Below are 71,889 nucleotides of genomic sequence, written 5' to 3'. Positions count from 1 at the left end.
TAAATTTAATTTTTTGATTAAAAATAATAATTTGAAAATCATTCAAAAATTCATCATAGTAGATAGAAAAATTCAACTATCCAGAAACTAAACTCTAAATTAAGAGAAGGTCAGACTCGATAAATACTCTAGCATTGATTGTAAATAGGTTTTTTTCTTGAAAAGCTTTCAGTTTTCTCCAACACTCACTTGTTTTCCAAATAGGGTAACCACATTGGGATTGGAATGTGTAGCTAAAGAAGAAGAAATGCACAGTGATGAAATTGAGAAAGCTGGGACATTGTGGTAAAGCAGCAGCCAATTACCTTTGTAATTTTCATGTGGCCAACATTTATTTGTTGTACCATGTTTTGGTAAGTCTGGTTTCTCTGTGTCTAACAATCTCAAAATCCATTTTATTGAGTAACCATTTCTGGTGCTGTAGTGCAGACCCATGATCCTAGCATGCTTCATACAATCGATTTGATAAGTATATTTTTTTTTATAAAAAATTTCATGTTAATTATACAATTTGACATAAAAAATTTCATGTTAATTTCACATCTCAATCAACAACAATCATATGTCAATTTCAATTTGACAAATATGTTCACAGTCCGAAACATCTAAGACTTATGTATTGGTGAGTGATGGTTTTGCACACATTTCATATCTTCAGAACAATGATAAATCTGAACTCATTGTGGTATGCTCAATTTCCAAATATAAATTAAATTACCATTTTTTGTGATCATTCGAATTTTGTCTTGCTGGTATTTTCAAGTTTGTTTTCCTGGGATTACTGCTAACTTTCATACTTGCTTCTTCACATTAAGAAGGGCTTCAAATTTCATGGCTTTAGGTGTGTAGAGAATTTTGACATTAATTCAATTTTTTCCATTACTGAATGTGTTTCAGAGATTATTTGGTTGTTTAAGTTTACCTTCCATCTATAGGTTCCAAAGGGTTGGGTAGAAGGAGATAACAAGTATGACAGTCTTGATTCAAGAGATTTTGGTCCGGTTCCTTATGGCCTTAGGTTGTTTCTCCCTGCATTTCAACAAATGACTTCTTGCACACTATCATTTTTGGAAAAGACCATTTTATCCCTTTTAAAAATGACTTTCAAATTACTCTTTCTGAAATATACTTTCTGGAACACGTTTTATGAATTATTATTCTTGAAATTAAAAAATTGTATTCTGGAAAGGATATTCCAGAATAATTTTTTTCCTTCCAGAATTCTTTATTCTGAAAACACATTTTGCTTCCAAAACCCTTATTCTGAAAATACTTTTTTCTTACAGAACTCTTATTCTAGAATCATATATTACATAGAATGTAGGGGTACAGAAGAAAAATGTAGGGCGCAGGAAGACCCATGCCTTATTAGAATGTAGGGGACAGGCCATTCTGGAAGGTAAGTTTTTTACCACACAAGCCTCCACTTCCTTTTCCCTCTTTTTTTTCTTCTGTCACCTAATCTTTTGATGTTCTGGATGTAGATATTACCTTCTAAACAGTTTGGACCTTTCTGGGATAAATGATCTGAAGCCAAGCATTTAATCATGGAAGCCACAATCTTCAGCATGACTCTGTTTAATTTTGTTGGACTCAGCAGTTTATTCCCTAGACTGGTGCATTTTGCTCACCAAATGATTCAAATTGCTACATTTTGCATTTTAGTAACTTATAAGGGTTGGTCCATCTGTTTTGATGCCAAGCTAAATTACTCCACAAGAATTGAATACAATCAATTGTTAATGAAACTTTAAAAAAAAGAACCTAAATGCAATTAATAATATTTCATCAAATTTGCCACCGATTTTTTGAACTCACGGTAACAAACATTATAACTGATCATCAAAGTAAAAGATTACAGAAAACATTCAAGCAATGGCAATGACAATATCAAGTCTACCAAACAGGTGAAAGTGAAACACTGAACTTGATGCCAACAAATGCTATCATTGACTAGTAATTGAGTGTCAGCTTCAATTACCTTATATCCCCCACTTAAATCTATACATAGTCTCCATGGTTAGAACAGAAAATTCACAAATTTGGACTAACAAAGGGAGTTACCATATAAGCACAAGATTTTGATCAACCATAATACATAAACTGCACCAAAGTGGCAACTCCTGGGGACTCATCTTTGATGCGTTAAAAAAATTGCCAGAACACTAGAAGAATAGTCCTCAATTCTAATGGATATAATATGACTGATGAATGACACTCAGCTAAGACCAGACAAATCTCATGCCCTAGCAAATTATAAGGAGAAATGAAGTAGTGAATTCTCTCCCAAAAAATAGCAACAATCTCAACCTTGAGTAACTTCCTTCTCTTTTGCCTTGCATACATCTTCCGCAGTCTTGATAAACTTTTTGGTCAAATCATCAACCTATAAGAAGGCAATATCAGAAACTAAACTACCAAAGCTATGGAACTTGGTAACCTTATAAGTTGCAATAAGCATATATAAGTTACCTCTTTCTCCAGTCTTTTTATGTCATCTTTGGGGAGACCTGAATACAACTTCTTTATCGCATCCATTGCCTGTAAAATTAAAAAAATATAATCAGTTTAAAGAAAGCTATGGCAAACTTTTAGAAAAATTTATGCAAAGGACCACCCTTTTTAATTAGAAAATATAGATAACCCAGAAAATTAGGACCAGGCCCTCCTGTCTTAGCATTTTTCTATGCGTTGGAATAAGTTATCTGCTCAAATAATAATAAAAAATCATGTAATTTAGATCAGGACATAAGCAATTTCTACTTTTGAAGAGGTGAACAGACAGTTAAGGAAAAGCACCAATTCCATATTTGAAAATTCATCAGAATGTTTGAGCACAAAAGGATGTTAAAGCACAAAAGGTAGTGTTAATCAATGCCTGACCAAAACAAATAAAGTTAAAAGAAAGCCAAAAATATATTTATCTTTTAGAACAAGAGAGAATTCAGTTTTTTCCACAACTACTCTGTTCTTAATCCCTATGGTAAACCTTCCATAAAATGTCAAGAACACGGAACCTTTTGCCGAGCTCTTCTAATACTTTGACGAGCATCTTCACATGATTTAGCAACCACCTTAGTCATAGCCTGAAACAAATGTAAACAGAAGGATATAGCAGCATAATATATGATGAGGTTTAAAGTGTAAACAATAACTAAATGGGGTTTAATGAGTTTACCTGCATATGCTCTTTGGTCAATCTGGTCATTTCATGGTGAAGTAAATTAGTTAATTGATATTGAGCTTGAAAGTCAAATTCTTTAATAGGTACTATTATCCAACCAAATTCACTCTGGCAGGCATGAGTAACTGAATGTCAATAGAATATGTGCTTACGGTGGAATAACAGCAATCAATCTTTCACCGTCTGATTTAGGATTTAAGCCCAATGGAGACGAAACAATGGCATTCTCTAATTGTTTAAGTGTCTGCAGAAGTTTGGCATATCATGTCAAAAGTAATACAAGTTAAGTTACTAAGCAATCTACAAAAAGTAACAACAAACTCCCACTCCTAAGGTAAAGTACCTCTGGATCATAAGGGTTAACAGACAAGGTTTTTGGATCTAGGACTGAAACAACAGCAAGCCGATTCAAAGGCATCTTCAAGCCACTAGTTTCAACAATAATATGATCAAGCATTCCTGTAGAGACATGCACGAAATTATCATGTTTGAGTATTATCTATCGAGGGAAACAGATGATCTGTAAGCAATTGTGACTCGCGTTAATATACCTGGAGATGCTCTTCCTGTTCGTAGCTTGCTTAGCTCTGCTGATAATGCAGCCATTGCAGCCTCCATCTGTGAGACAGCATTTGCCTTGATAGTAGGACCAACGTTTGGTGGAACGTCAATTGTACTAACACCCCCTTCATCCCCCCCTAAAGTGCATAAACCAATACCGATTAAAATCAAGTAACATCTCTAATGAATAATAATAGACATAAAAAAGTTATGCAAAGCATAATAATTCGACAAAGAAAACTGTTCAGGCAAGCTATTGAGTATCCACATGTTCCAAGAAAAAAATTCCACATGAACTTTAAAATCTAAAAGCTTGAGCCTTGGATTTAGCTTATTGCAATTTGATACCAGTAAATAGAATTGCATGCCTCATAGTGTTGTACTTACAAATTACAATCATGAAACTTTGCAAACCCTTATTACTTATGCATTTCATTTTCACAGGCCAAAACTCAACTCGAAAAGCAAAATACCACCAAACAACCACATTTGTTGGAGACCCCACATTAGCTAGAAAAATGACTGAATTAAATTTTGTAAGGTTAAGTTTAAAATCACTTTCTAAGATGGTCTTTAAGTCTATCTTAACACTAGATGATTCTTATGTTTTTAATGTTGAGACCAAACCTTGAGAGAAAAGAATGAGATTGAAAATGAGCAATGGACAAAAAAATCTTCAAGGCAGGTGGTGTCATCATCATTGAAATAGACACTTTAGTCAAGATTCATCTAAAGACTAATTATTAGAAGGTTTTAATTTATTCTTCTATAATCATAATAGAAACATACATAATAAATTTCTGAATTTTTAGAAAAACACTATGTCTGCCCTTATTAAGGTTGTGTCCGAGCAGTGTCAGTACTATGTCAAAGAACAAAAAACTGTATTTTTCAATTAGATACTTCACTAATACTTGTACCAACACACCATTAAAGAGAAAGTATCCGAGCTTCATATTTGGAGCTTCATTTTCGATTTTTGTACATGATTTTGAAACCTCTTTTAATTGATTCAAGATATAAGAATCATTGGATTCACTCACATAAAAGCTACAGAACACAACCGGTGTTCAAACCAAAAAATAGCTATAAACGAGGTGAAAAATTTAGTCTACTGAGCATCGGGAAAATTTAAAAATTTAATAAGATTATTTTCTAATTATTTGTAAAACTCATTTTCACAAATTTTGCATGTTTGTTATCCTTTTTGGTTCAGAAATCAATCGGATTTCACAGTTTTCATACAAGTGAACTTAAATGAGACAAGTCAGTCACTACTTCGGAAGGGTCAAATTAATCCCAAATTAAAATATAAAGGACCACGATGACAAATCTTAAAAATAAGATAAATAACCAAAAATATAATTTAATCGTTATTATAATACTTTTTTAAAGCAAATCATCATCATAAGACTTAGCTAAAACTGCAATTTCAAGTTAAAATCATCACCAAAATCACCTACCAAACTGCCTCTACATGTCCAAACTCCATTTCCCTCCTTCAAAAAAATCATCAAACTCGAAACCAAAAACAAAAGGGTATAAGAAAAAACATTACTTTCCCTTAGAGAAGCAAAGACGTACTTGACTTTCGCCCTTTGGCGTAGGCTCTGCGACTTTCCGCAACAAAATTAGGCGTGGTCGGAATGGAGAACACTCTGCTGCTATCACACATTTGAATGGTAGACACGTCACAAGCCCGAAGAACAACACGTGAGGCTCGAACGCACAACATATTTCGGTACGAGAATGCGCGCCTAACGTAACCAGACATCACCGTATTCACGAACGCCGCTTTGATTCTTGGTTAAATTCAGTGTCTGCCAGCAAATACTGTGAAATTAACGAAGGTAACAACACCATAAAGGAATCAATTTCTTACAAATATTGTGAAATTAAATTATGGAAAGTTGATATCTGTGTGAAGAGAGAGAAAAAAGCACTAACGTTGATGATCTGATTCCGATGATCGAAACGATGACTCTTCTCTGTAGCTTCTTCCTTTCGGGATTGGTTTTAGGGTTTATGGGGTTTTGGAGGGAGATGTTGAAATGGGCTGGCCGGCCGGCCGGCCACTGCCTCGGCCCAATATGTGGGCCCCGGCCCAAAATCTGCCACGAGTGATCAGGCCCTAATTTAAATTATAACAATAATAATAAAATAAAATAGTAATTGATTACATGAAGAAAACTAAATAATTGTGGAGACAATTAAAAAATTCAACAAGTAAAAAACGATGGAATTTATCATATAATGCATTGTCAGTATTTTAAAAATTGAAAAAATAATTTTAACCTTCATTTTTAGAGTCTATATATTTTTTAAATGAATTTTTTCCCTTTTTGTATATGACTTGTGGAATTAACTCAAATGACATTAAAAAAAATGCTAACAACTTCATTTTAATAAAACATATAGTAGTGAAAAGAAAGATAAAATAGTTTTCAAATTTATTTTAAAATATACATTTTTAATATCAACTTTCAAATGAGTAATTAACTTGATTTTTTTAATAGTTTTAATTAAAAACAGTTAAATTTAGTGAAAAAGAAGGGTAGTTAATTACCTTGTTTTGGTTGTTTGATGCTAATTTGCCTAAATTTTCTCCTCGTTTGGGCTCAAATTCAAAATATATCATTGTCAAAAAAAAACATACCAAATAAAAATAAAGGATTTTTCTTTCACCACCTCTATAATTTCTATATGTATATTTATTATTTTGCTTGCATTTAGGATTTGAACTGAGTACCAGTTAGAAAATATAATTTACTACTCATTTTAACATTTAAATTAATCAATATAATATATTTAATGCATATCATTACTTAATATAAATACATTCAATAGATATCATTAATTATATATATATATATATATATATATATTCATAAACAACTAAATATAAAACAAGTACCTATATAAAATGACATTTAATTATAGTGATAAAATAATAATCATATTTCTATTCACCCATACATATTGTATATTCATAATATATGTCATAACATATAACATATAAAGTGAAAGTAATTAATTCCAAAATATAAAGAAATTAATCACGGGATCTACATTTACATTCCATAATATATAACATCAAACTCATTATTAAATTAGCACTTCTTTCACTTTTTTTTTTCACTTAAAATCCAAGAGAATTGAAAGAAATCAATATTCCATATAACTTTTCAAAATAAGATAAGTATTGTACTGATAGGATGATAGGGTTCGCACAATCGAGACTCTGCCTTGGCACCCGGTTCAAACTGATCGATATGACCAACAACGAGATTGATTAATGAGATCCAGCGAGACGAATTAATGACCCAACGTATGTTAATCTCCTTTTATTAGGTTCATTAACGATAATGGGCCCACAATAATTATATAAATAAGCACGGATCCTGAAGGATCAGGTACGCAATCATCTAATGCTATATACTGAGTGTCGAGTGTTGAAGTTGACTTGAGAGTCGAAGTGTTTTTTGCAGATACCATTTGAGACCAAAGCTAGCAAGGAGGAGTGGGAGAGCAAGAGCGTAGGAGTCCAGCCAAGTGGAATGAGTGAGGTGTCGACCAACTGATCGAGGAGTGTTTGAATCGTTCTCTTGGTTATAACTCTGTTCGAGAACAAGTATTGAACACTTTCATTGAATAACACCTAAATAAGTCTCATAACTAATTAAGAGAAATCAAGATTGCCTAGTTAATCAAAATTACCTCTAAATTAAAATGAATTGAACTTGATGATGTTAATTCTGGAATGAAAATGTTAAGTTCTACATGTTAATTTTTGCATAATAATCCACTCAACGAATTAAAGATAGCAAACATTAGTATCTAATTGTGTAAATTTTACATAGTAAAATAGAGGTAGTATTATCAAATGACTTTAATTTCGTCCAACAAAATTATTTCCACCTAACGAAATTGAAATAGAAATTTTTCTTTGTCAGCAAAATTCTAGATATCCAAACTTTCCAATAGAAAGTTATATTTATTTATCTTAATAGGATTACACTTTTAAAAATATTTTTAAATTTTAATACAATTTAATAAAAGTGTCATAGTTGTTTAAGTTATTATATGCTTGCATGAAACAATAAAAAAGATAAGATTATATCAAATATCTAAGACAAATAATACGAAATAGTTATTATCAAATAAATTTCTTTTAACCAGCAATAAAATATAATAGAAATGAAAGTACTAGGGGTATTTTAACCTATGTACAAAAAATCTCATTATAAAAGAGGTGAAGTTGTCAGAACAAAAATTGGCCAAAACATGGTCATATTCTGCACATATAGAACTAATAAGTCTAAACTTCAATAAAAAAATATGCACATATACAACATACTACATCTACCAGAAAATAAGCCAACAACTAAGTCCAAAATATAAAACATGGCAGCTCCATAGAAAGTATGTGTTAGAATATATGATCTTAAATAAGAGGGGGTGAATTGTTTATAAAAGATTTTCGAAAACTTTTAAAGTAAAATGAAAGCCAATGAAGAATCACAGAGAAAGAAACTAAGGAAATCAACCGGTTGTTTTTATCAACAGTTAATAAAAACAACTTAAAACAAATATATGTGAGATCAGGGAAAAAGAGAATCTCACACAAACAAATTTATATTGGTTCACTCTTACACCAAGAGTTACATCCAGTCCTCAGAAACCACTGGGTATTCCACTATGCAATCAAAACCAGATTACAAACACCACACACCAAAGTAGTGACCTTGAACCCCTCAAGAAACACACTACCTTTGGCAAACCACACCAAGAGTATTGATCTTGAACACCTCAAGAACACACAACACTCCTTGGCAACACAACTACAGAAATACAGTAATCAAGGAAGAAGAGAATAGAATACACCTAGGTATTACAAAGCTTAAAGTTCAAAATTACAACTCAATCTTATTCCACACACTTAAGAATGATCCAAAGCTCTTTCAAATTTTGGAAAAACTGTTTTTGATAAACTCTTTTTCTTACTCCAAGATTAGGAGCTTAAAACCACCTTTATATAGACCAACCAAGTGGTCAAAAACATTTAATAAAGGAGCCAAGGTAGTTAGGATCATTTAAAACATATTAAAACCACTTAACATAATTTTGTTAAAGTTTTTAGAAAAACAATTGATTGTTTTGTCAAAATAATCAGTTGAATTGACTTGACAGCAAAGTCAAGCTTTTTCAAAACCTTTTTCAAAAACTAGTAAGGTAAAACAACCTATTATTTCGAAATTTCAACAACTTTTTATAAAACCCATCTTTTCAAGAGGTTAAAGATTCAAATGAATTTGGTTCATCTTAAGAAGTGAATTAACAAGTTTCAAACAACTAGACAATACACACACACCCAACAACAAGGTCTTCAATTTTTCCTCTTGGATTTGGAGACATCAAAGCATCTTGTTCAACAATATGTTGTTTCCTTGCTACCTACAACAACTTCACACGCAACAATAATGACTATAGTTATACCCAACAAAATGTCCTCTCATCCAAGTTAGAAACAAACCAAAGAGAAGAGGAAAATCATTAGCCATAAATGTAGTGATTTTAAGCATTTATATACATTAATATACCAATCATAATAAGAGAAGTTTGACTTTGAAAATTTATAGGTTATCCATGTCCACACCTTTAACTTGGGTCGTAGCAAAATGTTCAACCAGATCCACCACTGCATTATTAAAATTATCGTATTTCCATGATTCCAAATAATGGTTATCCACATACATCTCCAAACACTATTTTCCAAGTTGTTTATATCCATAAAGCCTATTTGTTTAAAATGTTGTGTAGCATTATCACAATGTATAAAAACTCTACCAGCCCAAACTCCAGACATATACCACACTTTAGAAGTCGCTTTAAATGTAGAAAAAAGATCATTTACGGTTTCTAGCTCAGACCCACACATGACACACATCTCCCTCTAGACTGGATTCATTTATGTATTAAATTTTCATAGTGTGAATAATGAGTTATGAAACCTATAAGGGAGATATCCAAACTTTTGTTGATAACCTTAATAATATTATATGATAATCAATAAAGACTTTTTGTCACCTATAATATTGTTTCTGACTGAAAAATTAAAATTTATTCCTTATTTTAATTCATTTAATTAAGATAAAAATATAAATAAATTCAAGTATGAGGATTGTTAGAAGGTTTGATTAAAAATAACTAAATTTTTATTTTGCATCTATTTTCCTTCTATATGTATGTAAATGTATCAAAGTACCTCATCAAAGTTTTGCTACAAAATATTTGAGTAAAGATGATTAATTTTTGAACGAGTATCTTATTGAAATATCTTTTTTATATTATTTTTTATTAACAAATTTTAAATATAAGATTTTACTTAAAACTAAATCCACTATCACTCTTAATATTAACTTTTTTAGATGATTAAAATAAAACATTCTGTTTTTAGTACAGTAAATTTAATTTAATTTAAAATAAAATAAAATAAATGTCACATTACAATAATGGTAAGTGAGGTATAATTTTTTTTTATATTGTCTAACTCATTTTGTCCCTCTATTGACCCATGCGGACTGCGAGTTATATGAGACAAGTTAAACGGGTCGGTGAACTAGATTAATGAGTTCGTCCTACACTTTTTGATATCTGACTACGAACTGATTCGTATGATTCGCTCTACATTCTCGTCCCTAATTACTATAATGGTTAATTATTTTTTATCACCAATTAATGTGATTAGTTGAATGTGAATATCTTTTGATAGTAGAACTTAGATGTCTCTATTTTGCTTTAGGTTCAACCGTGCTTAAAAAAATCACTTTTAGTCGTGGCCGCCAAGTTCTTTTGTTACATTGAATGGAAACCTCAAAAGCCAAAAAGCCAATTTAAGGTTGCAGTTGTGGGGTCACAGGATGTACATGTGTCTCAAAACCTTAACGTGAGTCTTCACCTAAACCTAATTTTCTTATTTTAAATCTTTTTTTTTCTTTCTTTTCATCTTATTATTGTTTTTTCCGTCAAACTTCCCTTTATGTTTTCAAATCCGATGACTTTCCATGTCATGCCTTTGACTTACACTAGCCCTCTTCAAGACATAGAGAAAAGAGAAATGTCATATTTTTCTTTTACGAATCTTCCTATAAAATATTTTTTGTGAAAATTAAATATAATATATTTACCATGTTGAAAAAATAAAAAGTTTATTCTTCTTATTCCACAAAGTTAAAAAAGTATAGAAGTGTTAAAAACATCTTTAGTATATAATAATATAAGTTGTTTATCTAACTTTCTAATGGAACTTTCATAAATTTGAGTTATTTAAAATCGAAAAAAATAAAAATATCTTTAAAATGTATTTGTTGACGTAAGAATATTGCTAGTAATGACAACTAATAGTTAATTTTTCTAGATATAAAATTAAAAGTTAACTCTTTTTCATGCTCATCTTAAGTTTAAAAAAATTGCTTTTGAAAAATAGTGATTGTTAATAAATTATTATTATTATTATTATTATGAAAGTATAAATTATTTATGTTTCTTCAAGGTGTAAGAGAGTACTAGAATTTTAAATTATGTGTACTTTAATGTACTTTCAGTTCAGAAAGTTGATTGTATTTGTTTAATTAATTAATTGCTTACTTAATTAAAAAGTAGGAAAGTATTTTTAATTACTTGTTTAAAACCATGCTAAATTGGCACTTGAATACGTTCTTGACTGAAACAATTCAAATTTATGTTTTTTCCCCTTCATATTATCACATCCTTTCTCATTAAATTATAAGGTTTTTACATGAGTTTCTTCAAAACTTCTTTAAAAAAAAGTACTTTAATTTTTTTCATAAACTAAAATTAGTTTATCAAAAACTATATAATTATTTTTAACTTCAAAAATTAGTTTCAATTTTTTATTCCTTTTTCTTAAAAGAAACTTTGTATAAAGAAGATAGTCTAAAGATTTATCATAAACTATATTATAAAATCTTGATGGTGCATCAACAAAACCACACTAACAACATTAATTTGCCATTACTTTTTTAGTAATTACTATCACTATTTTTAATTTATATGGAGTTAATCTTTCTATATATATAGAGTTATTTATTTGGTACGCAAGAAACGAAACACCAAATAAAATAAAGGTATATATTGCAAAAAAAAAATCATTATTTTATTAAATCAAATACTATATATGCAGTGTTCAGCATGTGACTAAACAACATTGAAGAAATGGTAGAAGTAATGTATTCAAATAAACTTTGTGTAACTTTTCATTTTCATGAGTCGATCTAGAACCTTTTAGGCTTTCTAGTCAACTTTGTTCTTCTCAAAATTTCAATGACCACATACATAATCAATCATATGATCGATGAGATGGTTATGACTTCAATAAATAAATAAATAAATTTAAATATTTTTCTTATACATTTAAATATAATTAATCATTTTTATTTAAAAAATAAAATTCAATAATATAATCTATTATATATATATATATAATATGATGATCATAGTTCTAACTAAGAACTAAGGTTACAAGTTTATATAATAGCATACAAGGAGAAAAAAAAGAAAGTTTTGAATTTATTTTTAGTATTTATATGTATATTTTTGTTTATTTTATTTTTTATTCATTTATGGACTTGAGTGTTAGAATGTGATTTATATATAGATGTTTGTTATGCTATGATTAATAACTTTGAGAGATTAAAGAATATCTTTCATATAGAACTCCACCAAAAAAATGTTTAATTTCTAAAAAGATTATTTGACATTTTGGTGAATCTTAATAAAAAATTTCTCCACCATACAAATAAAGAAAAATATTTATTCTTTTTTAAATCAATTAGGAAGATTTTACCTTTTCTTTATAATATGTAATTTTTAAAATATTATAATGAATTCAACACACAAAGACTAAATTTAATTTTTTACTTGGGAAATTTCATTAAATATTTAATGAAACTTGAATTACTTTCATTCAACTTTAAATTTTCTTTAATTTTTTTTTTTTACATCCTCAATTCCCTTACTTTATAATATACATCATTTACATACTTCACAATATTATATTACAAAATACTATTCATTTTATAAGGATTTTTAAACATATATACATCAAAAAAACAATAAAAGATTCTTCTAGTTTTCTCTACTAACTTCTCACTTGCTCAATGTTGAAATTTATTACTTATAATTTATGCTCCCATGTAGAGTACGATCATGGCAGATTTTTTTTTTAAAAAAAAAAGGAACAACCACAAACAAAAAAATAGAGTAAGCTAGTTTTTTAAAACTTTCCATAGAATTCTATAACTGATAATCATTCAAGAGTATTCTCATTCATTTACATCACAACACATGAATCATCACACTTTATCCAATTTAGTGAATACAATCATGAACTTATAAATCATAACATCTCATTCATATCCATGTACTAAACAACTAAGTGTCTATAAATATCTCATGTTCATTATCACTCATGTAAGAAATACACTGACACAAACACATAAACATTTGATTCTACTTTTGAAAGACCAATGAATTGAAATTAGACTTAGAGACCCAACTATCATATCACTATGTTGTCATCACAACAAAGTTTATCCTTTAGGAAATTCATCCTCATACGAAAAGGTTAATCCATATGATTTATTCTGATAAGTTATTTCTCAAATCTCAGACTATGTCATATGAATTTCCTTATACTCTCACCACCTGATAGTTTTCATCTATATGATTACAATATACCACTAAAGTTAGGATCTTCCCTTTTACAAAGTCCCACAAATCAGTACACTCTCCTAAACATCTCAACACAATATTTCCTTTCCTGAAAATACTATGTCTCGATCTCAAATTTCCACATATAATTCATCACTCATTTCACACCTCATACATTGATTATATATATATAAACATTCATCGTAAATCAACAAAGCTCATTACACAACAACTAAACAAACAAAATCAAAAGAAGTTTTTTTTAGCTTGAGAAAAAATGATCTTGTTTGAGCGAATATTTCTTCATTTGAGCGAAAATGGGGCTGAAAACAAGTTCAATTCCTTTCGCTTTAATGGAGACCAGAGAGTTTAAGCCAAATTTTGACTCCATTTTTGCTTGAGGGAAAATAAGTCAAGTTTTTTACAAGTGAAAATGGACTCAGGAGCAAGGTAATTTTTTTCCTGTTAACATAACTAAATTTTAAATTTTCACCCAAACTCAATACTTAAATTTGTTTTTTTATAAAATAAATAAGATCAATAAGATATCATCTTGCTCCTAATTTGATGTATACTCTCATTGAACTCATATATCAACGTATATATCTACATATTTAGAATTCAAACAACGAACACTCATTATTGTCTTCACTTTAAACAATTCATAACATAATTCAGTCACATTCAAGAACTCCTTCAACATTATAAACAACATGTAAATTGCCAAGTTATCAAAATGTATCTCTATGCTTTCACAATTAATCTTAATCAAATCATTCTAATTCACTCAACAACAAACCCTGCAAAAGCAAATTTGGACTTGTGACCATGTCACCTTCACATCAAGGTCCTATAGCCTACGGTTCTATTGAAAGGTAAAACTAGTTTCTTTACTTGATTAGAAGTAGACATACTCACAAAGAGTTTCAGCTCCTAAAGAGGTCATGGATAGTCTAACCTGGACCATAGGATCTTGATCAATGATCCAAATATATCACTAGGATTATGAACTAATATAGAATAATCCTGAATCCTTAGGTACCACATGCAAAGAACCTATATTCAAGTAAACAGAAAAAATCCAAAACTGCTTCAAAGAAAAAATAGTAGAATTGAACTTAGTATAATCAAAATTTTGATCGAACATTTTTGCTTTACTCACTATCAATAGTCCAAAGGTAGCCTCCGATTGTTAGTCCAATAAAGAGTAGAATCAGAAATTTAGAGAAAAAATAGATAAGTAAAAAAAATATTTTTTAAATAATCATATAAAACATGTGATAAATATATATTGAATTATGACTAATTTTATTTATTTATCTCTCTTGCAATGTTACAATATTTAAACCATTAGCATTCAAACCATTAGCACCTATGGAGGTATTCATCATCCTTCAAGATTGTTCATGGACCAGAGAGTTATTCTACTTTTCCTATTTATTATTTAAATAATCAATTATATATAATATAGTATAATATAATATTTTTTTATTGTGGTACTTTAAAATTAATTGTATCACCATTTACTCAATTCATTTATAAGTTTCATGATTTTTAAAGAATCTTGATAGATGTGTGAAATTATTAAAAATTGGAGAATTAAATCTCGTCATAAATATCTTGACATCGAAATATTTTCAGGATTACTTATCTTTTCAAACATGATATAAGTATTTTTTACACTAAACTTTTTTTCAATATTACTTTAATATTTTCAAACCTATTGAGTTTATAAATATCATAAACTTTATTATATTAAAGGTGACTTGTATAGAATAATTATGTTAGGTTTAAAGATTTAACATTGAAATAATGATGGGATCAATTCAAGTTTGAGGAAAAAACTTTGTTACTGATATATACTAGGATCATTATATAGTTGAAGTATCATTCAATTTTGAGTTGTTATTTCATGAAATCTGATCCATATGCATAATAATGACGAAAATGGAAGTAGCACTACTTAAAACATCTTTATCTTAACTCTTTTCATTAAACATCACTAACTCGACTTCACACTCATGTAGGAGAAACAACACCCTTAAAGGTAAACCTCTTATGCAATTTTTATACTATCGCATATGGACAAAATCACATTCATGTAACAAATCTTTAATGCATTTTTCTCTTAAAATGTACTTCTCACACCCTCAGGATAAATTTGTGATGTAATTTATATTTTGATTTCTTCCAAACCTGTGTGAGTATACACTACAAGAAAATCATGAATAGAAACCAATTTGTAGAAACCAAAATAATTAGTTGCAATAGTAACTAAATTAGAGACCATTTTAGAAACTAAAAAGAAATTTGGTTTCTAAATTAGTTTCTATTATTTTCTATTATTGTTAAATAGTTTCTAAATTGGTATCTAATTAACAACCAAAGTTTTTGCTACCAAATTTAGAAACTAAATAATTGGTAGTTAAAACCTTAGTTGCTAATTAGATACCAATTTAGAAACTATTTAACAATAATAGAAACTAATTTAGAAACCAATTTTTTTTTAGTTTCTAAAATGGTCTCTATTTTAGTTTCTATTGTAACTGTTGATTTTGGCTTAATCCCAAGTCCCACATCAGTGGGTTCATTGTTTGGGAAGGAGGTTTGAGGGTTATAAATTAAACTCTCTTCCTTCATTGTTATATATCCCAATTTGTAATATCTTCTCCCATAATAATAATAAAAGTGATCTATTTTTGCTGTGCTCGGAGATTAGGCTAAATTGGCTGAACTCCGTTAACAATTTTCTGGTGTGTTTTTCCTCTTTATCTCTTTTATTATTCCGCTCTGTTTATTCAATATTATTTGTCGGGTAGCTCTGTTAGGGTTCTGTTTTAGTGGGGAAATTACCCGTTTTTCCCAACAAGTGGTATCAGAGCCGAAGGTTCGCCTTGGGTTGTTTGAAATTATTTGTAATATTGAATATTATATTTTGAGTTTGTAATGGCAAATCAAGAAGAAGAAGCGAAGGATGTATCCAGAGTGTCGGGCTCCTCGTCATCATGGTCGAGGTTCCCAGTGTCCACTTTGAAATTGGCAGTGGAAATATTTGATGGCACTGGACATTTTGGCATGTGGCAATGAGAGGTCTTGGACTCTCTTTTTCAGCAGGGTCTTGATATTGCTATTGAAGGAGAGAAACCAAAAGAGGTAGAGGAGAAAGACTGTCCAAAACTGCAGAAGAAAGGGAAGGCTCCGCAAGATGCAAATGTTGCAGAATGCAAAAGTGATGTGGAATCAGATATCTCTTTAATTGTCTCGCTTTCAGCATCATCGTATCCAGATGAGTGGATATTGGATTCAGGTTGTACCTATCATATGTGTCCCATTCGGGAATGGTTCTTTGAATTTCAAGAACTCGATGGCGGGGTTGTTTACATGGGTAATGATAATCCATGTAAGACAGTTGGGATAGGTTCAATCAAGCTGTGGAATCATGATAGATCCACCAGAATTTTGCGGGATGTACGGTACGTGCCAAAGTTGAAGAAGAATCTCATCTCATTGGGGGCTTTAGAATCTAAAGGCCTAGTTGTGACGATGCGAATTCTTAAAGCAACTTCAGGAGCATTGGTGATGTTGAAAGGCGTGAGGAAGAACAATCTATATTACTATCAAGGTAGTGCAGTGGTGGGGACAGTAGCGGTAGCAACTTCTAGCACTAAGAAGGATGTCGAGGCAACGAAGTTGTGGCATATGAGGTTGGGACATGCTGGAGAGAAATCCTTGCAAATTCTTACCAAGCAGGGATTGTTGAAAGGTACGAAGGCTTGCAAACTTGAATTTTGTGAGCATTGTGTTCTGGGAAAACAACGAAGAGTGAAGTTTGGCACTGCAATACACAATACCAAGGGTATTCTGGATTATGTGCATTCAGATGTGTGGGGACCTGCCAAGACTCCGACAAACAGAGGTAGGAATTATTTTGTCACTTTTGTGGATGATTTTTCCAGGAGAGTTTGGGTGTTTACTATGAAGAACAAAAATGATGTGCTTGAAATTTTCCTTAAGTGGAAAGCTCAAGTTGAAAACCAGACATGAAGGAAGATTAAGGTTCTCCGAACAGACAATGGAGGAGAATACAAGAGTGATCCGTTCCTGAAGGTATGTCAAGATTGTGACATAGTTCGACACTTCACTGTTAGAAAAACACCACAACAGAATGGGGTGTCGGAGCGTATGAACAAGACACTTGTGGAGAAAGTTCGTTGTATGTTGTCTAATGCTGAGTTAGGCAGAGAGTTTTGCGCTGAGGCTGTGACATACGCTCAACATCTCGTCAATCGTTTGCCATCATCTACTATAGATGGCAAAACCCCGTTAGAGGTACGGTCTGGAAAACCTGCAAATGATTATGATTCTTTGCATGTTTTTGGTTCTATTTCATATTATCATGTGATTGAATCAAAGTTGGATCCACGGGCAAAGAAGGCTCTTTTCATGGGCTTTAGTTCTGGAGTGAAGGGATACCGTTTGTGGTGTCTAGAGGCAAAGAAGACGATTATCAGCAGGGATGTTACCTTTGATGAATCTTCGATGTTAAAGAAGGTAAATCCATAAGGAGTTGATAGTACTCCACAACAGGTGGAGTGTGCCTGGAAGCAGGTGGAGTTTGAGCCAACAGTGGTGATCCCAACACGAAATACCACAAGTGACTCTCCTATGGCAGAAGAAGAGTCAGATGAGGAAGAGGTTCCTACCCAAGAATCTCAACATCAATCAGTGCCAATTGCAGTTAGAAGACAGAGACGAGATATTCAGAAGCCTGCTCGTTTCATGGATATGGTTGCCTATGCACTTCCAGTTGTTGATGACATTCCATCCACTTACCCAGAAGCCATTCTAAGTTCAGAGAGTGGTAATTGGGCAGGTGCGATGGAAGAGGAGATGCAGTCTTTGAAGAAGAACAAGACGTGGAAGCTGGCACAATTACCAAAAGGTAAGAAGGCAATTGGGTGCAAATGGGTATTTGCAAAGAAAGAAGGATTTCCTAATAAAGAAGATGTTCGCTACAAGGCAAGGTTGGTTGCTAAAGGCTTTGCTCAGAGGGAGGGAATTGATTATAATGAGGTATTTTCTCCAGTTATTAAACATTCCTCCATTCGAATTTTGTTGGCCTTGGTAGCACAGTTGAATTTGGAGCTAGCTCAACTTAATGTAAAGACCGCGTTCCTACACGGTGATTTGAAGGAGGAAATCTATATGATTCAACCAGAAGGATACAAGGTTGATGGTAAAGAAGATTGGGTTTGTAAACTTAGCAAATCGTTGTACGGACTGAAACAATCTTCGAAACAGTGGTACAAACGATTTGATAAGTTCATGAAGGATCAGAAGTACAAGAGAAGCAAATATGATCACTGTGTGTATTTGCGCAGACTTGAAGATGGTTCCTACATTTACTTACTCTTATATGTTGATGATATGCTGATTGCAACAAAGAGCCAAGTTGAGATTGACAGGTTAAAGGCTCAGTTGAGTAAAGAGTTCGAGATGAAGGATTTGGGGGAAGCCAAGAAGATTCTCGGCATGGAGATAAACAGGGACAGGGAGAGGGGAAAACTTTGGCTGTCACAGAAACAGTATTTGCAGAAGGTACTACAACATTTTGGTATACACGAAGATACAAAACCTGTAAGTACCCCACTTGCTCCTCATTTGAAATTGAGTAGCCGTTTATCTCCGACGACTGATGAAGAACAAGAATACATGGCGAAAGTCCCATATGCAAATGCAGTTGGAAGCTTGATGTATGCAATGGTGTGTACGAGACCAGATATTTCACAGGCTGTGAGTGTTGTTAGCAGGTACATGCATGATCCGGGCAAGGGACATTGGCAAGCTGTGAGATGGATTCTACGGTACCTCCAAAATACCTTAGATGTTGGATTGACATTTGAGCAAGATGAATCACTTGGTCAATGCATAGTTGGATATTGTGATTCTGATTATGCAGGTGATTTGGATAAACGACGGTCTACAACTGGCTATTTGTTCACTTTAGCAAAAGCGCCAGTTAGTTGGAAGTCTACCTTGCAGTCTACGGTGGCTTTGTCTACGACAGAGATAGAGTATATGGCGATTATAGAGGCTGTGAAGGAAGCAATTTGGCTTCATGGGTTGCTTAAAGACTTGGGAGTTGGTCAGAAACAACTTGAGTTATATTCTGACAGTCAGAGTGCTATTCATTTAGCAAAGAATCAAGTCTTTCATGCACGGACGAAGCAGATTGATGTTCGTTATCACTTTGTGCGTGAGATTCTCGAAGAAGAGGAGATTGTTCTCCAGAAGATTCACACTACGGAGAATCCTGCAGATATGCTCACCAAGGTGGTTACAAGGACCAAGTTTGAACACTGTTTAAACTTGGTTAATATCTTGCACATTTGAAGTTGGCGCCCGGAGGCGCAAATTTGAAGCACTGTAAAGTTTGTTTTTGTTATGTTTTTTAGAAGATTTGTTTTAGGTGGGACTTGAAATTAAGCCAAGGTGGAGATTTGTTGATTTTGGCTTAATCCCAAGTCCCACATCGGTGGGTTCATTGTTTGGGAAGGAGGTTTGAGGGTTATAAATTAAACTCTTCTCCTTCAGTGTTATATATCCTAATTTGTAATATCTTCTCCCATAATAATAATAAAAGTGAGCTGTTTTTGCTGTGCTCGGAGATTAGGCTAAATTGGCTGAACTCCGTTAACAATTTTCTGGTGTGTTTTTCCTCTTTATCTCTTTTATTATTCTGCTCTGTTTATTCAATATTATTTGTCGGGTAGCTCTGTTAGGGTTCTGTTTTAGTGGAGAAATTACCCGTTTTTCCCAACAGTAACTAATTATTTTGGTCTCTAAAAATTGGTTTCTATTTCATGATTTTCTTGTAGTGATAGTCATACTTTTGTGAGTGAATTTCTTATACATTTTTCTTTTCTAAAAGATCTTCCACATAAATGTGGATGAATTTTTGATATAATTTATTCTCTTATGTATCTATCACGGATCACATCCGTGAGTATAACTCTAATTATGTGAACAAACTATGCAATTACTACACCAACACATCTTATATGCCCATGTGGAACAATCTTTGATGTAATTTTCTATACTTGTGCACATTGGTAAAATATGGCTAAGAAAATATAGTGAAATTATATTTTAAATTTCAAATGTTGATTAAACTTACTCAAATTAGAGGATGTTTTAAGATAACTCTTTAAAAAATGAAAGACAATGAACTTACCATTTTAAGATTCATGAAAGTCCCTCGTTCTAAAATATTAATGTTATTTTAAATAACGATTTATATAAATGTGAATATTATTAACAATAACTCAATCCAAAGCTTAACAATAATTATAACAAACGCTTTATCATCTTAACAAAGACAAAAGAACTAACATCACACTAATTGAGCTAAAACATCACATCCACCTAAAGACATTAAAGTCATTCAAAACTATCCTATCAATTAAAACAAAATATTCACCTACTTAATTCTTATTACATCATTCCTAAACATCATCACAACCCAGAAACAATTGCATAGGAATTTCCAAATCTAGGTACTTCTGCTCATTAAGAAAAAACAGATATTTTGGTCAAAGTTTATTGGTAAGACCAAAACTTTGTCACTATATAAAAATCCCTTTGACAAAAAATCGATCAACAAATACAAATCCGTCGATGATTACTTACCAACATAAATTTATAGATAAAATTCATTAATAGTAAAAGAGTTACCTACAATATAAATTGGTCAATAATATATAATTTTCTTATAATGTGCTTATTACCTAGCCTCCTATTTTTCTATATAATCAAAACTCACAGTGAGAGAGATAAAAGAAAATATATATTATTCTTCATAAAAAACTTAATAATTTTTTTTTTCAACTTCTGATAAAAACAAAAGATTTGATCATCAAATCATCTTTTTTTATAAAAATAGAGTACGAAAATCCTTTATACCCTTAATGAACAAACCTTTGAATTTCTTCAGGAGACTGGTGTACGTGTATAAAATATATGATGTTCTTTTCTTTTTACGAAAATAACTTATTATATATTTTTTTAATGACGATATGTAGTATTCATGTCTGGAGAAAATAAAAACTATAATAACCTGCTGCATCTAGCAAAATCAATTTACCAGAATTTTCTCGTTCTTCGAATGCAAGTAAGCATTAATTGATTAATATTTATACATTCTTCCAAAGTCTTCCTTTATCCAAACATGCTTCTAGATAGGAAAAGGAATCATTACTAATTTAGTTTAAGAATTAACTTAATATCAATTATATAAGAATTTTAAAAAGTGATATTTTGTTAAAATATTATATTCTAAAACAATAATCGATAACGTATTATAGATAAAAAAAACATTTAAGACTTAAAAAAAGTTAATTTTTAATTAAAAAAAACAAACAAAAAAACGATTGATTATAACAGATATGGGATTAAGTAATTTTTCTAAACTTCTCTTAATTTTCATACATAGTATGTATTAAAATTTATTAAAAACTACAAAAGTATAAATAAGGTTCCTTAAATTAAAAATTGAACTAAAAAAGTAATAATTTTAATGAATTGAAGTTTATAATATAAAGTGCATTACAAAAGTAGCTTAAAAGTAGGGTTTTTGACTATCATATGGGTTTTTTTTTTTTTTTTACTAAAATGGGGTCTGTTTAAAAAAAATTTACAAATTTAGGCAAGTCGTGTCAATTCGGCACGACTTCATATGCACAAATCGTCCCAATTAAACACGACTTTGTCATGTCATACTGAAGTCGTGCCAAGTTGCCACGACTTCTACCCTGTCATACTGAAGTCGTGCCAAGTTGGCACGACTTCTGCCACGTCATATTTTTTTTAATCTTTTTTTAATTTTATTGTTTATATATTGGGTAGTAAGTTATGTAATGTTAAAATTTAATTTGATACATAATTGTCTAAGAGTGTTAGTTTTAAAAAACAAAAAATTGGATAATCGTGTATGAATCATGTTTGAATTGAATGAATAAATACATAGATAAAGAAAATGAATGTTCTAAGAGTGTTATGAATGCATAAATACATAAATAAAGAAAATGAGGAAATTAATAATCAAACTTGAATTGAATTTTATTATTAAGCTTGTCGGTGCGGACAATTGCTTCTATTGTGACCTTCCGTTCTACAATATGAACATTTTTTTGGCTTATTTGGAATTGAATCATCCATTTCGTTACGAATGCGTTGAGTGCTAGGTCTTCCTGATTGATGTCGACGCATGATGGGGTCAGGTAAGAAATTTAGTCCCGTGTAAGTAGACCAATAATCCTGATTTCGAATTGGATTAAATTGGATCTCATAAGCCTTTATTAAAATATTGTGCAGACTGTATACTGAGGCCTTTTAAATAACGACATTTGTGACCCAATATATAAACAATAAAATTAAAAAAAAATAAAAATTTACGACGTGGCAGAAGTCGTGCCAAGTTGGCACGACTTCAATATGACAGAGTAGAAGTCGTGCCAACTTGGCACAACTTCAGTATGACAAGGCAGAAATCGTGCTAAGTTGACACGACTTCAGTATGACATGGCAGGATCGTATCTAATTAGGACGATTTGTGCATATGAAGTTGTGCTGAATTGGCACGACTTGCCCAAATTTATAATTTTTTTTAAATGGATCCATTTTTTAACAAGCAAAATAAATAACTTCATCATGATTAAAATTGTTACTGATATTTATGATATTTATAAACAAACATAGAATATGCCATAAATGAATCTCTAAAACTGAACTCTTTCATTCAAAGAAGGTTAGTGGAGAAAGTGACAAGGTTGATGATATTGATGTTTTGTTTTTGTTCTATTTTGGTAAATTCCATGGCAATTTAAAACCAGAGTTCTGTGTCATCGAATCTTATCTCAGCAAAAAGAAAATAAAAGAAGAAACGTCACTAATTTGCAGGGTTTCCATGCACCCAAGTTTATCTGAATCCCAGTCATACAAGGCTGCGCACGTGCGAGAATCATTCATTGAACAAGAACAATAATCATTAAACAAACGTTAACAACAAAGTGGTGTCACAAGTCTCAGCATACACACACCACTTACGGGTCACGTAAGCATCCCAAGATCTAGATCAATCAATGTCTACAAAAAAATTAATACCCAAATCATAATCATACCTTATAAAAATCCAATTTCAATCTTAATGTTATTAAGTTAAGAAAATATTAATAGACAAGCTATATATAATTAGTGTATTTGTAATGTTCTTTAACCCTAACTCACCGATTTTCTTTTACTAAATTAGGGTTTGTGTAATTAATTACATCCTAAATGTATTTAATTAATAACCCATTAGAAAATAAATAAAATTTACTATAAAAAAATAATTTATTAGTGTTTCTAAATTTTATTAATAATAAAAATTATTTTATATATTAATAATTTTTTAATTTATAAATAGTATATGTTAATTAATATTTAATAAAAAATGAATAATTAAATAGAAGTTATACGTTTATAAAATAAAAGGATAAAATATCTCTCTTTGTTAAAGGAAAGATAAGAGAGTGGGGATTGAGACAAAAGAAAGGATGAAATTTGCTTTAAACCATAAACTAAAAAAATGGTTGTCTTGCTATTTCCTCCATGATTTCAATAGTCAAAATCATCATCCAACTTTTTCAAACCTTACCCTCTTTCCTCGAAGCTCCCTCCTTGACCAAAACTTTCCATGACCCACCTCTATAAAAGGCTTCATCAACTTGTGCATTTTAAATTCAATGTTTTGAAGCATAGAGACACTATAAACACATCCCCACTTTTTGGTTCTGTTCTTGTTTGTGTTGTGTCTATTAGTAGCACATTGACAAAGCATGAAGAACAAAAGGGCAAGTAGAAGGGACAAAAAGGAGATCAAAGTCACATATATTTCGAGCCCCGTGAAGGTGAAGACCAGTGCCTCAAATTTTAGGGCACTTGTTCAAGAACTCACTGGCCAATACTCCAATGTTGCTGAAACCTCCATGCCCATGGAAGAGGAGAATGAGCACTTGGAGAGACTGGTTCACAAAACTCATGAAAGTGAAGCTCAACAATGGAGGGTGGATGTTGAGAGCACCAACTTGATGATGAGACCTGAGTATAGTGAGTTCATGTCGAGATCCTTGATGGAGCCATTCAACCAACAACCTCTTCAATATGATTTGATGAGTTTCAACATGTCATAGGTTTTGGTTATTGTTCCGTACGCATGAATATATATATAATATGAATCTCCATGTTTGATTTTGATCTTGGTTTATCAATCTATTGTTGAATTAATGATGATGTGAATAGAAGTTAAAGGGGGTTCGTGTATTTTTACGGATTCTTAGATTCTTAGATGTAGTTATTTAGATTGTGGAATGGAGGAGAAGAATGAATAAATAAATACACCCAATTTTTGAAAAATATATGTTTTTTTTCTTTCAATATACTGAGGACATAAACTTCTTCCGAACATGATTTGACTAAGTTTATAGGCAAATAATAAAAAAACCTAATATTTTAGTGACTTATTTTCTTAATTATATGTTTATCTACAACTCTATTGGAAATTATGTTTAAGGAATTCGAAATCGACGTCACTTAAATAATATAACTTAGTTCCTATGTTTCCTTACCGAAGAGGAAATCTGAATATCTTGCTAATATTTTTATATTTAAAAAATAAGAAAAATATAACAGGACAACACGTGTCTATTCAGGGTGCTGCTTTCACAATTTATCTTAGCCACGTGTGTAACTTTAATACATGTGTGAATATGGAAATAAAGGAGTAATCAAACAAATACACGAGTGTTATAGAAGAGAAAATATCTCAAAAAAATATCTCAAAAATATATTTTTTGAAATCATTGATTTCTTTTAGCTGAAAAAATAAATAATGAATTGTTACGAATTCGTAAGATAAAATTGAATGCCGACACTCATTTGATGTAGAAATAAGAGAAGTTATGCCCAACGACATGTGACTCATTTCCGTTCCATTGGTAATGTTTTTTATTTTTCTCTATGTTATTAAATATTGATAAGGACATTTTTTTTGTTAAATTAATATTTATTTCAGTGGCTTATGTGCAGACTGCTATAAGTGATCATAGTTTGATTGGTATGGATATGTGTGTTGAAACATAATTAAAATAATATTTTTATGCTAATATAAGTGTACCTGAGTGGAGAGATGGGGTCCAGGCACGGTCGGTTGACGTGGTGTAATTGCTGACGTGTTGATCTTCTTTTCCTCTGGTAGATTGTCCTTTCTTGCTGTCTCCTTTGATCGGTCGTCCCTTCGTGCTATCCACTTCGGTCGGGCGGGGGAGGGTACCTGCGAAGGCACTCCGACGCTCAAGTAAGTATGAGATTCTAAGCGCAGTTTCGTAAGTGAATGAAAACGTACCTTTCTCTGGCTTGAGCACAGTATTTATAGGATTGCCTAATGGGCTTTCTATTCCTTGGGCTCAGGGTGGTTATGGATATGTCTTGTCAGTCGTGCTCCGGAATACCCGGGGAACATATCTTCTCTAAACGCATATTCCTTATTCTTCGGAGGTGTATCTTAACCACCTTAGCTTGTCACATAAATGCCCTTACATTTATTGTGTATACGGCCGGTCGGAAAGTGCGTTCGTTTCCATTTATTGTGTATACGGCCGGTCGGCCACGTGCGTTCGTCCGGTGCCTACCAGTACACTTGCCCCCCAGGCTCGAGGTGAATAAAAGCCGAAGAGTCGTAATAATTGTTGTGCCTTTCGAGTTGTCAGACATTAAATTTAACGGAATGACGGGACGTTCGCATTAGCGAAGAATATTTTCGGTTAGGCATCGGACAAGCGGCCTGCCTGCATGGAGCACCCCTGGAGGACGACCAGTACGACAGAAAAAATAATAGTTGATGGAAAGCTGGTGCCGGTCAACCCCGATGATAATTTAAATGAGGAGGCCGAGGGGGAGACCCCTGGCCCACAGCCTGACGCCTCTTTTGAAGAGTTAATGAACAATGTGGCATAGAAAATTGCTGGACCCGACATGTGGGCAATGCACACTTGCATAAATAATTCTGATTACATTAAAGTAATAAGATAATTCTGATGCCGGACGAGGTATAAATAATTCGGATTACATTAAAGTAATAAGATAATTTTGATGCCGAACGAGGCATAAATAAGTGAATAATTCTGATGCCGAACGTGGCATAAAAAGGTCTGATTACGTTAAGGTAATAATTCAGATGCCGAACGAGGCATAAGATTGAGTAAATAATTCTGATGCCGAACGTGGCATAAATAATTCTGATTACGTTGAGGTAATAATTCAGATGCCGAACGAGGCATCAGATTGAGTAAATAATTCTGATGCCGAACATGGCATAAATAATTCTGATTACGTTAAGGTAATAATTCAGATGCCGAACGAGGCATATATAATTCTGACTACGTTAAAAGTAATAATTCTGATGCCGAGCGAGGCATATATAAATCCGATAAATTCTGATGCCGAACGAGGCATAAATAATTATTATTACGTTAAAGTAATAATTCTGATGCCGAACGAGGCATATATAATTCTGACTACGTTAAAAGTAATAATTCTGATGCCGAGCGAGGCATATATAAATCCGATAAATTCTGATTTCGTTAAATACCTATGAAACCGAACGAGATATGAATTGAGTAAAGGACTAGGAGATTTGGATTTTAATTTAGTGCCTCGTTAAAACCTTCCCGGTCGTAAACCCTCCTTAGGGAAAAACCGACCGAGCGAGGAAAGAGTGCACTTTTATTATTAAAGTTCAACTGTAATAAAATTTGAGATGTGTGGCATTCCACGTTCTCGGTATTTCCTTCCCAGATAAATATTCTAAATAATAGGCTCCACCGGCTGCCGTATCTGCTATGCGGAAAGGTCCTTCCCAATTGCTGGAGAACTTGCCTCCTTCCTTCCGTGCGCTGCTCCGCATTCGCCATACTAAGTCGCCTTTGTGGAACAATCTTGGTTTAACTTTGGAGTTGTATCGTCTGGCCGCCCGAATTTTGCATGCTTCTTCTCTAATTCTACACTTGTCCCGGAGTTCGTTGATGAGATCGAGACCGACCGAGAGGCTTTCCTTGTTTAGATCAAGATCAAGGGTTTGCCGGCGGAGAGAGGGTTCGCCAATCTCGACAGGGATCATAGCTTCGGTGCCATACGTTAGGCTGTACGACGTTTCTTGTGTAGTCGTCTGAGGAGTACAACGATATGCCCATAATACTTCTAAGAGTTCTTCAGTCCAGTTGCCCTTTGCTGGGCCGAGACGTTTCTTCAGTTCGTTCAAAATAACTTTGTTTCCAGCTTCTGCCTGTCCGTTTGTTTGCGGATGTTCGACTGAACTAGCGATGTGTTTGATGTGGAGCTTCTCGTAAAATTCAGCTAACGTTAGGTCGGTGAATTGCCGACCGTTATCGGTGATGATGATTTGTGGAAGCCCGAAGCGGCAAACGATATTTTTCCATACGAAATTTTGAACATTGCGGGCGGTGATTGCAGTCAGGGGCTCGGCTTCGATCCACTTGGTGAAGTAATCAATGCCGACTAGTAAGAATTTACACTGGCCTTTACCAGGGGCGAAATGACCAATGATGTCCATACCCCATTGGACGAACGGCCAAGGTGATAACATAAAATGGAGTTCCTCAGGCTTTTGATGGGACAAAGTGCCAAACTCTTGGCATTTAAGACATTTTTGTACGAAATTGGTGCAGTCACCCTGGACGGTCGGCCAGTAGTATCCGGCCCGGAATACTTTGGCAGCCATTGTCCGTGCGCCGGAGTGAGTTCCGCAAATTCCTTCGTGCAACTGTTGGATGACATAGGAAGCTTGGTCTGGTGTCAAACATTTAAGGAGTGGTTGGGTATAACCTCGGCGATAAAGGTCGTCGCCGATTAAGACAAAACGGGCGGCCTGCAGCTTCATGGTTTTTTCGCCGAGAGGACTACATGTGCCGTCGAGTAAATATTGCTTGATTGGGGTAATCCAAGTAGATTCCGTGTCGGTCGTCAGGCATTCCTGTAGGTCGATGCTTGGGCGTGCAAGCGTAACATGGATGACCGACCGATGCATTCCTTTACACTTCGTGGTTGCTAACCGGGACAAGGCGTCCGCGCGGGTATTGTGATCGCGTCGAACGTGCTGCATAGAAATTTCAGAAAAGGTGCTCATCGACTGTTTGACTAAGTGATAGTATCGCTGTAAAAAGCTTTCTCGGACTTCATATTCGTCGTTAAGCTGACCGATGACAAGCCGGGAATCACTTTTGCAAATTAACTTAGTGATTTCTAATTCTTGAGCGAGACGTAGACCGGCTAATATGGCTTCATATTCGGCCTGATTGTTTGAAGCTTTGAAGTCGAATTTGAGGGCTTGCTCGATGACAATCTCGCCGGGGCCTTCCAAAACAACTCCAGCGCCGCACGACCTCTCGTTGGAGGAGCCATCAACATATAAGATCCATGATGAATGTTCGGTCTCGGCTGAAGAAGTAGTGAGTTCAGTTGCGAAGTCGGCGAGAGCTTGCGACTTGATCGCTCCGCGTGGTTGGTACTGAATATGGAATTCGGATAGTTCGATCGTCCAACCGATCATTCGTCCGGCTAAATCTGGCTTAGTGAGGATCTTTACAATAGGGTAATTTGTCCGAACAATAATCCGATGATTCTGAAAATACATACGCATTCGTCGGGCGGTAATGATGAGGACCATGGCTACCTTTTCGATCGTCTTGGTATCGGATTTCGGCGCCATGAAGGGCGCGACTGACGAAGTAAACCGGCAGTTCTTCAAAATTAATTTCTTGCACTAAGACTGAGCTGACGGCTTCGTGTGAAACGGCGAGGTAGACTATGATGGGTTCTCGTGCGTCCGGTTTCTGGATGACCGGCGGGGTTGATAAAAAAGTTTTCAAATCGAGGAAAATTTCCTCACATTCGGTCGACCACTCGAAGCGGGATGCTTTTTTTAGTAGTCGGACGATGGGCCTCGTTCGTTCGGCGAGTTTAGGAACAAATCTGGATAGTGCGGTGAGTCGGCCGATAAGTCTCTGAATTTCCTGAATGGAGTTGGGACTTCGCATTTCGGAGATAGCTCTGCACTTCTCGGGGTTAGCTTCTATGCCTCTATGAGTTAGCATAAAACCTAAGAACTTCCCCCCCTCGACGTCGAACGCACACTTGTCCGGATTGAGTCGCATCTGGTGTTGGCGGAGGGCCTGAGAAACTTCTTTTAGGTCGGCAATATGTTGTTTGCATGAGTCGGACTTGACGACGATGTCATCGACATAGACTTCAACATTCCTACCAATCATGTCGTGGAATACGTGGTCCATTAGTCTTTGATAAGTGGCTCCGGCATTTTTGAGTCCGAAGGGCATCACTTCATAGTAGAAATTGCCGGAATCAGTCATGAAGGTCGTCTTCTTCCGGTCGGCCGGGTGCATTTGGATCTGATTATAGCCAGAGTAGGCATCAAGGAAGCTGAGGATGTGATGCCCGGCTGCACCGTCGACGAGACGATCAATGGTAGGCAGAGGATACGAGTCTTTTGGGCAAGCTTTATTGAGGTCTGTGTAGTCAACACACATACGCCATTTTCCGTTCGCTTTCTTCACCATAACCACGTTGGCTAGCCATGTGGTGTAATGGGCCTTCCGAATGAATCCAGCCTGTAACAATTTGTCGGCTTCCTCACGTGCGGCTTGACGTCGTTCCTCGCCTATATGTCTTTTCTTTTGAGCTATTGGCTTAGCTTCTCTATACAGTGATAATCGGTGAGTGATAACCTGTGGGTCTACGCCAGGCATATCAGCGGCCGTCCAGGCGAAAAGATCGGAATTTTTAACAAGTGTCGTCCCGATGGCTATTCGGTCGTCCGGTTTCAGCGAAGTACCGATGTGCGTAGTGTGGCGATCATCGCGAAGCGGGAATGGATGCAAGTCTTCTCCTGCTTCCATACGGGGATCGTCCATGCGAGGGTCGAGGTCAACAAGGGCTATCATTTGACGACGGGACATGTGTCGTCCGGAACGCCGTGTGGGGGAACGTCCTCGTTTTTGCGGGACTCGGTCGTCCGTATTGGTTGTATAGAGTCGTCGAGTTGGCTCACTTTTCAAACTTGCTACATAGCATTCCCTAGCGGTTTTTTGATCGACATGGATGGTTGCAATGTCGTTGTTAGCCGAGGGGAATTTCATGGCTAAGTGTGGAGTGGACACAATGGCTTTTAATCTGTTAATGGACGGACGACCGAGCAGGATGTTGTAGGAAGTGTGTGCGTTAACCAGGAGGTATCGTACGTTTATTGTTTTATGGAGGCCGTCTTCCTCACCAAAGGTTGTGTACAAGTCTATGTACCCCTTAGTATCGACCCGTTCACCTGAGAACCCTACAATTTGTTCGTTATAGGGCTAAATATGTGCTTCTGGGATGCGCATTTTCTTGAAAATGTCCCAATACAGTATGTCGACCGAGCTACCCTGATCTACCAAAGTCTTGGCAATTGCGAACTTGTCAATTTCTACAGTAATGACCATGGGGTCGTCCTGGGCTGGATCTATGGCTGTAAAGTCTTCGTCAGTGAAAGTAATCGGAGGTATATGTGGACGCCTCCTCGTGGTAGCATGAGCGGACTGGATGTCACGGAGATGTTTCTTTCGGGCGGAATTTGAGCACCCGCCACCGGCAAATCCTCCAGCTATATAATTTGTTTCGTGGTTCGGTTCGCCCAAGTTAACGGGTCCAGCAATCATGTTGATGACTTCGCGGACTCGTTGGCGAGGTCGGGCGTTTCGGTCTGGACTTGTGCTACGGGCGCGTGTACGCCGAACGGGGCTTTCGCTGCGTTTTCGCGAAGTCTGGCTACGGTCAGTGTGGCGTTTGTAATCGTTACGGTATGACCGGTCGACACCACGGGAAGGACGGTCAGTATTCCGTGGTGGGGATCTTGAACTCCTTGTCCTCTTGACGAACTGCCGTAAATGGCCAGCTTGGATGAGTTCTTCAATTTTATCCTTCAAAGCTTGACATCCTTCGGTCGTGTGACCGAAATTCTGATGGTATTGACAACGCTTAGCAGTATCTGCATTCGGTGGTGTTTGATACTGCTTCAATGTCGGGATTAGGTCCGTTTGTAGTGCTTCATCTAGGGCTCGTCCCCTCGGCACAGTTAAAGGGGTGTAACTGTTAAACCTGGGGATTCGGCCTCCCCTATTCCGGTCGGACCTCAGAGTGGTTCGGACGGTTCGTTCGGTTTCGACTTCTCTTTCTTTACTTTGAGTTTGGTCTTTAAGGGCTCCGAATCCGACAGCTTTGAACCGTTGATGGTAATCAATGTGTTCTTCGATTTGCATGAATTTGGTTGCTCGAGTTCGAAGGTCCTCCATGTCTTGAGGTGGTTTCTTGATGAGACTTTCAGTGAAACGGCTCGGTCGGATGGCCGAAACCAAATGGTGCAATGCAACCTCTTGTTTGAGCCCTTGGATGTTCATGCATGCTTTGTTGAACCTATCTAGAAAGGTTCTAAGAGATTCACCTTTTTCTTGTTGTACCGCTAGGAGAGACATGGAGGACATGTGATGCGGTCGGCTAGTGGCATATTGAGTGGAGAGTTTTGCGGCTAGGATGTCAAAATCGTTAATGGAGTTTGGAGGCAGCTCTGTGAACCAGGTAAGAGGTTCTCCCTGGAGCGACGTGGGAAATACTTTACACCACACATTGTTATCTGTGGTATACAAAGTCATTTGCGTCTTGTAGACATTTAAGTGTTCGTCCGGGTCGGTTGAGCCGTCATAGAGTTTAATGACGAGGCCTCTCCATTTGTCAGGAAGTGGAGTGGTGATAATTTTGTCTGTAAAAGGATGACCCCTTTTACTTGACTTTCTTTCGACTGTTTCAGCTTTGGAAGCAGGATTGGTATTGGCAGGTGTAGGTATGCGAGAGGCGGTTCGGTCGGCCATATGGGATTGGCCTTCTCGTTCGGGATTATCGACCTGTTGTTGGAGTCGTGCATTCTGCTCTCTTAATAAGGCGATTTCTTCTTCTTGGCGGCGTCTATCTTCTTCTTGGAGGCGTCTATCTTCTTCATATTGACGATGGTCTTCCATCCCCTTTTGTCGCAGTTCCTCCATCTGAGCTTGGAGGATTTGAATCATAGTCATCTGTTCTGCCATAGCGTCGTTGTTGTTTCTTGTCGCAACCATTATAGCTTCAAAAATTGAAGATTTGCCTCGGCCCCACGGTGGGCGCCAATTGTACCTGAGTGGAGAGATGGGGCCCAGGCACGGTCGGTTGACGTGGTGTAATTGCTGACGTGTTGATCTTCTTCTCCTCTGGTAGATTGTCCTTTCTTGCTGTCTCCTTTGATCGGTCGTCCCTTCGTGCTATCCACTTCGGTCGGGCGGGGGAGGGTACCTGCGAAGGCATTCCGACGCTCAAGTAAGTATGAGATTCTAAGCGCAGTTTCGTAAGTGAATGAAAACGTACCTTTCTCTGGCTTGAGCACAGTATTTATAGGATTGCCTAATGGGCTTTCTATTCCTTGGGCTCAGGGTGGTTATGGATATGTCTTGTCAGTCGTGCTCCGGAATACCCGGGGAACATATCTTCTCTAAACGCATATTCCTTATTCTTCGGAGGTGTATCTTAACCACCTTAGCTTGTCACATAAATGCCCTTACATTTATTGTGTATACGGCCGGTCGGAAAGTGCGTTCGTTTCCATTTATTGTGTATACGGCCGGTCGGCCACGTGCGTTCGTCCGGTGCCTACCAGTACAATAAGGTTATTAGTAAGGAGTGTCTCTTAATCTAGGGGTACATGTAGTACATGTGGTGGTTAAGTCACGTAAATATATTGTAACTTAAGTGTGTGTTTAGAACACGTAGTGGTTAAGTTGCATGCATAGTGAAAGATAACGTTGCACCATGAGTAAGAGTGCCCACGTAAGCATAATATTTTTCTGTAGTTAGCACCTGAAGATAAGTGGTGCCCCGTTTGCAGGTGGTTTTTTTGTTGTTATTTTAAGCGCTCATTAGAGATAAAATTATTTTCTGTTGTAACACCTTGAGTGAACGTGCCCATAAACAAAATGTTTTTCTATTACGTATGCTTTTGATTAAGATTAGATTCTCATGAGAGAAAGTTGTTATAAGAAATAAGCTATAAAAGGGGTTTGAGACCTTAGCTAAATGTATGTTGTTTCTGAGATTGAAACTGAATACTTCTTGAATTTTAGTAGGCTCTTACTGACTTGATCGTCGGAGTGTGATCAACAGGTAGGACCCCCTATGTTTCAGTGAAGTCACGTTCCAGTGCAACAAGACGTAGAACAGATTCCAAAATAGACGGACTGGAGTAGAGCTTGTCACCAGAGTCAACCGGCAAGAACATTAACACTGTAATAATTTCATCTAATTATTAGAATATAAGTTTTACATATTTCTATACAAACTTAGAGTTTTCCAAAACATTTTTAATACATTATTAGAGTTTGTAGAAATACAAATATTTACAATATAAGGTTTAAAATAGCATCCCAAAGCCCTCCAACACATGTATGATCGTGTGCTCGTGTACGTAGTACAGTCATCGCAATTCACAACACAACAAAGATAAGCTAATGAAAAGAAATTCCATAACATACTTAATCCATGCAGAAAGAACCAATCAAATTTATCATTTATAAACATTTATTTAAATGTTGTCATATAAACTTTCAATGTCAATTCCATCATTCTTATAGATCACACATGGATTTATTTTCAATCACAGTCATTGAATTTCATTTCAATCCATAACACTTTGATTTCATTTCAATCATACTAACTACACATGAATCCATTGTCTTCCGAAAGGCTCATTAAGTATGCTCCTACCAAAGACTAACCTCTAATCCATACATCAAAGATGAGGATAAATTCAAACCTTCAATACTGAGTGTATACAGCGGGACCCAGTGTGTATGAACTCCTAGTTAGTGAAGCCCGATGATCTCTGTTAAACAAAACTTTTACCCCTAAATATAACAATATTTCATAAAATGATTGATGTTATCAACCAACTTAATTCCACACGTTAAATTTAAGATGAAAAGGTAGGGTTATTTTGTCTTTGTTCATCAACGTGAGGAGAAATTCCATTATGAGCATCAAATAATGAAGAACTCTAGAAAATGTGCATTTAACAACCTATGAATCGGGTTTGCGTGCAAACAACGTACATATTTACATCAATGCTTCAATAGTTTTCCATTTATATGGTTAAGAAAAGGACACACCATAGAAAACTTGGCAATGAAGAAGATATACGATGCATCGTATATGTTCACATCTATGCTATAGGGTGATGTCTACCATTTTCTTTTAGTCGTGGTATTTACTTTTATACCTCCTAAATACCCTTTATTCCACTTCAACTTGTTAAAAAATTTAATCAACTCTCACATTGTTAGATATATATAATTAAATTATTACATGCAAAATATTATAAAATTCATTTTATAATTCAGTTTGGTAAAATTAAACAAAGTTTAAAATTATATTTTTAAGTTTAAAGCCATTCACTACATGTGGATTAGGAGGGCTATGCATCACCAAGTTCATTAATTCTAACTCAAAATCCAATCTTCCTTGTTTTTATTAATGCATTATTTAATACATTGAGTAAATTGTTGTTGTGCAAATGGACCTCAAAGAATATTAATTTATTTGTCAAAGAATATTCATGTATTTTTGCATGTGCACGTCCATGTATTTAATTTATGGGTTTGTATGTAGGCATGTGAATAATTCTAAAATTTAAGGCTCATTTAGTATAAGAGTTATACAAATGACTTTTTTTTAAGTGAGTTTATGTGGGTGTTTGACCATTTGCATATCCATTTCTACTTAGGAGGCTTAGCTAGTCTAAATTTGTGATGCAAAAATGAAGCAACTAAGGGGTAGAGAAGTGAACCTAGTAAAGATAATATGAAATGCAATTATAGGTAATGTTACTTTGGAGGCTGAGGAGAAGATGCACTTATGATATCCTTATCTTTTTCTGGTAAGTGGTTTTTTGAAGATCAAAATTTCTTAATGGGGAAATAATCTAATCACTTATTTTTATCTATCATTATAAGTGTGTGAGAGAAATTAAAAATTGAATTGTAAAAAAAGAAGAAGGGTATACACGAAAAAAAACACTACATTATCTATATACTCCTTACACAACATATGGCAAAAAGACTACACTTCACATCTTTGATGTTTAACAAAAGGAATTAACCCCATCAAAAAATGTACCCAACCTCACCTGCTATAAGGTATATCAAAAAACCTATATGAACAAAAAGATTCAACAAATGTGTTGTCCTATGGATGTTTAACATAAAAGGGAACCTTCACAAGATAAAACAATGTAACAACGGATTCCAGTCCTCTAACCATCGAACTTGTGACGTGTATATATATACCATTGTAAAAAAATATCATTGCTTTAGTTATCAACAAATCTAGATGTCCTACAAAATTGTTATATCTAAATTGATATTATTTTGACAAGAGCAATATCAATTTAATGGTTTAGAAGTTAGATATAATCTCAATAAGAAACTTAATCATTTATAGATGTATAGTTGCTTCTATATATTTGGAAAAATATTTTGTATGAAAAATAATAAAGCAATGTATATATATATATGCATGCTTCAAAATTAACTTAGCATTTAAAGAGGAAGAAGCTCCATCTTTAAATGCCTTAAATGGAAAGCTTTTATAAATACTTAGATTGAGGAATTTATGAGCCTCAATTGCATTCATTTTTACATATTAATTCTCATCTATCTCTTTTTTATTTATTAACTATCATATAACCTACCTTGTAAAATAAACTATTATGAATAGTCATGTTGATCTTCAGTGTGCCTTTCTTCTCTATCTAAATATGTATCTAGGGATATTAATTTAAGGTTTTATTCATTTAAGAAATGATTTTTTTTAAACAACATTCTAATTAAATACTTGTTCAAACTCATTTTAGAAAAATCTGTCTTTTATCTTGACAAAGTTTTTTTCTTAATTTATAATTGAAAGAAGAAAAATTCAATTCAACCTGTTTTTATTATATCACCTTTTCTTTTTCAGCAATAATAAAATGATGATAAACCCTAATTATCTAACTGGTAAATTATCACTAAGCAATGATGGTGTCATTGGTGTGTGTCTGAACATAAAGAAGAAATTAAAAATAGAAGTTGATCTTCATTATTTTCTTTCACTGACCACACGGATACACAATTGATGAACACTTTCTCTCAATTCAATTTTAATTGATTTCATAATTTCTCAATACAACTTTAATTGATTCGATAATTTTAACTAATTAATTAATGCAGAGCACATACTTTGATGAAATAACTACAAACAAAAATGGGTGTTTAGTTAGCAAAGGAACTCATATTAAGTAAAAATGTTACATTTTTCAGTTCATTTGAACCCGTAATTTTTATATTGGAAATATTTCCCAAAATATTACTGGAACATTAAATTATAGATTATTTAATCTATATATACTCTAAAGTTTTGAAATATATATATGGAGGACCAACACACTTAAACTTTTATTTTTAGAAGAAATACTACTAGAATTTATTTATTTTTATATATTTTGTGATGCTTTTCCTTCATATTTTGATAATTAAGAATTGAGCTTCTGTCCATTCGTAAAATTCCACGAAGTATTTATAAAAAAGTTCTACAAAATAGGTAAAAGTTTAATCATAAAATAAAATAACTATTTTAAATGAACTTTAGGATGATTATTTTTCGTTTTTATTTTATTTTTTTCCTAATGACGATAATAAATAACTCATATTTAATAGTACATGTTTAAGTATATTTTAACTCCTTTGTTATTTCTTTATTTTAATTACTGTATTTTTTCTTTATTCTTCTAAAATTAAAAATAAAAATCATTATTTTTATTTTTTAATGTTATAAATATTAATTAACCGTTTATCTGTTAAATAAAAATCAACTAATCATTCCAAATAACATATAAGAAAAACTCTTAAAATCCATAAAATAAATTTTATTTATATATTTTAAAACAAATATTAAAACTAAAATAATAATTTAAAAAGGGATAAAAATCAACATTACAAGAAATTTGAAAATTAGTATATACAAAAAGTTCATGTAAAATTATAAAATCGATATTAATTAGTCATATGACAACTCTGAAAACATGGACGTTATGATGTTAACGTAAGTTTGCAGTAGTTAGAAAAATTGATGCTAATAGAAACATTATAAATAAATTAACATAATATTAATTGAATCTGGTAACAGTTAAGTTGATTCTAATAATGTAAAATTAAAATAATTATTAAAATTTAGTATCGATGTAATTGATGCAAATTTAAGTTATTTTAAAATAATATAATTACAATGTCTCTTAAACCAACGTTAATAATTTTTAAAAACATATTTAAGAAATAATTTTGGCCTAGACCAACGCCAAATACAATAGTTTATTAATTATTTTGATTATGTGTTTTCGTTTTTGTTTGCGTAGTTAACGCTGCTAGAATTTATATTATAAAATTAAATTCTTTATCTGTTTTAATTATGCTTATAATGACTTTGGTTGGGAATACGTATAGTTGTTAACTTGAATACTTTTTTTATTTGTTGAAATAAAGAATAACAAGAAAATAAATTAAAACTGATAATTAAAAAAGTAAAAATAGGTAAGTATTTATGGAATGTTAATTATATCCACACTAGTGTAAAAATAGGAATACTTAGTATGATGATTGTAAATTACTTGTAATAAAAAATAGTATTGTAATATTATTGTAATAAATGTTAAATTTATTATGTCGGTTAAAACTAAAAATGCTAAGTAGTTAATATATCACTTCTTTTTAGAACCATCATAATACTTTAGTTATTATGTCTCTTTGAATTTTATGTTTTCATTTATGTTTTTAAAGTTCAAAGGTTTTTCTAAAATCTAAAGTCTCTTCTCTCTTCTCCAAGTACAAACTCTCTGCATGAATCCTAATCGTGCTTAGATTTTATGATTCTAAATTATCTTTTTCATTCTTGAATTGCAAACTCTTGTCTTTGTCGTGCACACACATTCTGTTATGGTCCTTTTTTAGTGTTGAAAGTTGTTGCTATTGAGAAACGCACAGAGAAGAAAGAAAGATGGTGTCAATGTGTCACTCACCGTCGAAATCGTGGATTTGTAGGCCAACTGGAAGAATGACGATCTAAAGTACTACGTCATTTTCTAGTTCCTTAGTGGCGTTTGACCATCAAATCCGATGATTTCGACAACAAAATGAGTGTTTCACCCTTCCTTTCCCTCTCCCCCTCCACGGTTCCTTCCTCACCCTTAGATCTTCCTCTTGAAACCCTCTAACACCTACAAATTACTTGTTTCCACCCTCCGCCTCCCTCTCAAGGACCTACATGACTCCACGCACCTCCACAAATTCCCCTTTTCCTGCCCCTTTGACTCCACACCAAGATCTAGCTCCACGACTTTGTTGTAGGAGCTCAATAGGCTTGCTCTCAAGAAAAGGCTTAAAGACAAGACAAAACTATGGAGAGGGTTGAGAATGATATAGCTGCTAATGTTGTGTGAGACGATTACAATGATTATCGAGTGGATTACAAAACCAAACAACGCCTACTGGCTTGTGTTATCATAAGGTTTGCAAATTGATAAGATATTTCCATTAGGACTCACTCTAATGTTGTTCCAATTTAGATTATATATATAATTATTATATTTATATATATATGATTTGACTTGATGTTGAATTGATGAATGCATCCATGTTGCTTTACTTGTTGTTTCTCATGATTTGGTATTGTTCTTGTGGATTTTTATAATTGAAGTGAAATAAACTTGGTTTCATCTTATTTTGTATTAATTACAAATTTAGCCTTGTCTGTAATGTAACGGATATGCTTGTCGTATTTGACTTAGAACAAATGATATATATACTTCTTTGTGACTTCTATTTCGCACCATACTTTTACAATTGGCCAAATATTTTAGAACTTATGGTTGACTTCCAATGTTGACAACCCTTACTACATCACTTTGAGAAACACAATCATTGAAAAGGTGGTAATAGAAAATAAACTTGAAAAAAAGTAAAAAATTCAAAAAATAAAAGAAAATACAAATGTTACATGCAATGGGATCAATGATCAATCTAGTAAGTCGATGGAAAATAGTAATGGAAACACAAGTACAACATAACATATAGGTCAATTATTAGTCTAATTTGAATCAATTAGCATTGGAAACATAAGTATATTAAAATATATAATTCGGTGGTTTAGGTTATAAAATGTTACAATTTGAGTTTTTTTAAGTAAATCCCAACATAACATATAAGTCAATTATCAATCCAATTGCACATTTACAAAGTTATCATGTATTTTGAAATATCATGTTAATATTGGAATCAAAATTGTGGTGAACGCTCATGGCAATAATCAATCAAATGACATTTTCAAATCAAAATTGTGGACATATCTGGTGATAATGATAAGTTTAATATTAGACAATGATCAATCCAATGAGATGTAATACTTAAGTCAAAATTGTGGACAATATTAGTGGTAATGATATGTCATATTTACATATTTAAATCAAAATTGTGAACAACATTCGTGGCATGATAAGTCGAATAATGATTCATCCAATAATATATAATAATTAAATGAAAGATGTGGACAACACTTATGGCATATTTGATAACACATACACTATTGTGCCCATTAGTGAATAAGTCGCAATTGTGGCATACATATCACATGATGATAGAAATCATTGTCAATCATCTTATGTTAAAGCATTACATAAAAACATATAGTAATTAATTTAACTTACAACGAAAGTGAACTTCAACTCAAAGGTTGGTCATCAAAGTCTTCAACATAATGAGAGTGCACCTGACTCGTACCTTTTTAAGTATCTATTTTGGTGAAAATCATTATTTTGGTGTAGTGTAGGAAGTTTTATTCCATATAAACGTTTACATTCCAAATTCTAAATTAGCAAGTGATCATAATGTGAGGCGTGAAGTTTGCATGAATGCAATTCATCCTATGTGATTAAGAAGTTAAACATTATAAGAAAAAAATTAGTTTCATTTCATATCCCCCAATTTGTAATCTTGTGTGATTTTGTTCTACTCCATATGTATTTATCAATTCAAACATAGATTTAGGAACAATAATTAAATTAAAATTTAAACTATATAGGATTACATACACACACATATATTCCTAAGTAATATAAATTTTATTGATGCCTAGGTGAAGAAAAATCTAATCACGAGGGACTTGCTTTTGTGTTTTAGAAAATTGAAAGAGTGATCACCGTGTTACATCAAGGTTGAACCATTGGCCATTAGTCTAGCAAAATATGTTAATGGACAAGTAGAGTTGTAACATTATCCATTGTAATACGAGAAATTAATACAACAACTATATATATATATATAATCTCACATTTTTCTAAATATTATCTTATTGAGGACAACTTTAACTTCCTTCGGTAGAGTTGGCATATATCCAATAACTACTACTTTTTTTATTACAATGGAATATAAAATAGGAAAATCTTCAAGGAAAGTTAATAGACCATATTTTATGAAAATATTCTCAACTTAGAGACCTTGAAAGCAAAGAAAAAGTGTTCATTTACTAAATCATATATCTTTGACTTTCAAAAAAATGGATGTCTACAAGGTTTTCCATTTGATCTTCATTAGAAAACTTGATCTTAAGTTTTATCCTTTTTGTTATGTTCGTTTCATATTTAAACTCCCTTTCTCCATGAGGTTTCTCAATATAGTGACCAACCAAAATCAAATGGTTTTGAAGATTCCTCTAAAGAGTTTGGGATAATCAGTTTAGAGATAAGGGTTTGTCCTAACAAAAAGGCGAAAATAGAACTACAAATGTGAGAAATGTGGGGGAGGGGGTGCCATTTTAGGATTTTGTCTCAACAAACGGGGAAAAAGGACAATGTAGCTCATGAGAGAAATACACATAAGTTTTACACATTTCTAAAATTATTTATTCTTTTATTTTTTTCTTTGCATCAATTTAATAAGTGTCCTTTAAGTTGATGCTAACTTATTATCAAACAAAGTGTTGGTTAAATTGACATAACGCTTAAAAATACAAAAAATAAAGGAGGGTGGACTGCCGACTAGCTTGTCTCACCTGTCACCCGATAGGTTAAGTAGATCAGACCAATATAGATTGACGGGTTCAAAAGGTTGACCCGCCTCACTTAATGGTGACGGATTACCGGACTAGTCGGACCTGACACACTTTGTCATCTATACTATTATCGCAACAAATGTAATTAAAATGTAATGACAACCATACGATTAACTTCAAAATATCCAAACTTTGTGACAAAGAGAAGATAATTTGTGTTAGTACATCTCCTAACTTTGATTCTCTAATAGTAATACTTTTCAAAAAAATAAAAAAGAGAATAAATAAATAAATAAATCACATATAGAAGTAAAATATAATTAAGACATTTTATTTTTTTTGAAGTTCTGTTAATAAAATATTATTTTTAATTTTATATAATTTGTTAACTCGTTAGTTTCTACTAGTTTTATCGACAAGAGTTAAAAAAAAAGACTATAAAAGGTTCCAATACTGTGTTATAATTAAAATAGCTTTTTAATATAAAAAATAAAATAGAATAAAACTAAAGAAATAATTAAAATTAAAATTTAGCAACACACACGGGAAATTTATAATTTCCAATTATATTGAAAAAAATAAACACAAATAATAAACTACAATAAATTATTCTGATTTAATTAAAAATACTTGTTCAAGTTCCCCATAAAGGATTGTAGTTAACAGTGATCATTCTCTTTTTTAAGTAAGATTGCTTTTTAGGTTTAGAAAGATAATTTTATTTATTATTAGAGTGATCTTATTTTATTCTTAATATGTGATTTTTTTCTATAATGGTAGCCTTTAAATTGGAAACATGTACAATTTTTTAATTTAATTTTACATATATGTTATTTCTTTTACTTTATCCAATTGAATCTTGAAATTGACATATTTACCAAAGATACTAGAAGAAATAGTTTGATTAACACAAATATAAAATATAAAGGTACCCAAAATTAAAATTAAACAAAATTATATAATTCTCAAAATTTAGAATGAAAATTAACAATAACCAAGCTGAGGAGTTTAAAATTAATAAATTAAAAATTAAAAGAAAAAAATATATTTTAAAAAAGAACTAACACCCAATTCTCTTGTCCAAAAAAACACAATTGCATTAAACAAAATTATCCAGCAGAATCTCTAGTAGGAAAAAAAATTGATCATCTATCTTTTTTTAAAACTATTGAAAAGATGCTTCCAACATAATATTGAAAATTGTTTCAACATAAAAATGTCAAAGAAAAATATTAATTAGCAGAAATAAAATACTGATAATAATACATGTTAAAGCACTAAAACTTTACCATAAAAATTTAATTAAGAAATCATTAGTTCTTGGAAAGTGGAAGATTTTAGCAGAAGAAGACATCCAGAGATTGGTAGCATCCCTGTTCCTCTCTCTCTCTCCTCTTTCTCTCTCCTCTTTCTCTCTCTTCCATCGGTTTCCTTCCTTACTTAAATCTTAAAATCCAATAACTACATACAAGGTTGAACAGTACCATCATCATCATCATCAGAATTACAAGGTGGGTTTGCTTCATCTTTTACTATAGTTTTATGTTGCATGAGTAAATACTGTGATGTTCATGGTGGATTTTAGTGCAACTGGGACCAGATGATTTTTTGAAATTTGATCTAGCTGAACTTAGATTTGGTGTTTTTTTTGTTTATTTATTTTAAATTATTATTATTTTTTATTTGGGACATCTGGGGTGGTGTCAAATTGGTCTTTTTCTTCTCAAAGTGTGTTGCTTTGACTTTGGAGCACTTGGTTTGGTGGGCTGTGTTCTCATTTTCGGTAAGTTGGGGGCGGCTTGTGGGTGCACACGGATGTGCTAAAGTTTGAACTTTTTTCACACACGAGTTTGTGATTTTTTGCTCAAGGGAGTTCATTCTGCAGCTTAAGGGTTTTTGGCGCTGCTATAGTTTGTGATTTTGTTTTTCTTTGTGTCTGGTATTCACCGTGTTCTTCTGATTGGCATTCACTTTATGGTTTCTGAGGATGTAATAGCAATTTCTGTTTTGGGGTGTTAGGATTGGTTTTGTTCTATGTTTGTTTCTGATTCTGTTTTGCTTTGTGCTACGTCTGAGAATTTCCTAGTAGTTGGTTTTAACTTTACTGAAGCAGCCATTTTGTTATTGAATTTGTTGTTTTATTTTGGGTTAGGGCTTTTAGGTTTTCCTGTTTTGTTGAGCTACTGGGGAATTGATGATGTGATGGTGAAAATAATGTATGGGGAGTAGAACTACCAGGGGTTTTGGTGTTGAAGATGACAAGGGAGCTGAAAGAGGAATGCCGAGCTTCAATTCTGAGTTACCCATTTCCAATTCTAGGTAAATTTCCTCTTTGCAATTGTTCTTGGTTTAGGAATTGCATTAGTGGAGAAATCTTCGTTGTTTCTTCAATAATTTTCTTTTCTTTCTGTTGAATTTTCGTTGTGAATCTTGGTTTTACTTATTAATTGAATTAGGTGTCATGCGATGTCTGCTTACACTAGTGATACATGAGAAGCTTCTTTCTGATTTGCATTGAGATGTTTATTTGTCCATTATTGATGTTGGGTTATACTTAGAATATCTATAGCATTGTGATATTTGTGGTTGCGTGGGTTTCTTTTGTTCTGAATAGGGAGTAAATAATACTGAAAGGCTCTGTTATATTATCAGTTTGCTAGAATAAATCTATACAAACTAGTGGTGCCCAAATGGACTCATGCCTTTGTAATTGGATATAAGCACCTCTCTTCTTGAATCCCCAATCCTTTGTGAAGGTGGCTTTCAGTTCAAGATATGCCTAGGGATCCACATAGCAACTGCACTCACAAATGCTACAGTTGCTCAAGGTTTCACACAAAACCTTCAGCAGTTGTTTATAGCACCATAGGTATACATATACTCCATGGACGCCATAAAGCACTTGTAAGTTTGCACTTGTGGGAAGATGGCTAATATTCTGCCATTTTGTAGATTTGAAATTAGAAAATATACGAGTGAAAGGATAACAAGTTAGTTGATAATGAGCATAGTTTATGTGAGAGATAACAATTTTTCATTTTCCTTTGGAATCTCATTGGGCCAGAGATGCTATCCTTGGCTGGGAGCAAGTATTGCTCTTACGTTTTTGTACTTCTCTATGTTCACAATTCATATAATTCTCCCTTTTTCATTAGAGAGGTGTGAGTACCTATCAATTGGTGCTTTTGTTGAGAGTTATTTGGGATTAATGGGGATTTTCGTTCTATGCAAACTTGCATGGCTTCACAATGCTTTGATGCCTTGGAGACTTGTGTGACAATGTTGAGACTTCTCTTCAAAGGCCAGGATGTGTTACAGCAGAGTCATGATTCAATGTTAAAGGATTACACAACTCAGCTGAAAGATCAACCTGCCAAGCTGGGATCCTTGCTGACCAGGTGAGGACATTACTAACACTCTTTCAGCTAGCCATATACCAGTCTGAGATCTGAAAGGGAGTCCAACACCTACAACAATAACCACATTCATCCTTCTCTAGATTTGGCACAAGGATAAGAAAAGGCCTATCTAGTGGCTTTTTTGGGATGACCGTGAGTGTTGCCTCAATTCTAAGCAAATTGAGCTTCCATCCTTCTAAGACGATTTCCCAGTCAGATGGGTTTCGCTTACTCAAATGCCATCATTCCCAATGATCAATATACAAACTTTTTGCTCCGACAATTGCGGGAGGACATCCTGTTAGTATCCAATCCAATTGCAAGGTATAAGACTTACGTCTCATATGGAGGATGTATGATTGTTCAAGGGGCTGTGGCATCTGTCCTATGACGAGCTTGTGTATATTGGATTGGAGAAACAAAGGGTTGTGTTCCAAGTCTGGGCAGCTTCACAGTCCGACTCATAGGTGACTCAATGTGCAGCCACAGTTGTCAAGATAGGAAGGAAGAAAACTAACTACTGATTTACTTTTGGCAGTAGAAGAAAAACAACTAATGGAGATTCAGAAATGGTATGGAACATAATGTATGTTCATGGAGCAAACCCACCCATTAGACAATGAAGATGGAAGGCTATCTTGAAGGATGCCCAATTCTATTCCTCATTGATAATGGAGCTCGTCATAATTTCATTAATGCTGAATTAGGGACCTTTTCAGGATTTTCTGTTAGTGAAACTCAGGAGTTTGAGGTCAGTATGACAGTAGTGTTTTTCCAAGGGAGGTTTAACAATGTCAATTCAGGTAGGCAAAAGAAGTACGTAGGTGAATGCATATATTCCTGAATTGAGAGGTGTTGGTCTTATCTTGGGAGTTGTAGCTGGAGATTTTTTGGGAAGCTAAGAATAATCGACAGAAAAGACCATGACTTCATGATTGTCATAATTTCACTCATACGATATTGGAAATTTACGTCACACAACAAATTATACAAGAAGCTGGACGAGGTAAGAGAAAGTAGTCTGCAAATTATTTCTGAGGACTAAGGATAATATGTAGACGAGGTAAGAGAAAGTAGTCTGCAAATTATTCCTGAGGACTAAGGATAATATGTAGTATGTGCATGGTTACTATTAATTAATGAGTATCTTTAGATAAGTTATTTCACACAGTGTTGGGAGTGGGAGGATAAAAATATGATATATTGGAGTAGTAAAAGTTTGGTATAGTTGGTTTGGCACAATACCGGATTTGCAGAGTGGATTGATCCTGGACTGTTATCAAATAGCAGAGCAGCGGAGTGGAACGGTCATTGACTGTAATGGAATTCAACTAGCAGAGTGGCTTTCAATAGCAGCCACCAGCGAATTTCTTTGTGCTATGGGGTCATTACCATGATATAGGCATATAGCCTTCAATAACCCATTCTGACCCTTTATTTCGTGTGTAAAATATTCCATAAAAAGTTACCTCTGTTTAACCTCTGTTCCTTTGCACTTATTGAGACTATTTTTTCACGTGTTCTGTTATTTCACGTCTCCTTGCTCATTTTGTTTCCCTTTCCATTTTCAGTAAAAGTGCTCTCAAGTTTCTCCTTTTACTGGAAATATGGCCTTTGTTTCAGTGAGAGTAGAATAAACATTTTAGAAAGAAAGTCATCGATTTGGATATAATTTGGAAACTTGATTCTGTGTTCTACTTATAGATGACCTCTATTATTCTATATGATTTTTTTCACTAAAATGAAACTTAAAGACTGCCATGTTTTAGCATAATTCTGACAACGCATGGTATTCAGCTATGCAGAGGGGAGCACAATTGATTCTTTTCGTGTTTCTGACTTTGGTGCATTTGATCAGCCATATCGCGTAGAGGATGCTGTCTGCCTTAGTGGAAGTAAGATTTCTGCAATACAACATAACAAAGTTTACATGTAACTGTCAATATGTTGTATCATCTCATGTTATGATAGCATCAAATTGTCTTTATAAGACCTTGTTATTTTTGTGTGTCTAGTTTTTGATTACCATTTCTAAAAAAAGGGAGTTGTGCATTTATGGAAGGTTGCTCTTTCTTTATCTTGAGGTTGTAAAGTGATATCTTTTTTGTAAGGAGTTCTGATCTGTCGCTTTGTAAGGATTACATGGTAATTGCAAGAGAGTCATATCACACAAGAGTAATAAGCAAAAAGCTGAGAAGTTATAAATCCATGAAACAAGTAGTGACTGTTTAAGGGTGATAAACATTTGACTTTTGAGAAGGGATTATTGGAGGAAGGTGTTTGGAACTCACAGGGTAGTTGTAACCTCATTTGTGATGATATGTTTAAGAAAGTTAGGAAGGTAATCTTGAGTAAAATAAAGGGTTTGGACCAATAGATAAGAAAACTGGCTGGTGGAATAAGAGTTTGAGAAAAGTAAGAAACGAAAGGAAGTGTTGTAAGGCCTTAAAAAGGTTGAAAATTGAGCAAGGTATTAAAAGGCTAGAAACAAGACAAGGAAAAATTGAGTTAGGCCTGATCCAAACTTTTGAGGAGTTTTATTGAGATCACACTGACAAAGTGTAAAATAAAATAGAAAGAGGCGTAGGCTGAATCCCTTGTGTGTATTGAGCACATTATAAATAAGAAAATACAAAGATATGGGCCAAGCCCGTTACATCTAACACAGAATGGAGAGTTAAAAGATGGATAAGATTGCCAAAAAATAGGAAAAGGAAATCAAGAGATATGAGGGTGGGATTGGGGTTTGAGGGGAGTGAGATGATGAAAGCAAAGAAGAGGATGAAGGTCAAAGAAAGAGTAGAGACATTAAATAAATTAGGGGAGAAAAGTCTCGTGAAAAAAAAAAACCGAACGCCAGTCAGAAACTGCCTCCAGTACAGTAGCCAGAAGTTTTTGGGATGGGGTGGGGATTGGTGTGGACAATCATATGATTATTAGATTAATCTGATGGTTATGGTCCGTTTGGGACCACTTATCAAGGTGGTCCATATCCTTGCTCCTCTTATTTTGAGCCTTTAACTATCAAGTAACTTTTAAGCGAAAACAAGTTGGGAGGCAAACATACTTGGCAAAGGTATCATTGACTAAAAGGAATAGTCTCATTCCAAGACCTGTAAAAGCATAGATACTACTGTTAGCTAAACACCTAGAAATGGATGTTTATAACTTAATTATTTTTTATTTATTTTATTTTTGCTACAAACATGGTTAATTTTATAGGCTTACCTTTGCTAATGATTTTTCCTAATCATTGATTCAGACCCAATTTACAACTCACTAAAAGTAAGTAGCCAAACAATTTCTCCGGGTTCTGTTCACATTAGTAGCCTTGGTCAGGTGAGTTTCTCTAGTTCTTTTCACCCAATGAACTTTCTGCTCTAGTAAGTAAGGTGAAGTTTTAGCTGGTTATTTTCAACTTTTCTGTATTTTCTCTTTGATGTAGTTGCCAACTTCACTTGATAAAAGTCCATTGACGAATCAAACAGAGCTGCATAGGTTGCGATTACAGAAGGTTCAATCGTCAAATCCTGACACTATTTTAGTTGGTAATACAGATAATCAGGAGGAGTCTGCCATGGCTGATGCCAGTCCCAGGACTGATATTTCTACAGATGTCGACACTGATGACAAAAATCAGCCGGTGATGTTTCTTTACCTTATGCTGTTTCCTCTTACTGTTCAACTGAAGCTATCTTAAGTTCCTAATCTCAATTTGGCAACCAGTTCAGAATGAACTTTTCAACAAGTGCCCATGTGCATGATTGAATTTAATCTGAAGTGTGTTCAAATAAAATGTTTAAGCCGTTTTAACTCTGTTCCTTAAATCAGCACAGAAACTGATATTCTTGATAATCTAACATTTGATGTGCCCTGTGTTTGCAGTTTGATAGAAATCAATCCCTTGCTGCTGTTTCTGATTCTAGTGACAGGTCGAAAGATAAATCGGATCAAAAGGTTTAATATTTTATAAATTTTATTATATAGGATGTATATAGAATTTCATATGGTATTTGTTACATGATGATATTTTTTTTTAAATATTATTGTAGACTCTTCGCAGGCTCGCCCAGAACCGTGAAGCTGCAAGAAAAAGCCGTTTGAGAAAGAAAGTATGCATTGTATTTACTTATGTTTTTTCGGTTAATATTTATTCATATAAATGTGTATATTTTCTTGTTTCCCCATATAAATATGGTTATTATGTCATATTGATTTTTTAGTTGTTCAAATAGGAAATAAATAGTGAATGGCCCTTTGTAACTCTCACTTTGCCATGTATTTTTGTGAATATGACCATATTTCTTAGAAAGTGGATTTGAGTTTAATTTTACTTTAAAAGACGGTTTATAAGGTGAAGATTGCCCTAATTTTTATATTATAGTTTGACTATATATCTATGTTGAAAATTAGTCATTTTAAGCATGAAATTTGATATTTGCATGTGGTCTGAATTCAACTACAATTGCTAGGATCAGAGTCGTGTCTATAAATTATGAGGCCTGAAATTTATATTCAAATTTTACTTTACTTTACTTTAATTTATTAATCTTTTTTAATTAATTACAATATTTTTTATCTGAGTTTTGTAATTAAATATTCTGAACGCTTCACTCATGATATATAAAATAACAAATTCATTTAATGTATTCATTAAAATAAGCATTATATACTATTTGAGTAATTTTAATTTAAATGCTTTTAAACAATACAAATAGTTACGCGGTCAATATTACTTTCAAGCAATGTGTGTTTTTGAAATACAATATAATCTTTTGATATATAAAATAATGTTTATAGTAGTCTGAATTCCTATTTTATATACTTCTGGCAATATCTTTATTGAAAAAAATTAAATTAATATAATTTTTTTTCATCTCCTTATCATCTAAATTTAAATTTTAAAAGTTCAAATAAAAAAATAAAAAGTGATTTCATGTTATTTAAACTTGCTTTTACTTAAATAGATGTCATTTAATGTAATATGCATATAAAATAATCTTTAGTTAAATGTGTACTTTTTTTATCAAAATATCTCTTTTACATATCAATATTAGATTCATTGATTAAACTTAAACATCATAACAATTCGAGTTATATTGTAAGAAGAGTAGGATAGGATGCTAGATACAACAAAGAACATGAAAATACTATACATTGCACCAGGATGTGGGATGCCTTGCTCTAGTGTAACAATATCTTCTAGTCCTTTGTGTATGTTGTTGGAGCTTACCAATGTGTCAAAAACTAATTTCCTTCATTATTGGTTTGCCTTTTTGTTTTGGAATCTGAAGAAGGTGCTTCATAGCAAAAAGGAATTGGAAATTGATATATTGCTGTCTTGTTCAGTATTTTGCTTCTAGAAAGTTTTTTTACTTGTGTTTTCTGTCAAGATAGTTTGTTTTATATAGTTGATTCAATGGTTTGTTTGTAATGTTTAAACCTTCTTGGCCTCTATGGCAGTTCTAAGAAATAATTATGTTTACATGCCCACTTTCTATTCAAATGCAAGGCAAAAGACCATGAGGCTTAAGCTCATTTTCCTCATACTTCTGTGGCTTCTTTACATAGGCCTATGTCCAACAGTTAGAAAGTAGTCGTTTGAAGCTGACCCAACTAGAGCAAGAGCTTCAGCGAGCTAGGCAGCAGGTGAGGTTTTAGTTAATCCTCAGCTAAATTGGGCCTAATTCTCTGCTCTTTCTTCCTGCTAATCATGTTTAATTTTAAACAAAATATCTTGTTTCTCCCTGTGTAGGGGATCTTCATATCAAGCTCGGGTGATCAAGCACATACATTGAGTGGAAATGGTATCTCACTTCTAAAATAAGTTACTTGTTGCTATTGTTTGAATTGAAAAATGTGTTTAAAACGTAGTATATAATATGTGTCTGTTGTGTTGTAATGAGTTATTTCAGTAAAATTGTTATCCATAGTTATGTTAGGTTATCCATACCATAACAATCATTCATTACATTATTTTCCAGGGGCAATGCAATTTGATGCAGAATATGCAAGGTGGCTGGAAGAGCAGAATCGGCAAATAAATGAGCTAAGAGCAGCTGTAAATTCTCATGCAAGTGACACCGAACTGCGCATGATTGTTGATGGTATATTGGCACATTATGATGAGATTTTTAGGATGAAAGGTGTTGCTGCAAAGGCTGATGTTTTCCATCTGTTGTCTGGTATGTGGAAAACACCTGCTGAGAGGTGTTTTTTGTGGCTTGGTGGTTTTCGGTCATCTGAACTCCTCAAGGTGAGGTTATGCTGATCGTTTTCTTTCCAGTTCTCATGGTTGCAAAATACAGAGTAAAATTCTCTTATGTGTTCTCGTGATGAGAATCTTTCCAGTTCTCATGTGTTTTATTAACCTCAAGTACAAGTTTCTTATAACTATGACAGCTTAGTTTTTTGTTTCTGACGTATCGAATCATTTTATTTACATTTCACATGAGTCTTACAAATTTGGTTGTGTTGCAGCTGCTGGCAAATCAATTGGAACCTCTTACAGAGCAGCAGCTGATGGGTATCACCAACTTGCAGCAGTCTTCCCAACAAGCAGAAGATGCATTGTCTCAGGGCATGGAAGCACTGCAACAGTCCCTTGCGGAGACACTGTCCACCGGAGCACCTGCCTCATCTGGTTCATCAGGGAATGTGGCAAATTACATGGGTCAAATGGCTATGGCCATGGGTAAGCTAGGGACACTTGAAGGGTTCATTCGACAGGTACATTCTTCTTGTGCTTGTATGCAAATAGCTTGGCACAGTGGTATGGTTTTGGTGATTGATTGAAAAATATGACTTATAATAAGGTTACAACAATATTATTCAAGATATAATTAATGAAAAAATGTCAAAAGAGAAACATGCCAAAAGGATAATAATGAGATTATTTCAAGATATGTGTAATTAACAAAAGATTTTTGGTTGGAAGGGGATGCAATGTTGTGCTTGCATAACTATTAGAACTGGTCTACACTAGAATTTTCATCTCCTGTGTGACTAGATTTGCATATTTAGTACTGATTTTTGCTTTTGTCTGAACTCATGGCAATTTAGCGTTGCCAACACTATTCATATTATATCTAGCTTATGACTCTTTCCATGGTGTTTATTGTAAGGCTGACAATCTTCGCCAGCAGACTCTACAACAAATGCACCGTATTCTGACAACTCGCCAATCGGCTCGTGCCCTCCTCGCTATTCATGACTATTTTTCACGACTGCGTGCTCTGAGTTCACTCTGGCTGGCTCGCCCAAGAGATTGATGGGCGTGGTAAATAGTGTTAAATTAAGTTTCATGGATCCATTATCAGCAATACTTGGTCACCAAAGGTTTTACTATGACAAGTTTGCTTGTGTTGTATTGCAGTCTTTGTATCACTGATGCTAGTGCTTCATTGAGTCACATAGTCTAGAAACGAAATTGGTGACACAAAGTATGCTTGTTGTCTGCTAATAATATTCACCATTGAAATTGTTGAATGGCCTTGCTTCTTCCATAGAAATATAGTTGGCTGTGAAATATTTTAAGAGTTGTTTCAGTTGCCATTGTTTTCTCATGAATCCATACAAATTGGTTAGATTTTACTCTTTTATTTAACTCCCTATGTAACATTTTTCTTTACACCAAGTCTCTGCTTATTCACTGTGTTACCCTTCACTACATGCAGGATTAAGAATGAAAATGATTGGGATTTAAGTACACTTCTCATAATACACTTTATACCAATATTTTCAAAAATAGGTGTACAATTATGGAAGATTGCAGTGATCATACTTTTCCTTTTAGGATACATTTATTCTTATACAAACTTAATGCAACGCGTGAATCGTTTAAAGTTATATTACCTCAGTTTCAAAATAATTACAGTTTTATTTGTATAGGAAAGTTTTAAAATGAGTAAGATTTCACCTAATAAAAATATTTTTTAATATATCTTTATAGCAATATATTTATGGAAAGAGCGAGATTAACCCTAAAATTTAGTGTAACATTGCACAAAACTTGGATATTCTATTAAATAATCGGTAACGTTTTTGCTTACAAATTCAATTCCTTAAAAAATGAACTTACCAATTCAATTGATTTTAGCAAACTACATAATATGAGCAAGAATAAGGATAACCATTCCACTTATGTGTTCCCACCATTTATGTTTTCACATAAACTTTTTCTGATTTTCTTTTGACAAAACTCTTATTTTTCCATTGTATAGAGCACACAACAATTATTCCCTCCATTTCCCTCCCATGAATGACTCATTACATGCCTCTACATCCACCATATCCAAAGGGGGAATGAAACCATATTACACATGAAACCAGCAACTTTAAGAATCCTTTCGAATTTAGTTAGGTTTTAGAGATTTTCAACCAATTGAGAGTTTTGTTCAAAAGAGTGGTAAATAATGCTGCCTTCCATTTCTCAGATAATAATAAGAAAGAGAATCTACTAATTTATTTAGTTGTTAATAAAGGCCAGATACTTGAAAAGAAAACAATTAACATCACTCTTGTTTCCAATACCAATTCACATAGAATACTCCTATAACGTTTGGAACAAGACTACTACAATTACACAGTAGGTTAACTTTTTCCTGTCTATAAACTAGTAAATATCCTAATTTCTCAGTTGTTGATTATCCATGACAACATTCACCTGAGCAAAATGTGTAAGTTGTCATGAACTCTGTATCACAGATCTTAAAAAAAAAAACTTCCTTACCCAACTATTTTTACACAACCAAATGCACATACTTTCTTATTTTTCATCTATTTCTTCTAGTCTCCTCTATTTCTGCAATACCAAACGAACAGTAAAAGACAATTAAAGGAAATGCAATGACAGGATGCTCCATAAAAAATCATTAGCACCTGCGTACTGTAGTGACCTAACATCATGGAATTATTACACAAAATACAATATTATTTCTCTAACATGCTACCCAGTGTATTAATCTGGAATGATGTAAAATGAAATGAGGTAAAATAGACTTATACGTCACAATATTTTCAGCAGTGTGCAAGCATGCACGACAATCAGAAAAACATCACTTTCTTAACTTAAGCCAGGAAGAATGAATGCAGTAGTTTGATCCAAAACCAAAAGCATTATCTCATCCAGTATGGACATACAAAAACATTTTAAGATAACTCTTTATTTGAGGAAACAGAACAGCTCATGACCAAGTTTCAAAAGTAATTGCTGCTGTAGAAATTCTTCAGAAAGGGAGAGATGGCCGGGTCTTTTGAGGCTGAATCCGGCACTTGCTCGTGCTGACCAACTACGTACTGACCAATGATATGATGCCTCTGCTTTGAATGGTCCACAACGTTTTTCAGCTCTTCCATCCCTTTGAAAAGCAGCATATCAATCACCTGAAGGTCCACAACGTTAGTGATATTCCTAAAAGCTTTCATAAACATAATTCTTGTTTTTACTGAAGCATTATTTCCAAAGTCTTCCATGCATTGAACTATAAGGTACTGGATTTGAATAAAAACTATATGTGCAAGTAGAATATATGTTTTTTGCATTGAAGACTGAGACCAAGTAAAGAAAAAATAACAAACTCATGCTTGAAAGCTTCATCTTGTCTAAGGATCAAAGGAAGAATCTGACATGTCTTTGGACAAATCCACAGATAAAAGATAGTGATTATCTACAAAAAGAAATAAATTCAATTTGCAGAAGCATAGCAAAATTAAGCATGGCATGAAATAAGAGATAACCAAGTTAATCATAAATTATAATTTTCTGACATCCACCTTAAAATTTGCAAGACATCAGATCAAAGAAATGCAGCCTCCTCTCTTTTATACCTTAAATTATAGAAATGTATCGCCTCGAATTAGAGGAGAAAATCCTATAAGTTTAGCTAACCATTACAAAACTCTCCCCATTCGTTATCCTAGCCTTTACTCAACCAATGTTGTGTCCACAACTTACAAAGTAAAACAATTTGTACAATTTGCTCTCGACAAGTTAATTCAATGTGGAAAATTAAGCCCCTTTTTCATCGGAGAAAATAGACGGGGAGATTGGAAATACTGTTCATTGTTTGATTGAATGGAAGAGTGGTGTCCACTAGTACTTTTCCATTCTATTTCTCAACTATTTTTCATTCATCTCTTTAACTCCCTCCTTATTTTCTCTCTATTTCTCTTCAACCAAGCACCTTTAATTTCCACCTTATTTCTCGATAAATTCCATTTACCTTTTCTCTTTTCATCCGCTTTATTTCTTTTTTCTTTACCAAACAGACCCTAAATGGCGAACACAAGAATTATCATACAGCATGTTTCAAAAGATATTCCATTAACAGAACAGGCAATTAAAATGTTGACCAGATTATACATTCAAAATACTTCACAAAAACCTTATCCCATAACAGCTTAGTTGCAAACATGACATCATTAAACTCGGTTAAAAAACAAAAATTGTCAGGGATGTTATTATAGACAATGGGAGATTATCGAATATCCGTTCTAATATTTTTTCTAATATTTCAATAAAAGTCTTACAGAATTCCTATACTTAAAACAAGCTACCTGCTCCACATGTAATTTGAAAGAAACAACCACACACCCTATTGAATCAATAATTGCAATGCTTCCACCACATACAACAAAAAATCACATCATTTCTACCTTACCAAGAAACAACACCAATAAGAGGGCATTTACTCTACTTTTTTTTTCCTGTTTTCGTATCAGATTTTTGCCATTAATTTTTGTAATTACTCAGCCCTAACTTCCTGCAATGCACTTACCGAACAAAATCAAATCTCTAACACTGAAGGTGAATTGGTGAATGAATAAGTAAATAATAATCTTCAACCACTACCTTAGACCGGAATTAATTGAAGCTCACAAGAAGATTAGAAAATGTTCCAAACCAAATTAAAAAAAAAATTAGAGAGAATAATGAAAAGAAATGAAAAATACTTTGGGATCGCTGACGTGGATGTTCTTGCGGATCTCGGAGGCTATGGTGGAACGGAGATGGGCGACAGAAGTAACGTCGTATATGTTGTAGATTTCCATGACGGAGGGTAGAGAACGGCACGCTTCTCTGAAGAAATTGAACACGCGCTGACGCGCCTCCTCCATACTCGCCGAGTTCGGAAGCACCTTCACGCTCCGAAACGCGCTCGCCATTTCTAACTTGTAACTCGGAACTCGCTGAGTGACAACTCGCTCGCTTTTGGGTTTCTTGCTTCTGTTCTTCCCTAGAAATTGCAACTGGTTTATTGCGATGAGAGAAATTGAAGAAAGGAAGTATGAGAGACTCGTGACGGGCACGCGCTCGACGGCATCGTTTCGAATTTGGGCTTTGTGCTTATGCCATGTACACCCCTTTGGGGGATTACTATGTACACCACTTTTTTTCAATTTACAATTATCTACATTTCTTGAATTTATCGTTTTTTTTTATTTTACCATCTTTTTTTTTTTTACATATTTTAATGATTTTAAAAAAATTTAGCAGAGTAATAAATAGTGTTACCATTTAAAAAATAAAATGTTTTGTTACCAATTTTTGTGAAACATAGTTTCGACATCTTTTTATTTTTAAACAATTTTCATGGTATATCATCGCTCTGTTAATATTTAACTTATCCATGTAATGAAAAATAATAATTATAAAATTTGTGACAAAAACTTAAATTATAAATTTTGCAAAATAATAATAATTGTGAGGAAAATCTGGAATTAAATCTATTCTAAAATATGCTAATACTTCTTCCCCTTATCCTATCGTTGTTGATTATTGCATAATCACAAACATTTCGAATTAAGTTTCTGAAAGTTCATTCATATATTTTGTAATTAAGCCTCTATAATTATATTTATATTCCGTAACTAAACTATTACAAATTTATTTGTATATTATGATTTTATAATTGTGGGAGTTTATTTGTTACACAATTAAAAAAAAAAATCAAACCATATAAATAGGCTGTTGGAGTTTTATATTAAAATGTCTAATAAATATACTTCTGAAATATTAATTAAAAACAAACTATTAAAAAGGTATTTTTGGGAGGATGTAAATGTTTCCTCTATACATGTTCTATATTGCACCTGCTTTTAGAAATTATGTGCCAGGAAGTAGCTCTAGAAGAACTTTTAACACAAACCATTAACTTGCATACGTGTTGGGCCAAAAAGATGCATCACAGAAAGACCATTCTATCATAATCGAGCAAAACCATTCAATTAGCTGTTCTACTCAACTGTATCCTAATATAATTATCCACTCTTACATTGAAAAATCCCATGACAAGAATTTTTAGTTTCAAGGAGGCACAATGTGCAGAAATTCCACATCTGTATAGTGATTGCAGTTGGTGTAGAGGATTCAATAAATTGTTTGTTAGCGAAGTTGCATTAAAATTTACATTTCACCACATTCTGCAATGACACAAGCTAGTTTTGGCCGGTTATTGGGTCCGGTTGCCACGTTCTCAATCTTCCTCACAACCAAAAGGCCATCTCCAAGCACTCTCTGCATAAAGGGAAGACAGATTGTAAATGCACAACACATCAAAAGTTTGGGAGAAGGAACATTTCAAATAAGGCACATAATAAGAGTGCATATGAATCTTTGAGGCAGGTTAAAATTCTTTTTACACAATAACTGAGAAATGAGCGGGGCATGTAGTTCCCCCCCCCCCCCAAAGGGGAACGTACCACATTTTCCCATAACATTTGGCATAATAAACAATTAGCAATGTACTAATGCCCAAAAAACCTTCACATTTTGACTTGCGTAGCTTAAATTTGAAAGTGGCTTTGGTTTGTTCGGCTCTCAGGCTTAAGGTAGAACTCTAAGTTTACAGATTTAATAAAATCTTGCAATCTTTGTTCCCAAATATCCGGCATCTTAATTTGAAGGAATGAAGACATAAAACTTGAGGAACAATTGAATTCAGATTCTTGCTTTTAGAAGAATAATTAATATATGCAACAGAAGATATTGAAGCATACCCCAAAAACGACATGCTTGTTGTCAAGCCAGTCGCATTTTGCGCATGTTATAAAAAACTGCAAACAAGGAAAACTTATGAGTAGAAAATACAGCATGACAAATTTAGCGTTACCACTGAAAAAAGGGAAAGGAAAAGGAAGTGACCATTGGAAAGTTACCTGACAACCATTGGTATTTGGTCCACTATTTGCCTGCAGATTAGACAAACTGGACTTAATCCTTTACATTATATTATAACAAGTAAATGCATAATTTAGCCACACATTTTGAATTAATTGATGTTGTAATTGGTTGAAGTTAGCAAAGAAAAATCAATATGATTCCAAAGTGTTCGGGAAGTAAAACAATTGTGTTAACCCGTTAAGGTAGATTCGCATATGTAAGTGCAGTCAATTAGTTCTCCAGTTAAGGCGCTATTTCACAAATTGATAACCATTGTATGATTCCAGTGTGTAGGATGTAAAACCTGTGCAGGTTAACCTGTTAGGAACTGTCTTGTACATTTGTGTATGTATGTACTGTCAATTAGTGCTCCAGTTAAGCTATTTATAAAAATTGCAACCATCACAGAAAATAATACCATACTGTACATATTTATCCTTGTGTGGTCACTCCATCGAGAGTCTCTATTTTTTCACTATAACTCAAAAGGACAGAAGGTAGAAACAAATACATACCATCGACAGAAGGCCGGGGCCAGTGTGTTTGGCAGTAAAGTTTTCATCATCAAGCTTAAGTCCATAGATTGAAACACATCCACTACCATCACCCTGCCAAGGAACAATTTATTTTAGTAAGGACTTTATATAAAACTAGGATTAATTCTATTGTTGCTACTGACAATATTTATCCAAGCCATACAAATCTTATAAATTAAAATGGAGGGCAGAACTGCATTCAGGTAAATTCAAAGATAGATCAATCAAAGCATATACATGAACAGCGGTACTAACTATTAATGAAAAACAGAAATACTAACTTACATTACACACAAATTAACTATTCACAAACAACATTTGAATTTAAACCCAAGCATGTCCAGAAGTGTTTGATCAGGTTTGGTAATTGGTATCTTGATAACTAAGCTTTTGGAGGTGGATACCATGAATTAGAGAAGGATCAATATAATCTGACTCTTCAAGAAATTGATCAGGTTTAAGAAAAAGCTAAGGAGCTATACAATACAGGCATTAAACTTTGGTGTGAGGAAATGTTGGAAAAAAGAATGGACAAGACCTTATCTTTAATGGTTGCATAGAAGACTATCATTATCATAGTGCTTACGCACCACAGGTTAGATTGGAAGCACTTTTGCAAGAAAAGGTTATGGGAGTAGTTGGTTAATTGCATTCCATAAGATAAAAAGAAATTCTTATAGGCAAGAATCTAAATGGACATATTGGTAGTGAGGGAAGGAAAACTGATAGTTGATGGTGGTTTCGGACAATTTCTTCTTGTGGTCACTTGTTTTAAGAAGTGGGTGGGAGTAATATCTAATCATCTATGAAAGAGGAACTTTGAGGTTGTAAATTGTGTTTTTCTAATAAAAGAGTTCGTGAGGATCACAAGAAAATTCTAGAAGCGGGCCTTACAACACAACATTAGCTCTTGAGGTTTGTTTCAAGAGCTGTAAAAACTCGACAGGTTATAATAACTCCTGCATAGCGCAACTCAGTTTTCATGCAAGTACTTTTTGTCTCACGTTCTTGCTTTGTTCTGCCTCTGTTCTGGAGAGTTGCTCACGCTTTAATTTATAATTTACAATTTACTCAAATTATTAATGTCTTAAATTTTGGATTATTTTTCCTTTTTGAGTATTTACGGGCAGTATAAATATTTTAAGGAATTGTATTTGAAATCTTCAAAAATAGCAGTCACCCCACTAACTGTCTACAACAGTTTTACAGTCAAAGTGAGATAAACCAGACCAGAAAAGTACCTTTACAAAATCGCCAGCCTGAATCATAAAATCCTTAATCACTCTATGAAATTGACAACCCTTGTAACCAACTGGAAGTCCAGCTTTTCTGCCAATAGAATCAAATCATAAAAAGTATTAGTTAACTAAACCCACCAACCAAAAATGCAAATAATCTGGTCCTTTTGAGGCTAAGAATCTTATATTGCAATTGAGCAGCCAAAGTATATTACGGGGATGACAATTATGTCAAAAAATGCACAGTAATAGATTGAAACCGTCATAACTCTCTTGAATCCAAAGTTATAAAAACAAAAACGAAAAGAGATGGAAAACCACAATAGATTGTTGGATAGACTGGAGAAGACTGTTTCACTACCTGTACTCCCCAGTGCAGAACTGCCTGCCAAACAACAAAAACCAAATTCATCAACTGATAGGAGACGATTGTCATTAAAGAAATCTGAATGCCAAACAAACACCCACAAAAAAAAGTCCAAAACATAATTTAAGAAGGAGTGAGAACAAAATGAAGTAGTTTCAGTCCCTTGTTAGGGTCTATATAAGCACGTGTAGTTACGGACTAAGCATCAAAACTCGCGATACTTTCTGGAACCAAAGACATACTTAAACTTTTTTGTTTTCTCCAATCCAATTCTTGGAAACTCGTTCACAAACTTGATTACAAGGTTAACTAACAACAAATGCTTAAAGCCAAGGCACAGACAAATAGTTATCAGCATAGCCCTCAGTGGTTGCAGCAGAAGATAAATAGTTATGAGCATAAATAGGGAGGAACTAAAAACCAACAAAAAATTTATAAGGAACAAAATCAAAACTAGAGATATTTTATGGCACATAAAACATATTGAAACTGTTTTTTTTTTCTAATTCGTGGAAGTTCATTCACAACTTGATAGCAGAAGCCAAGGTTCAAATGAACAAGTATCAGCATAACGCAGTGGTTGCATCACATATATTCTAAAGAGGAACAATAGAGGCTTTAAGAAACCGAACGGAGTAGCGAACCTGAAATTCTCGGCGGTTTTGGGCGCAATGTCGGCGAAGAGTTCCATCTTGATTCGACCAGCAGGTATGTTGCCGATGGTGACATCGAAGAAGACGATTGGGTTCTTAGGGTTTGGAGGACGCACGTGCCACTCCACACCCGCGCTCGTGTTCGTGGTCGCGTTCCCTACAACCGAAGCAGCCATTTTCACTTCACACAACTACTGCGAAACTATTCCAGGAACTTCACTCTCGCTGTTTTAAATTGAAGTGAAGAGAAAAAAGTGTGGAATAAAAAACCAAATGGAATCTAATAATAATATATTATATATTAATAATAATAATACTAATAAATTACAGTGTCTGTAAGAATTATTAAATATTAACGCTACAATTTTTCTGTTTATTTTTAAATAAATTTGTTTTTTTTTGTTAGTTCTTTTATAAAAAAATTTAAGAATAATAAAACTTTGGTTAAATTCCTGTTTTTGATCATTTTATTTATTTATAAAATTAAATTTCATTCCTCTATTTTTAAATGCTTAATTTCATATATATTTTTTTTAAATTCAATATTATTCTTTTTGTTTAAATCAAGTAAAACACCTTTAAAAAAAAATTGGGAGGATAAATTTTATTAAAGATGATCAGTTTGAGTGAGACTTGATAGGAATAAAGTGATTTGATATTTTGGACCAATAACTAAGTTAAAAAATTGACATAATTAGAATATAAACTGATGTTACACATAGTTTAATATATTGTTTAATTTAAAAAATAATAACAATTAAATAATTATTACTGTAATAAATATAAAGCTTAATAACACATTTTTTTTATCTTTACAATTTAATTAATTTTTTCATATAATAAAACTAACAATTTATTTTAAAAATTCAAAAAAACTAAGTTGTATATGCTGAGCAGAACTTCAAGTATATTTTTAATATAACTCGTGCACAATTTTTGTTAGATCTTTAAGGAAAGTACCGTGGTTGTACGAAATCAATGCGTTCTCAAAATCGTTTCTAGGGTAGATTTTCTTACAAAATATCATTGCAGGAAAGTTGTTTTCAGAGAAATAACTGGTGGAGGAGACAATACCTTCAATATTCTTGAGAAAGAGTCTCTTCGTTGATTATGGAAAAATGTGTTTATTCATCTAACATGAAATCTGCTCCTTGCATGTTAATGTAATCTAGAATGGATTCTATCTTCTCCATGCTTAGCAGTTCATATTGCCTTCTTAATGTATGCACCTTAACCTTAATCTTTTTTTTTTCTCTATCACCATATGTTTTCATTAGAATCTGCTAACTATGAGTGGCTATCCACATCTTGGAATGAATAACTACATGGAATGAAAACACAGTGGTGGGAAATAGAAGAGTGTGGGTAAGATGTTGGGGAATTCTGATATCACTGTTTCATACAGTATTTTAGAAGAGTATTTATATTTTGGCTGCTCATCAGATTCAATCATTGTTGTGATTGATGAGTTTGTTTTTCCATTTGGAAAGTGAGATTCATATATACACATACTAGTTGAATCAAACTTCCTGAATTAAGCAAGCATAACATTGCCTTAAACAAGTGTCATTATGCAGGCTGTTTACTGTTTACTATGCTTAGATATTACATGTAATACTTACCAAATGAACTTTGGAGAATGAATTAAAGTAGAAAGATTGGTACAATATGTTTGAAGGAAATATAGTGTTATTCTAAGTTACTTTGAAATGAATTTTGAGTTCCCTCTTTCTCTGTTTTGGAGGCAATTAGGTAAGGTTACGTCTGCTGTTGTCTCTGAATTTGAACAACACAGGATACTTAAGATTCAAAAAAGTTGAGTAATCATTTACTATAATTTATTAAGCATTTAAATGTGATAGGCTACTGTCATATATTAAGCATCTAATACTTTACTATTTATATTTATACAACATTCATTAGAAAAATTACATCCTAGAAGATGCATCACTGTTCAAAACAAACAACATCATTGCGATATATTCTGAATGTGTGCAATCTTTTCCCAATCTTCGCCTCTTCTTTTCCGGCAACGCGGTTCCAGCAGAGGACAACCACGAATATTAAGATTTGAAATTGATTTGGGAAGACCCTCCTCGGGTAAGCGATGGAGGTTGAGGCAATTTCTAAGATCCAAATTCTTAAGGGACGACAGTTGATGGAGACCCTTGTAGTTCAGTTTTTGTAGATTTGGACAATCAGAGATGGTTAGAGAAGTAAGAGAGAGGGGAAGCAAACCTTCATCAGGAAAACATTCTGCATCTAGTTTTGCAATCCACAAGGTTTCCAAAGAAGAACTGTCTGTGAAAGCTCCTTTCAATGAGCCAACAAGTCTAGAGCAATTAATGATTCTCAGCACCTTGAGATTTGATGGGAAACCTCCGTTAGGGAACGACTCAAGTACTGAACAACCTTGTATTGTCAGAGTGTGGAGATTTGATGGGAAACCTCTGTGAGGGAACGACTTAAGTCTTCGACAATCTTTTATTGTTAAAGTCTGGAGATTTGATGGGAAACCTTCGTCAGGCAATGACTCAAGTCTTGAACAGTCTTCTATTGTCAGCTTTTCTAGATTTGATGGCAAACCTCCTTCAGGAAACGACACTAGTCTTGGACAGTCTTTTATCCATAACCTCCTCAGAGATTCAAATTTAAGACAATACTTGAGTGTTACCTCTTCTACAATCCTAGGAGTAGAAGGCTCAAGTTGTTGGCAATCTTCAATTTCTTGTGTTTCCAAAGGAATAAGTTGCTCTGGCAGCTGTCTTTTAAGCTTTGGACAATTTGTTATAGAAAGATCTCGTAGACGTGGAAAAGCACCTGTCACAACTTGGCATTCCCACTTTTCCCATTGACTCATAAAGGAGAAGTCCAATGTTTCAAGGGATTTAAATGAAGAAGAATTGTTCCCATGAAAATCAGCATCTACACTCACTATTCCATCAAGTCTTGAAATCTTCAAGACCTTGAGAAATGGTAGAAGTCCAAGGGGAGGTAAACATTGGCAAGATTCGCATCCATCCAACATTAAGGACGCTATATTCGACAATGAATTTTCATGTAACCAATTTGGAAATCGTTTTCCACCATATCCAATGATTGACAACTTCTTTAAGTTTTTGGAAGGTTGTAGATTCTCAATTACGTCCTCTTCTTTTTTTGAATCAATAGAGTTCCGATTCCACCCCCATTCTAAGGTCAACGCCACAAGATGTGTTTTATTCTTCAAATCCACTTCTAATGCATCCAGGGAATTCGAAATATTCTTTAGGTCCCCAATTGATAGACTTCCCTCAAGGTTGAGCTCTCCTAGCTGTTGCACACCAAACTCCCTGCCATGGCCAACATTAAAGAAATTCATTACTACTTTTAGATTCTTCAGTTTTCCCAAATGCGGTGACACCTTTTTCACTTTAGTCTCTATAAGTTCAAGCCGGAACAAATTGGTGAGTAAATACAAATTTGAGGGCAACTCATCCAAATCTCTACAGTAATTCAACTTCAGTATCTGCAAGTGGGAGAGTGAACATATCTTTTCAGTTAGTCTTTTTATTCTAGTACTGGAGAGGTCTAAGGAACGGAGATGCTCAAGATTTCCAACAGAGTCAGGTAACTCTTGAAGGTCAGAACAATGAGACAAAGATAAGATACGTATGATCTTAAACTTGGACAACAATTCATGTATCGACATTTTGATACCATTTGAAATAAATGTACGTATCCTTTCTGTATTAGATAAAGTTCTAAACCCATCAAAACATCTGGGGTAACCGTGTTTAAATGAAAAATGACGAGTTACTTCTGGTATCTTTTCTGTTTGATTTTCGGACCTGAAGTATATGCCTCCACTGACATATTTTGCCAAATCATGTAGAAGGTCATGCATGACAAATACTTCTTTCTTTGATTGTTGGAAGAAGGACCTTGATAGTAGATCATTGAAGTATTGTTGGCAAACTTTTTCTGGAGTCCTACTAGGTTGACGATAGTGGACAAAATTTCTAGTCATCCACAAATGAATCAAATCCTCCTTTTTAAACTTATAATCCTTGGGGAATAGGGCACAATAAACAAAGCATACCTTGAGATGGGAAGGAAGGTGGATATAGCTCAATGCTAAAGCGGGAATAATATCACAACGCTCTTTTGAAAATTCCCATACTTCGCTTTGGAACACAGTTTTCCATTCTGAAACAGATGATTTGTTGTATAACATACTTCCCATTGTTTCCAAGGCAAGAGGCAGTCCTTTGCATTTTTTTACAATCTTCATGCCAATTTCCCTGCACTCTGGATTTGCTGGAGCATCATCATCTCGGAATGCATGTTTAGCAAACAAATTCCAGCAATCATCTTCTTGTAATTGCTTTAGGGAGTGTTCTTCTGACCGCATGGTAGAAGCAACTTCCTTACTACGTGTAGTCACAAGAATCCTACTCCCTTGGGCTCCAAAAACAAGTGGCTTTTGCACTTCTTCCCATTTAAATTGGTTTTCGTTCCACACATCATCCAAAATAAGAAGAAACTTTTTTCCTGTCAATTTTTCTTTCAATCTTCTGTGAACCATCTCTATATCTCTACTGTCATCAGTAGATGTAGTGACATGCTCAAGAATTGCTCTTGATACCTTAAAAACATCAAATTCATCTGAAACACAAACCCAAGCTTTGACATCAAATTTAGCCTCATCCATCCTTGGGTCATTGAATACATGTTGGGCAAGAGTGGTCTTACCCACCCCTCCCATTCCCACAATACAAAGTATAGATAGGTTGTTGTGAGTGTCGGATGTGAGCCAGTTACAGACAAATTGTTTGTCATCTTCTCTGCCATAGATATCACTTTCGTTCGGCAAATATGTTGTTGATATTTTACTACCGGATCTGACTCCAACATCATCAGCCCTTTTCAAACCTAGAACATGGCTGCGGGTTGCAAGATCTTCTAAGTCCTCAATGACTAGTTCCATCCTTGTTTCAATTTCATTTTCTTCAAAAAAACTGACAAAAGAAGATTTGAGGGAATTCAATACTTTTTTAGCAGCACTCTGAGACTGAGCTTCCACTTGGCTTTTGGAGAGTGCACAATCTATTTCATCCAAGAGATCCTCTGCATCAAACACCACGCCCTTGGCTGCGAGAAGCCAATCTCTCACGCGTGGATCTGTGAACTGTTTCTGCTCCGCATCATCAGCCACAACATCAACTTCTAGGAGCTTCACCTTCAAATTGCTTAGCTGCTTCTTGTTGGTTTTTTTTCCACGAAATATGTGCCCAAAACGAGAAGCCAAATTGTCAATAGTCCTCTCAACGAAGGTGGACACAAGAGCACCGGTAATCAATGCAGCAGGCATGGTAGAAAATGGAGTGGATGAAAGGAAATGTGTGATCTGAGTCAGTGAGTGCAGAGATATGAGTGATGATGAGATGAGTAGTAAAAGGTATTTTACTATGAATGATGGTTTAACTTGGATTGTAAATGCACTAATCACATGGCCAAACACAACATCTTTAGGAATATTGACGACTTTGTCAAAGTTAAAATTGATTGGTCATTGGTTTTCACATTTATTCTATTTACGTCTTTGCTTTGCGGGCTTTCAGATATATATTAAGGCCAGTTTAATGAATCTAGTCATATTTGGTGGCTAACTAATCAATAAACAAACCCAAATAACCATGAAAACAACAAATTAGACAACTCAATAGAGGACAACAAACTGCAATCAAACTAGTTAAATAGTTTTTTTTTTCTTTTCCATCCTTTTGATTACATATTTATACTGTTATGACAACTATTTTGTGTTTGTCTCCTTGTTTATTCGTTACTTATTTATATTCTGGCTGCTCCCACTTAGTCCATCAGATTCAATTATTGTTGTGATTGATGAGTTTGTTTTCCCATTTGGAAAGTGAGTTTCATATATATACATAATACTAGTTTGAATCATACTTCTTGAATTAAGCAAGCATTACATTTATATAAACAAGTGTCATTATGCGTTTACTGCTTACTGCAGCATTTGAATGCTTAGATATTACATGTAATACTTACCAATGAACTTTAGAGAATAATATTGTATTTTCTGGTTTGAATTTGTTGCCAATCTGCATAACCGTCCCTGTTGAAGCCAATAGCTAATGATATATGAGGCAAGGAGAAATAAACAAAAAGAAAACTGATTTTTATTATTTGTGCAAAATGCTATTCATTCATTTGAGTCCTTACTGTTACCAACTTCCACTTTGTGTAAATTGATTGCAACCAAAGAGGGCATGTAATTTAAGTATCTAAAGAATTAGCGATAGTGATTAAACCAGGAATAATAACTGCTGATTAAAACAACAAGTAATATGAAGCCAAAGCCATGTATTAACCTTTAATAAAAGACATTATCAAATATTTCATAACGTATAATGAATTAGAAGTAGAAAAAGGAAAAGGAGAATGAATTAAATTAGAAAGATTGCTACAATATGTTTGAAGGAAATCTACTGTTATTTGCAGGACTAGCACCTCCAAAAGAGGAAAGTAGTTTATACACATTCTAAACAAAAACAAATATTAGTAACCCACCAAATGCATCACTATTCAGTTTCATAATCACTGTCATAAACACGCTCGCTATATTCACTGTCATAAACATCCTCTATATACAGTTTTTCAATGTGTGCAATCTTTTCCCAGTCTTCGCCTCTTTCTCTTTGGCAACGCGGTTGCAGCAAAGGACAATCACAAATACGAAGACTTGAAATTGATTTGGGAAGAACCTCCTCCGGTAAGCGTTGGAGATTGTGGCAGTTCGTAAGATACAAAGTCTGAAGGGATGAGAGTTGATGGAGACCCTTGTAGTCCAGTTTTTCTAAATTTGGACAATGAGAGATGGTTAGAGAAGTAAGAGAGAGTGGAAGCAAACCTTCATCTGGAAAACATTTTGCATCCACTTCTTGAGTCCACAAGCTTTCCAAAGAAGAGCTGTCTGTGAAAGCTCCTTTCAGTGAGCCAACAAATCTAGAGAAATTATTGATTCTCAGATGCTTCAGATTTGATGGGAAACCTCCGTCAGGAAACGACTCAAGTCTTGGACAGTCTACTATTGTCAGCGCTTCTAGATTTGGTGGGAAATCTCCTTCAAGTCTTGGGCAGTCTTCTATCCATAAGCTCCTCAGGGATGGAAGCAGCATATGCATGCTTCCAGGTAATGATTCTAATTTAGGACAACACTTGAGTTCTAGAAATTCTAGATGATTATGGACTAGACTCTGTGAAATCATCTCTAGATTATCAAACCCACTGAGATGAAGCGTCTTGAGTGTTGGGAACAAATCCAGTGGAAAGCTTCGTAGGAAGACACAACCATCAAGGGGATAAATGTGCAAAATTTCAAGAGTGTCGGACGACCCAACAATTTCCAGCAATGATGTTTTCCACAGTGTGAGCCTTTTCATTGTACCACATGACTCTAACTGCAGCTTTCCACATTGACGTAGTTGTATATCTAGAGCCCTAGGAGCGGAAACCTCAAGTTCTTGGCAGTTTTCAATATATAGTGTTTCCAAAGGAATAAGTTGCTCTGGCAGCTGTCCTTTCAGCTTCGGACAATTTGTTATGGAAAACTTTCGTAGACTTGGAAAAGCACCCCTACAGCTTGGCAGTCCCACTTTTCCCATTGACTCATCAAGGAGATGTCCAATGTTTCAAGGGATTTAAATGAACAAGAGTTGTTTCCATGAAAATCAGCATCAATACTCACTATCCCATGAAGTTTTGTAATCACCAAGACCTTGAGAAATGGCAAAAGTCCAAGGGGAGGTAAACGTTCGCAAGATTCACATCCATCCAACTTTAAGTACACCATATTCCACAATGAATTTTCTAGTAACCAATTTGGAAATCGTTTCCCACCATACCTACATATTGACAACTTCTTTAAGTTTTTGGAAGGTTGCAAATTCTCAATTACGTCCTCTTCTTTTTTTAAATCAATAGAGTTGCAATCCCAACCCCATTCTAAGGTCAGTGCCACAAGGAGTGTTTTATTCTTCAAATTTGCTTCTAATGCATCCACAGAATTCGAAATATTATGTAGGTCCCGAATTGATAGTTGTCCCTCAAGGTTGAGCTCTCCTAGCTGTTGAACACCCAATTCCCTGCCATGGTCAACATCAAAGAAATTCATTACTACTTTTAGATTCTTCCCTTTTCCCAAATTCGGTGGAATCTTTCTCACTTTCGTCCTTATAAATTCAAGACGACACAAATTTGTGAGTAAATGCAAATTAGAGGGTAGCTCCGTCAAATATAAACAATAGTTCAACATCAGTATTTGCAAGTGGGAGAGTAAACATATCTTTTCATTTAGTCTTTCTATTTTAGTATAGGAGAGGTTTAAGGAACGGAGATACTCAAGATTTCCAATAGAGTCAGGTAACTCTCGAAGGTCAGAACAACAAGACAGAGATAAGTTACGTAAGAACTTAAACTTGAACAACAATTCATGTATCGACATTTTCATACTCAAACCCCCTAAACCATACCGCATAGGTTTTGGCATAAATGTACGTAACCTTTTTGTATTACATAAAGTTCCAAACCCATCAAAATATTCAAATCGACCAAGTTCAACTGATAAATGACGAGTTACTTTCTGTATCTTTTCTGTTTGATCAACTTTGCAGCTAAAGTATAGTCCTCCATCGACATATTTTGCCAAATCATGTAGAAGGTCATGCATGATAAATTCTTCATGCATGATAAATTCTTCTTTATATACTTCTCCATATACTTCTTCAACATATTCACCTGTTGGTTGAAAGAAGGACCTTGATAGTAGATCATTGAAGTATTGTTGGCAAACTTCTTCTGGAGTCCTACTATGTTGACGACAGTGGGCGAAATTTTCAGTCATCCACAACTGAATCAAATAATCCTTTTCAAATTTATAATCCTTGGGGAATAGGGCACAATACGCAAAGCATACCTTCAAATGTGAAGGAAGGTGGATATAACTCAATGCTAAAGCGGGAATAATATCACAACGCTCTTTTGAAAATTCCCATATTTCGCTTTGGAACACAATTTGCCATTCTGAAACAGATGATTTGTTGTATAACATACTTCCCATTGTTTTCAAGGCGAGAGGTAGTCCTTGACATTTTTTAACAATCTTCAGGCCAATGTCCTTGCACTCTGGATTTAGTTGAGTATCATCATCTCGAAATGCATGTTTAGCAAACAACTTCCAGCAATAATCTCCTTGTAATTGCTGTAGGGAGTATTCTTCTGACCACATGGTAGAAGAAACTTCCTTGCTACGTGTGGTGACAAGAATCTTACTCCCTTGGGCCCCTAAAACAAGGGGCTTCCGCACTTCCTCCCATTTAGGTTGGTTTTCGTTCCAAACGTCATCCAAAACAAGAAGAAATTTCTTCCCTGTCAATTCATCCTTCAATCTTGTGTGAACCATCTGCATATCTCTACTATCGTCAGTTGATTTAGTAACAGCCTCAAGAATTGCTCTTGATATCCTGAAAACATCAAACTCATCTGAAACACAAACCCAGGCTTTGACAACAAATTTAGCCTCATCCACCTTTGGGTCATTGAATACATGTTGAGCAAGAGTAGTCTTACCCACTCCACCCATTCCCACAACAGAAAGTATTGATGGTTGGTTACCATTGTTGATGTCAGAAGTCAGCCAGTCAATGATCAGTCTTTTATCATCATCTCTGCCATAGATATCAGTTCCAACAACCAACGATGTTGTTTGTGATTTCTGTGGCAGTTCATTACTCAACCCAGATCCAACACCGCTAGCTTTTTTCAATCCTAGATCACCCCTTTGGCTTGAGAGAAATTCTAAGTCGTCAAGGATTTGTTCCATCTTACATTCAATTTCCTTGTTAAGGGAATTAATAGTAATAGGAGAAGATTTGAAGAAATTGAGTACCTTGCAAGTACAGCCTGAACAGGTTTGAGATTCAGATTCAACATCTTGTCTTTTGGAGAGCATTTGTATATCATCCAAGAGATCCTCTGCATCAAGGACAGCATCTTTGACCTTAAGCAGCCAGTTTCTGACATGAAGATCCATGAACTGCTTTCGCTCTGCATGATCAGCCAGAGAATGGATGGAGTGCAGCTTGATTTCCAACTTGTTGAGCAGCTTCTGATCAAGCTCTCTTGCATAAAAGAAATCGAGAATTTGAGGAGAAGCAAGCTTCTGGAATGCAACCTGAAGGAAAGAAGAGAGAAGAGCACCACCAATAAGTTCTAATGCCATGGTAGGAGAAAGATGAGTGGATTCAACTGCTGCTAGCTTTTGCCAATGACTAAGATAATGAAGTCATGAAACGCGTAGTGATAAGATATTTGATCAACATTTTTCTTCTTCGATAGTTAGTCAAACTGCAACATCTGTATTGCATCTAAGAATGAGTGGCTATTAGGAATTGTTTAAATTAAGAGATATATTAAAAAGCATGTTAAAATCTATTATTTATTAGTTGATATATTAACTTCTAATGTGATTTTTTAAGCTCTGCAGGTTTTTTTTTCATGATATTAAAATAATGTTTATAGTAATCATATATCATTTAATCTTTCTATAATAATCTAACGTTATATGTATTTTCTTTGCAAAAAAATTATATATTTTGGTATATTTTACATATTTAAGATGACCGAGTGCATGTTTACTTGTAAAACCATAAAAACAACTTAGCCAACTCAGCAAGCTAGTTAAATA

General features: G+C 34.0%; 6 protein-coding genes and 1 pseudogene across 16 annotated transcripts; 2 read left to right on the top strand and 5 right to left on the bottom strand.

Annotated features, from left to right (window-relative positions):
- Positions 1-1,927: 1,927 nt before the first annotated feature.
- On the bottom strand, positions 1,928-5,831 carry LOC137828627 (Ribosome recycling factor). 2 transcript variants are annotated; one of them, XM_068635286.1, is made up of 9 exons: positions 5,693-5,831; positions 5,330-5,565; positions 3,736-3,882; positions 3,528-3,643; positions 3,337-3,428; positions 3,179-3,200; positions 3,018-3,086; positions 2,473-2,541; positions 1,928-2,386 (listed from the first exon to the last, which is right to left on the bottom strand). In XM_068635286.1, exons 2-9 carry the CDS (start codon positions 5,517-5,519, stop codon positions 2,306-2,308), a joined length of 786 nt encoding a protein of 261 aa, XP_068491387.1. In that variant the 5' UTR covers positions 5,520-5,565; positions 5,693-5,831; the 3' UTR covers positions 1,928-2,305. The 2 variants fall into 2 exon arrangements, with proteins under 2 accessions (XP_068491387.1, XP_068491380.1); XM_068635279.2 differs by having other exon boundaries at positions 5,330-5,578; positions 5,693-5,825.
- Positions 5,832-24,246: 18,415 nt separating this feature from the next.
- On the top strand, positions 24,247-24,822 carry LOC150023395 (uncharacterized). Its single transcript, XM_090297523.1, has one exon. It carries the CDS (start codon positions 24,352-24,354, stop codon positions 24,703-24,705), a length of 354 nt encoding a protein of 117 aa, XP_090153649.1. The 5' UTR covers positions 24,247-24,351; the 3' UTR covers positions 24,706-24,822.
- Positions 24,823-42,863: 18,041 nt separating this feature from the next.
- Positions 42,864-52,719, top strand: LOC137834763 (transcription factor TGA6). Of its 9 annotated transcripts, none has more exons than XM_068642976.2 (12): positions 42,864-43,296; positions 43,938-44,104; positions 46,981-47,078; positions 48,446-48,522; positions 48,629-48,826; positions 49,069-49,140; positions 49,236-49,295; positions 50,755-50,832; positions 50,939-50,990; positions 51,168-51,439; positions 51,664-51,912; positions 52,308-52,719. In XM_068642976.2, the coding sequence occupies exons 2-12, from the start codon at positions 44,004-44,006 to the stop codon at positions 52,452-52,454; spliced, it is 1,404 nt and encodes a 467-aa protein (XP_068499077.1). In that variant the 5' UTR covers positions 42,864-43,296; positions 43,938-44,003; the 3' UTR covers positions 52,455-52,719. The 9 variants fall into 9 exon arrangements, with proteins under 9 accessions (XP_068499077.1, XP_068499656.1, XP_068499438.1 ...); XM_068643269.2 differs by having other exon boundaries at positions 43,108-43,296; positions 43,947-44,104; XM_068643119.2 differs by lacking the exon at positions 42,864-43,296 and adding an exon at positions 43,320-43,568.
- A 1,375-nt stretch (positions 52,720-54,094) lies between these two features.
- Positions 54,095-56,531, bottom strand: LOC137811355 (LYR family of Fe/S cluster biogenesis protein). Its single transcript, XM_068613055.1, has 2 exons — positions 56,137-56,531; positions 54,095-54,567 (listed from the first exon to the last, which is right to left on the bottom strand). Exons 1-2 carry the CDS (start codon positions 56,347-56,349, stop codon positions 54,382-54,384), a joined length of 399 nt encoding a protein of 132 aa, XP_068469156.1. The 5' UTR covers positions 56,350-56,531; the 3' UTR covers positions 54,095-54,381.
- Positions 56,532-57,364: 833 nt separating this feature from the next.
- Positions 57,365-61,410, bottom strand: LOC137811346 (Cyclophilin-like peptidyl-prolyl cis-trans isomerase family protein). The gene is made up of 7 exons (XM_068613043.1): positions 61,131-61,410; positions 60,481-60,504; positions 60,123-60,210; positions 58,861-58,953; positions 58,342-58,374; positions 58,183-58,239; positions 57,365-57,700 (listed from the first exon to the last, which is right to left on the bottom strand). The coding sequence occupies exons 1-7, from the start codon at positions 61,313-61,315 to the stop codon at positions 57,590-57,592; spliced, it is 591 nt and encodes a 196-aa protein (XP_068469144.1). The 5' UTR covers positions 61,316-61,410; the 3' UTR covers positions 57,365-57,589.
- Positions 61,411-62,959: 1,549 nt separating this feature from the next.
- On the bottom strand, positions 62,960-67,446 carry LOC137821356 (putative disease resistance RPP13-like protein 1). The gene has a single exon (XM_090297062.1). The coding sequence runs from the start codon at positions 66,490-66,492 to the stop codon at positions 63,109-63,111; it is 3,384 nt and encodes a 1,127-aa protein (XP_090153188.1). The 5' UTR covers positions 66,493-67,446; the 3' UTR covers positions 62,960-63,108.
- A 125-nt stretch (positions 67,447-67,571) lies between these two features.
- Positions 67,572-71,424, bottom strand: LOC150023394 (putative disease resistance RPP13-like protein 1; annotated as a pseudogene). Its single transcript, XR_016517215.1, has one exon. The product of XR_016517215.1 is annotated as a putative disease resistance RPP13-like protein 1 (transcript).
- Between the last annotated feature and the right edge of the window lie 465 nt (positions 71,425-71,889).

This window comes from Phaseolus vulgaris, chromosome 11, assembly GCF_051622355.1.
Source record: "Phaseolus vulgaris cultivar YP4 chromosome 11, ASM5162235v1, whole genome shotgun sequence".
Taxonomy (NCBI): domain Eukaryota; kingdom Viridiplantae; phylum Streptophyta; class Magnoliopsida; order Fabales; family Fabaceae; genus Phaseolus; species Phaseolus vulgaris.
The sequence above is the reverse complement of the archived record's forward strand: the minus strand, read 5'-3'. Positions and strand labels throughout refer to the sequence as shown.

Excerpts from the sequence above, each read along its gene's own strand:
- LOC137821356 (XM_090297062.1), bottom strand. The coding sequence starts at position 66,492 with ATGCCTGCTGCATTGATTACCGGTGCTCTTGTGTCCACCTTCGTTGAG.
- LOC137811346 (XM_068613043.1), bottom strand. The coding sequence starts at position 61,315 with ATGGCTGCTTCGGTTGTAGGGAACGCGACCACGAACACGAGCGCGGGT. Across the intron at positions 58,375-58,860 it reads GCCCCGGCCTTCTGTCGATG|GCAAATAGTGGACCAAATAC; the intron begins GTATGTATTTGT and ends TCTAATCTGCAG. Across the intron at positions 58,240-58,341 it reads CAAATACCAATGGTTGTCAG|TTTTTTATAACATGCGCAAA; the intron begins GTAACTTTCCAA and ends CCTTGTTTGCAG.
- LOC137811355 (XM_068613055.1), bottom strand. The coding sequence starts at position 56,349 with ATGGCGAGCGCGTTTCGGAGCGTGAAGGTGCTTCCGAACTCGGCGAGT. Across the intron at positions 54,568-56,136 it reads TCCACGTCAGCGATCCCAAA|GTGATTGATATGCTGCTTTT; the intron begins GTATTTTTCATT and ends GTGGACCTTCAG.
- LOC137828627 (XM_068635286.1), bottom strand. The coding sequence starts at position 5,519 with ATGTCTGGTTACGTTAGGCGCGCATTCTCGTACCGAAATATGTTGTGC. Across the intron at positions 3,883-5,329 it reads CGCCAAAGGGCGAAAGTCAA|GGGGGGATGAAGGGGGTGTT; the intron begins GTACGTCTTTGC and ends TATGCACTTTAG. Across the intron at positions 3,429-3,527 it reads TTAACCCTTATGATCCAGAG|ACACTTAAACAATTAGAGAA; the intron begins GTACTTTACCTT and ends AAACTTCTGCAG.
- LOC137834763 (XM_068642976.2), top strand. The coding sequence starts at position 44,004 with ATGGGGAGTAGAACTACCAGGGGTTTTGGTGTTGAAGATGACAAGGGA. Across the intron at positions 44,105-46,980 it reads TTACCCATTTCCAATTCTAG|CTATGCAGAGGGGAGCACAA; the intron begins GTAAATTTCCTC and ends CATGGTATTCAG. Across the intron at positions 51,913-52,307 it reads TTGAAGGGTTCATTCGACAG|GCTGACAATCTTCGCCAGCA; the intron begins GTACATTCTTCT and ends GTTTATTGTAAG.
- LOC150023395 (XM_090297523.1), top strand. The coding sequence starts at position 24,352 with ATGAAGAACAAAAGGGCAAGTAGAAGGGACAAAAAGGAGATCAAAGTC.